This window comes from Triticum aestivum, chromosome 5B (genome assembly GCF_018294505.1).
Source record: "Triticum aestivum cultivar Chinese Spring chromosome 5B, IWGSC CS RefSeq v2.1, whole genome shotgun sequence".
Taxonomy (NCBI): domain Eukaryota; kingdom Viridiplantae; phylum Streptophyta; class Magnoliopsida; order Poales; family Poaceae; genus Triticum; species Triticum aestivum.
The window spans coordinates 632,367,307-632,439,395 of record NC_057807.1 but is presented as its reverse complement, the minus strand read 5'-3'; the positions used below and the strand labels follow the sequence as shown (position 1 = coordinate 632,439,395).

At 45.1% G+C, this 72,089-nt stretch overlaps 3 protein-coding genes and 2 non-coding genes across 5 annotated transcripts; 1 reads left to right on the top strand and 4 right to left on the bottom strand.

The window, feature by feature from the left end:
* Positions 1 to 15,137: 15,137 nt before the first annotated feature.
* LOC123113791 (vesicle-associated membrane protein 721) lies at positions 15,138 to 18,988 on the bottom strand. The gene is made up of 5 exons (XM_044535104.1): positions 18,657 to 18,988; positions 16,861 to 17,002; positions 16,650 to 16,770; positions 16,506 to 16,568; positions 15,138 to 15,589 (listed from the first exon to the last, which is right to left on the bottom strand). Exons 1-5 carry the CDS (start codon positions 18,844 to 18,846, stop codon positions 15,437 to 15,439), a joined length of 669 nt encoding a protein of 222 aa, XP_044391039.1. The 5' UTR covers positions 18,847 to 18,988; the 3' UTR covers positions 15,138 to 15,436.
* A 2,173-nt stretch (positions 18,989 to 21,161) lies between these two features.
* On the top strand, positions 21,162 to 25,220 carry LOC123113790 (transcription factor BHLH089). The gene is made up of 6 exons (XM_044535103.1): positions 21,162 to 21,595; positions 23,774 to 23,968; positions 24,119 to 24,184; positions 24,336 to 24,404; positions 24,496 to 24,573; positions 24,767 to 25,220. The coding sequence occupies exons 1-6, from the start codon at positions 21,374 to 21,376 to the stop codon at positions 24,899 to 24,901; spliced, it is 765 nt and encodes a 254-aa protein (XP_044391038.1). The 5' UTR covers positions 21,162 to 21,373; the 3' UTR covers positions 24,902 to 25,220.
* Positions 25,221 to 41,506: 16,286 nt separating this feature from the next.
* Positions 41,507 to 41,577, bottom strand: TRNAG-CCC (transfer RNA glycine (anticodon CCC)). The gene has a single exon. It is a non-coding gene; the product is annotated as a tRNA-Gly (tRNA).
* A 75-nt stretch (positions 41,578 to 41,652) lies between these two features.
* On the bottom strand, positions 41,653 to 41,725 carry TRNAA-AGC (transfer RNA alanine (anticodon AGC)). Its single transcript has one exon. It is a non-coding gene; the product is annotated as a tRNA-Ala (tRNA).
* Positions 41,726 to 42,137: 412 nt separating this feature from the next.
* On the bottom strand, positions 42,138 to 46,080 carry LOC123113789 (leucine-rich repeat receptor protein kinase HPCA1). The gene is made up of 2 exons (XM_044535102.1): positions 45,773 to 46,080; positions 42,138 to 44,543 (listed from the first exon to the last, which is right to left on the bottom strand). Exon 2 carries the CDS (start codon positions 44,465 to 44,467, stop codon positions 42,392 to 42,394), a length of 2,076 nt encoding a protein of 691 aa, XP_044391037.1. The 5' UTR covers positions 44,468 to 44,543; positions 45,773 to 46,080; the 3' UTR covers positions 42,138 to 42,391.
* Between the last annotated feature and the right edge of the window lie 26,009 nt (positions 46,081 to 72,089).

The following is a 72,089-nucleotide window of genomic DNA, read 5'->3' as shown; positions in this document are numbered from 1 at the left end:
TCTCCATCAATGAGTAGGATGAAGCACCGCTCCGCCGAGTCCGGCAGGGCTGCTGAAGACCAAGCACCGTGGAAGAAGGACTCTGAGGCTGAGCACATAGGCGGCGGAGCGCCAACGCACCGCCACCAGATGAACTCCGACCACGCCACCAACCGCCGCCAAGCAACCAAAGCACCACATCCACCCCAAGCTCACCACGAACGACACCCCCAAGAGGGTGACGACGCCCGGAGCGCCGCTGTCGCTCAATCCGGCAAGGATTTGGGCTTTCGCCCGGCATACGAGCTGGGTGGAAGGAAGAGGGGAAGGAGGCAACTTGGACGGCGCCTACAAGAAGGGTACGGTGCCCTCGGGCGTCGCCGCCGTCGTGGCCAGCACTGCTGGCCTCGGATTTCTCCGGAGCCACCTCCCACCTCCAGCCGCCAAACAGGTACAACTCCGGCGACAAAGGCCGCCCAAAGCAGGACCATCGGGGGCAGCCCTGCTTGAAGTAGACGGAGGCCTTCAGATCTGGATCGGGCGCCACCGAGACGCCCGCACCACAGCCGCCACCTGCCGCCGCCTCGCCGCCCCCACGGCCGAGGAAGAACGGACAGCACCAACGAGCACCAGTCACCGCAGATCCGGCGTCGATCCACCAGCCGAGGCCGCCGCCACTGATCCAAAGCCCCCTGAGGAAGAACGGGGCAGCCAGACACTACTTGGAAAAGGCTAATTAGTGGCGCACCTGTTTTGGCCATTAATGGCGCACTACAGGTGCGCCACTATCATCACGCCACTAGTAACTAATACTAATGGCGCACCCCTGGTGCGCCATTAGTATACCAGACAGTAGTGGCGCACCAGGGAGTGCGCCATTAGTATGTCAAACGGTGCGCCATTACTATGCCTCCCAGGGGGCCATATTTACCTTGTGCTCTGGGTTAGTAATGGCGCACTACTAGTTAGTGCGCCACTAGTATGAATATGAGGAATTATTATTTTTTATTTTCTAATATTTGCACAGGTTACAAAATATATTACTGCACAGAATATAGACAGCACAACATATAAACAGCAGATTTATCGAATACAATAGAAGATTAGTCTCCGAATACAATTCATCATATTAGTCTCCGAATTCAAAAGACCGAACAAAGTTAGAACATTACAAGTCTCGAGACCGCGAGTAGCGAGTTTGTCTTCAAATTACAAGTCGATATCGATCATCTAAACTACCATCACATAGAAGAGAGATGCGGTCATCACGATTAGCATCATCGCGATGAAACTGGTCTTCATCTGGTCCCTCCTCCGCTCCCCCCTCTCTCCCGCTAGATAGCGCGCGTATCTAGCTTCCGCCTCAGCCCTACAGGTGTACCCTTTGTAACTGTTACCGCTGAAACGGTGAACCTGTCTCCGACACTCCTCCCAGTCGTCGTAGACTCCGGAAACCTTACCCTTGTACACGACATACGACGGCAACTCTATGCACTAGCCAAACAAAACGTTAGTAGCAATTCACAGACAATACATAAGCAATATATAAGTATGCAACAAAAGGATCGGAAGAGAAAAGCAACACATTAATAGCACGATTCATGGTCCTACTAATAAATAGCATCGATTACATATAAGTTGAACGACTGTCCAAACCAAAGAGACATACAAGTTCATTAAAGTTTAATTACAACATGAGCGAATCCATATTTCAGAACTACATAGCATCACTACTTTCGACTCGACTCAGGGACCGGAGCATGGATGAAGCCGCCGTCTGTCGTGATGGTCATGAAATCGCGGGCGTTGTCAGCCTGCATTTGTAGCGTTGTTTCTATCTCACTGTTGGACGGTTGATATCTGAGGTAGAACTGCCCCGAGGTACGAAGGACATCTTGATGGATGATTTCTGCAAACTCCAACTGGATGCGAAAGAATTCTTGTCTGATGTCCGCGTCCTGGATTGCCGACAAGCGTGCGGCCCAATCTTTGAGATTATTTGGTAGCAGAAGGTGATTATGGTCCCGTACGATCGCCCGCATGTGATGGAGGGCGTAGTAGGCATCCTTCTGACCGCCAGGCGGCTGCTTGACGCAGGGGAACGTCGTATTGTGGGTGAACACGTGCTTGCCGTACCTACGAATTGGCCTGCTGAAGGTGCCTCCAGATCTGGCGTAGCCGGGGAGAACATCATCAAGAACTTTCTTGATATTTGTGTAGTCTTTCTTCGACTGACGGTCCGAGTCGAAATACGTGGCCATGGAATATTTCGGGCTTAAGAGGATGAGTGTGCAATGTGTGTCACTGCACAAAACACGGAATGTTAGAAAAAAAAGAACGATCGAAATCTAAGAAATCATATGTTACGGGGCGGTGAGGGGATGACTTACTCGGGAAAGTAAGGCACGAGGAAGTTATCCTTATCTGGGTTTGCCAGAATGACGCCTTCGAGGTATGAACTCGCGACTTGCCGGTCCCCAGCGCTGCCCAAGATCTTGGCACGCATGTAGAAGGGGTCGACTATCACGATGTCCGGGGTCTTGTCTCTAATGATCCGCATCTCCATACTCAGCGAAAATAGCCGAACGAAGGTGTAGTGCAGCGGATGAAGGTTAAACATAGCGAAGATGTCATCAAACCGCAGGACGATCATACCCCCGATGGCGCTATCCACAAAGCCCTTGCCCTCTGGCACCTTGGCCACGAAAACCGGGTATGCCACATCATTCTCGGAGAGACGCCGCTTCTCCAAAGAAAGAACACTGTCATGCAGACTCCGCATAGCACCGGTTGCAGCATTGAGCAGATTAGTCGGTAGCATCGGCCTACCCGCCACATGCACCCTCCTCGAGATATCCTTAGGTGAAGGTGGCCCGTCCTGAGCACGGATCGTACTCGGTGCCGGCTGGCTCGCACCCTTGTTAGTCTTTCTTTTCCGTCCCTTCTTCTTCTGCTGTAATGGGATCGAGTTCTGCTCAGAGACCGCCTTCTTGAGTGTGTTGGGGCTGATAATATTTCGCACCTCGGCTATCTGAGGCTCGGTGAAGGCGGCAGCTGGAGGCGTCTCCTGAGAACTGAACGCCAGACGACGCCTGTTGCAATTGGGTTTCTCCGCGGTACCAGCTAGATCCGATCGTCTTTTGCAGGGTTGGGTTCTTGAGAAGGAGGCCCCAAGAATTCGTCACCGTACCCATGTTCGTTGAAGTACTTATCGACGTTGGTAAATGTACCGTCGTCGTCGTCGTCCGGATCCTGTGCCATATGCATGTCCGGATCCTGTGCCATATGCATGTCCGGCATGTCCGGTAGCGTTGCGGTGGTCTTGCCATGGCTTGGCGCCGGCACGACTGGCGGTGTTGTCTGTGGAGTGGTGTCCCCCGCCCCCAAACGAATCTGGCTCTTCGGCCAAAGCAGGGGCCAGCTTAAGCAGGCGCTGAGGGTCATCACATCATCTTCGTCGGCCCCATGGGGTCGAAACAGAGGTAACAAGTCGTCGCAGCCCCGCAGCACCCGAACCAGTTGAACCCTATACACGTTGGGTGGCATCGGATTACCGTGGAACAGGCGGTTGCCCAGTTGAACGATTCTAGCCTTGGCGACATCGATCAACTCGCCGTCCACGAAGTGCAGGAGAGTGCATGGAACGTCGGCGGCGCCCTACGAAAACATGTAGGGCGTCAGGGATGCCCAGTCAAAGGCAAGGAGATGAAGTCATCGGCCGAGAGGCTTAATTAGTTACCGTGATGGCGTCGAGCTCGGCTAATGTCGAGGCACCGCCAACAGCGGGCGTGCAAGTGACGGAGGGGCCGCTTGCTACCGAGGTGTCGGCCGGCGTATTCTTCCCACACCCGGGTGCATTAAGATGCAATGCGGGTGCCGCCGCGGGAGACACCAATGCCGCCTCCGCCGGAGACACCAATGGCGCCGCCGGCGTGTTGCGTGAGTTTCTAGTCGTGAAGCTGGGAATCGGGGACGGCCCCTGTTGGCCGCCCGCCATCCACGCCTGCAACCCAGAAACCAAGGTAGGTATAATGGCGGTGATCGTCGCTCCCAGTTGGTCTTGCACTTGCTCTTCGACCATCTCCAGAATCCGCGCCACTTGTGCCTTGAGTTGTTGAACCTCGCGCTCCTGGCTTTCCGAGCTGGTCTTTCTCTCCTTTCGCCCAGCGGTATAGTATTCCGACCATTTCGTGGACAAGCCTTTGCCGGCCACACGACCAGCTGACGACGGCTTACTGAGCTTATCCTTGTTTTTCATTACGTTCAATGCCCTATTTAAAGGGGCGTCGAAAGGGGAGCTCTGAGACGACCCCGCGCTACTGCTTTCAGTGTCCTGTGGAAGGAACGTGAACCATTTAGAAATTTGGCTTCATTAATTAGAATGCAACCATATGGAGCTAATTACGCAGGGGTGTATTCCTTACCAGAACACGCTCAATCGCCTTGGTCTTCGGATCCGTGGTAAGCTCCTTGGTTACAGGATCAATCTTGTACCGGGCCCTGACATAGTTCCTGGTCTGCTTGTCACGGTATTTCTCGAAGAGGGGCGGTAGGCCTTGCTCGTCACGCTCCGCGTCCTCCTTGTCCCATATAGGTTCCGCCACTCTGTAACCGCCGGGACCGAGTTTGTGGACCCCTAAGTTCAAGTCCCGCATATCTTTCCCTCACTGACTTGATTCCACGGTTGCGCCGCTCTCGCACTTGATCTTGAACTCCAGGTAGTCAGCTTCGCTGATCGAAGGATTTTTCTCCTTGATCTTCTCATAACTATCACCTTTTTCAATCATTCTCTTCACCGCGCCTCTCCAAGTATCCAGGGCCGTGCTCATCTTCGTGAGGGCGGCACTGTTCACTTTATTCCCTGAGAGGCGTGTGTTTGCGAAGTCACCGGGGAACTTGTATCGTTCATGCAGCTTCGTGAAGAGGAGGTTGCGCAAATTCCCTCGGTCACGATGCCTTAGTTTCTCGGTGTTGATCGAGACGGTGCTCCGGAGAATGCACCCGAGCTGTCCCGCGTACCCCTTGACTATTTCTTTGGGCGCCGTTGGATGCCCCTCGGAGGACACTTCAGTAAATTACTCCTTGATGGTGTCGAGCACGTTCGGGCGCCGGTCCTTCCGTTGCCTCTTCGGTTGGCTGCCATCTGTGCGTGCGCTGCCATCATCAGTGGTGGCATCCTCGGCGGCACCATCAGTGGTGTCATCCCCGACGCCACTAGGGGTTGTGTAGTCGGGATCGGTGTCTTCCGCGGCGTCCTCATAGCGGTGAGGTTCTTCCTCCATCTCCTGGGACAGCTCCCAGAATGCCTTGCCCGAACCGCCGGCCTCATCGTTGTGGGCCATGTTTCGCTCTAAATAGGAAAAAAGTTTGGTCAAAAAGTTGGTTATTGTCAAGGAACAAGATCTCTAAGTTGACCAAATAACCTAATTCTCGAGGAATGTCGCCAAAAAGTTGGCTTCGGTGTGCGGTACAAAACTGAATTTTGGAAATCTACAGAATGAACAAGCTAAGGGCTGCAAATGCCCGCAAGGCTTCAAGGGTGACGACATAATGGCTCGGTGTTATTTAAGGGTTGGTTTGTGAGGAATTATCATGATCTCATCATTTAGGGTTTGTCGACACCGAGGCATCCTTAAAGCTAAGCTTTTATCATTTAGGGTTTGTCGACGCTGAGGCACCCTAAATGCTAAGTTAAGGTTTTATCATTTAGGGTTTGTCGACGCCGAGGCACCCCAAAAGCCTAAGTTTTCATCATTTAGGGTTTATCGATGACGAGGCACCCTAAAAGCCATCATCATCATATCATCTTGAAAATATTATAACAACTAAGTTCATCGTACATTTTTGTTAAATCTTAATTAAGTAATAGAGTTTCATTCACTTCTTGCACTAATAGATTGCATTTCCAAGTTCTTATAAGTTATAACGGAGACCCTACGAGGACCTGGAAGCTTGCATGCGTTCTAGGGAAAATTCTGGTGGAGTTCTTCTAATAAGGAGTTGATTGGTTGATATAACAAGTTCTAGGGAAAATTCTAGTGGAGAAATGGAACTGGTTAAGAGTTGAAAGAAAGGTATCTAATTAGAAACATAGGTGGAGGGTCTTGTAGAGGATAGATAGGTAGCAGAATCCATTCAGATGGAAAGCTTTAATGAGGATGAATCAAGATTTGGATAATTCATGCCTTTAGGTGAATAGGAAGTTACTTCTGCAAATATCTGTTGGGTCCAATAAGATAATCCACAGTGTGGTGAAAACACGCCCTTCGAACTGGTTTGAGCTATTGGTGAATGGAGATGGTCTAAGATTTTCAGTAGTAAGAAGTGAAGTGGTAATTTTGAGAGCAAATGGTTAGGATGAGTGGTTCCTCTTTCCTGTTTAGCTTTACAATAGAATATTGTTAGTCATGCACACTTGTGCATTTTCAGCCAGGCCCAGTGGAGTTGGCCTAAAAACATTTCTTTCTTTAAGCCTGCTACATCCATCTCAAGTATTTATGGTCAAGGGTTAGCAGGGCCATCCAAATAGAATATGTGGTATGGGCTTTTTTAGTAGGTCATCCTACCAGATTAGGGTTTATCGATGACGAGCAACTGACATTAGTAATAACTATGAGTTGATATCACACTTCTATATGTATAACACAAGAGGCAGTTGATCCTACTTAATTAAGTACTAAGATACCCCGGCCCATGCATTAGTCGCAAGTACCCCATATGTCCTATTTTTAGCAAAGTCATGCTAAAATTCACGGAAAATTTCAGCATGACCTTTGCTGAAAATAGGACATATGGAGTACCCGAATTTGCCGGAACGGAAGTTAATCGACATTCCGGCAAACTCAAGGGCCTCTCGGGGTACCTGCAAAATCATTATCCCAGGTGGACAAGGCAATGTGCTACTTGCTTAAATCTCTGTCCAATGCTATTTACAAGACAAACAACAGGTGGCAAAGCCCAGTGTTAAAAAAAGGCCTCCATCACAACATGGAAAATACGTTGGCCTGTGAAGAGGTGAAACAATATATGCATCTCCAGGCAGTATCATTCAACATTTTGGACAAACCACTACAAGCAATACTGGATCAGATACAAGAAGAATGTGAGAAAATGCAGACAAATACTAACAGATTGAGGTGTTTAACTTGTGGTGCTCTCTGTGCTATACAGACCTGTATTCTTGACAAACTAGTACAAGCAATGGTGGATCAGATACATGAACAATGTGGGAAAATGCAGATAAGGACTAACAACAGATCGAGGAGTTCACCAGCCAATGCAAGATGGAGTCTGGTCTGTTCTATGGTGGATCCTATTCTAGTGTCTGGAACGCATCAAGGAACATTTTTTTCTTTCGATCGAACAAACAACAAAACAGCCCGTATGCAAAACAGAGTCGCGGGCAGAGACATAAGTCAACAATACCAAACGCAAGAGCTGTCATGAACTAAAACAACAGGACCCCGGTATTAAACAGTCTCCACCTATTAATGCTATTGTCTGATCAAAAGAGTGCCAATGTGTCAACGCTTATATAGGGACCAGAATGCATCCAGTAAAATCAAAAGAACATTCGATGCATATTAGGAAGGAAAAATAACAGATTTGAGCTGTCTACAGATAAATATGGTGTTTATCCTATGGTGAAACAATATATGCATCTCCAGGCAGTATCATTCAACTATAACACAGCAGCGCGGGCGGATGGGCGCACATGCGCATGAGCACGGCAGAGCCGGCCGGCCACGGCGCTGGTCCGCGAGGAGCACCGCGGGAGCGGCAGGGTGGATGCGGCCAGCGCGGGCGGTACGCGCACGCGAGCGGGTGCGCGAGGGGTCTACAGCGCTCGGGACGAGGGGAAACAGAAGAGGGGAAGCGAGGGGAGCTCACCGCGGAGGCACACGAAGGCCCGGCGGTGGATTAGGAGCAGCAGGCCGGCCGGACTTGAAGGAGAGGCGGCGGAATCCGAGGTGGAAGAAGGGCTCGGTGGCAGGTTCGCGGTGCTCCTCGGCTCGGCTCCGGTCCAGTTCGTCGACGTATCTGACGGAGACGATGTAGACGCTCGTGCTGGACTTCTCCGGCCTGCTTCGGTGCTCGACGGCATGGAGACGGAGACGCGTCGGGGTGGGGTCAGAGGGGGAGGAAGGGGAGGATGGGGAGAGGGAGGCGGCGGGGGCGCCGGGGCGGCGGCGCACGTAGGGGCGGCGGCGCAATGGGTCGGGGCAGCGGCGCGCAGTGGGGGGCTGAGAGAGATGTGAGATTGGGGATCGGGGATTGGGGATTTTAGTGGGGGGAGGGATAGCAATGGCGCACCACCTAGCGGTGCGCCATTAGTAACTTTTTTTTGATAGCAATGGCGCACTTAGTAATTTCTTTTGGATTTTTAGTTGCATTCATTTGTGAATTGGTAAAACATTTATGAATATGAAAAAATATCATCAAATTTGAAAAAAATATTCATGAATTCAAAAAATGCCCATTAAATTTAAGCAGGAAAAGGAACACTGAAAAATAAAATACAAGAATAAATAAAAATAAAAATTTGTATATCAATGGCGCACCTCATTCGGGTGCGCCATAAATACCTTCATAGCAATGGCGCACCCTCCCCTGGTGCGCCATTACTAACTGTTTTTTTAGTTGCATCTAATAATTTTTTAGAAAATGACGATCAAATTTGAAAACATTTATGAATGTGAAAAAATATCATCAGATTTCAAACATTTATGAAAAAATATGAATATGAAAACATTTATGAATATGAAAAAATATCATCAAATTTGTTATTTGGATTTTTTTTGGATTTTTAGTTGCATCTAATAATTTTTTAGAAAACATTTATGAATATGAAAAAATATCATCAGATTTCAAAATATTCATGAATTCAAAAAGTGCCGCCCATTTCCATATGTCGAAATACAATCGAGAAATGAAGACTACGATTTAAATACAATCGATCTTAGCTAGCTATCTTTTCACAATCTTCTTGCCCTTCTTTTTCGCAAATGGAGTTCTTCTGTTTAACGGACATCCTTTAGGTAGGGTGGTCCTGCTTCTTCTTGTAGTGTATGGCATTTCATCGTCGTCGTCATGTTCCATCTTCGGGTCGCCGTACTTGTCAAAGTCTTGCTCATTGGCGACTCCATCCATTCCGATGATCTTCCTTTTGCCTCTCCTCACGACAACACGACTGGGCTTTGACGGGTCGGTAATGAAGAAGCATTGGTCCACTTGGGAAGCCAGTACCCATGGCTCATTTTTCGCGGTGACGTTTGCGCCCGCGGTCTTGGATTTGGCTTCGGGTATAACCATGGTGGTGAAATACCGGTCTTCTTTTATGACGCTCTTGGCCCATCTGACACGGAACATCGGGACCTTCTCTCCAGCGTAGCTCAGCTCCTAGATCTCCTCGATCCTTCCATAGTATCTGTCCTTGTCGTTGCCGGTGTAGGATTCCATCGTTACCCCGGAGTTCTGATAACCATCACTCTTCATGTCCTTTCCCTCGGTGTAGAATATGTAGCCGTTGATATCGTACGCCTCATAGGTCATCAGGTTGTGCTCGGCGCCCTGTGACAAGGCGAATATGAGTTTTTCTTCCGCGGAAGAATCCTCATGTAAAGGGTATGACAGAAGCTTCTCCTTGAACCAACGCGTGAAACATGAGTTGTGCTCTTTGATTATATCTCCGTCTGTCCTCTGTTGGCCTCGGTCATTGTACGTCTTCTCAATAAAGGTTTTGTGCTCTACCACCCAAGGTCGACCACGTCTATGTGTTGTAGCGCGACTAGGTTTGCTCTTTCAAAGTCAGCGAGTCGACCCTCGAAGTCGACATGCATTTCGCGGCGACCATCGCGGTGACCCCATCCAGCGAGCCTGCCGAGGTGCCTGTTGACGGGCAGACCAACGGGGTTCTCGATGCCTAGATAATTCGTGCAGTAGGAGATGCACTCTTCGGTCAGAAAGCCCCTGGCTATGCTTCCCTCTGGACGTGACATGTTGCGAACGTATCCTTTGATGACACCATTCATCCTTTCGAACAGCATCATGCTGTGCAGGAACGTCGGCCCGAGTTGGATGATATCCTCCACGATATGGACCAGCAGATGCACCATAACATCGAAGAATGCGGGCGGGAAGTACATCTCAAGCTCGCATAGTATCACCACAATCTCTTCCTGTAGCCTTCTGAGTTGCCTCACGCCAACCGACTTTCGAGAGATGACGTCGAAAAAGTTGCATAGGCCAAATAGCGTTTCACGTACGTGCGCGTCCATGATCCCACGGATTCCAACTAGAAGTATCTGTGTCATCAGCACGTGACAGTCGTGAGACTTCATCCCGCTGAACTTCTGCTTCGCTAAGTCTAGGTATCTGCTTATCTTCCCCGCGTAACCGTAAGGAAGTTTTACTCCTACGAGGCAGGTAAAAAACTGCTCGATCTCCTCCTGACTTAGAGTGAAGCACGCGGGAGGGTAGTCATTTCCAATCTTCTTGGCCTTTTTGCCTTTGCGACGACTTTCCGTGTCCTGCTGCGCCTCATCATCATCATCATTAGCGTGAAGCTCCTCCCTGGTGCCCATTGATTTCAAGTTTGCCCTTACTTTCGGCCCATCTTTAGTCCTCTCTGGCATGTTGAGCAGGGTACCAAGTAGACTCTCGCACACGTTCTTCGTGATATGCATGACATCAAGGCTGTGAGGCACACGGTGGATCTTCCAGTACGGCAAGTCCCAGAAAACAGACCTCGTTTTCCATACCTTCAGCAGCGGCTCTGGCGCCTTTCGCTTCTTTCCCGGCTCTGGCGCCTTTTGCTTCTTTCCCGGCAGTGGGCAATCTTTCCAATTTTTCAACAGCTCGTCTATTTCCTCGCCGCTTCTCGTATGCGGGCGTCTTCGGGGTTCGCTTTCACCATCGAACAGATCCTTGCGTTTTCTCCATGGGTCATTGTCGCGAAGCCACCTACGATGTCCCATGAACACGGTTTTCGAAGACCCGGGATCTCTATCTAGCTGGCGATACGTTGTGTCATCCATGCACCTGACGCATCCAGAAAATCCATGGACCACCTGCCCTGCGAGATATCCGTAACCGAGATAGTCGTGCACCGTCGTGAGCAGTGCGGTTCTCATAGGGAAATATTCTTTCTCTGCGGCGTCCCACGTATTGGCTGGCGTTTTCCACAGCGTGTCTAGCTCCTCTTTCAGCAGCCCCAGATACAGATTGATGTCGTTCCCTGGTTGTTTCGGCCCTTCAATTAGCATACCCATGTGAATGTACTTCCTCTTCATGCACAACTAGGGGGAAGGTTGTACATCCACACAAACACAGGCCAGGTGCTATGTGTGCTTCTCTGGCTGCCAAACGGATTGACTCCATCGGTGCTCGCGCCCAGCACGATGTTCCTTGGATCGTCCCCAAATTCTGGGTGTTCGAAGTTCAATGCTTGCCACTGGCTCGCATCCTTAGGGTGACTCAGCATCTTGTCTTTTTTATTTATCTCCGGATCATTTCCGTCATCTTCTCGCTTCTTCTCCTCCCTATCCGCGTGCCAACGCAGGAGCTTTGCTAGCTTAGGGTCCGCGAAATACCGCTGTAGACGAGGAGTGATCGAAAAGTACCACACCACTTTTCGAGGAGCTTTCTTCCTCTTCTTGTATCGAGTGACGCCGCACACCGGACATATGGTAGACTCCGCGTGCTCGTCCCGATAAATGATGCAATTGTTCATGCACACATGGTATTTCACGTGCGGTAAATCCAGAGGACACACGATTTTCTTCGCCTCCTCGAAACTGGTCGGGCACTTGTTCCCCTTGGGAAGACGTTCGTGCCAGAATGACATGTTCTCGTCGAAGCATGCGTCGGTCATTTTGTGTTTTACCTTCATCTCCAGAGCCATGAGCGTTACTTTCAGGCGGGTATCCTCGGGCCTGCATCCTTCATACAATGGAGTAACCGCGTCTATCTCCAGTTGGTCCAGCTTGGCTTTCTCTCGGGCGCAGCTCTTGCGTTATCCGTCTGCTTGAGAAGCAGCTCTTGAATATGAGGGTCCTGCACCCAGCCCATCCATGGTCCATCGTCATCTGCTCCGGCATCTTCATCTTCATGATCATGCCCTTCGTCTTGATCTTCCTCATCATCATGTCCGGCATCTTCTACATGATGACTGTATACTGCATCACCGTCGTGATCATGTCCTGGAGATTCTTCGTCTTCTCACCCGCCCTCGCCGCGGTGGTTGTCTTGTTGTCCTTCCTCATTTCTTGCCCGGCCCCCATGGATGACTTCATAGTCATCTTCATCACCTTGCCACCGATAGCCATCCATGAAACCATGCAAGAGCAGGTGGTCCCGCACCTGTCCGGAATTCGGGTCCGTAATAAGGCTCTTCAGCTTGCATCTTCGACACGGACATCTTATCTCCGTCTCGTTCTTTTGAAGCATCTCGGCCTTCGCGGAGCTCAAAAACCTATTCACGATGCCTTCGGTCATCATGTGGACCATGGTCGCCTGCGGGGTAGAGAAAAACGATATTTTAGAACCAAGAAAAAATTTGGCATGACTTTGCCTAAAAATAGGACCAAAAAGAATGCATAGTGCCAAATTCTCGCCGAAACGAAAATGAATCAACATTCCTGCAAAATATTGGCAACTATCGCATTTCAAATACCGGTATCTGCAAACACAAACATATATGCAACACCACAAACATACGTAAATCTAGCTAGGCCATAAAAAGTGCATGTGCACGTTGTTGGAGGGAGAAAAAAGTAGATCTACAACATAAAGAAAGCTTTCCCCTTACTTACCTATCAAAAAAAGGTAATTGAACCACTTAATTTGGGTGAATCTATGGTGCAAATGAGGTGAGGAGGAGGAGGCAGCCGAGACAAGCTTGGAGGAGGAGGTGGAGAGAACGAAATGGGGAAAGTGAGTGTGGTAGGTGGCTGTCCAAAATATATATCTGGTCTCAGGTTACTAATGGCGCACCACGTAAAAATGTGCCATTAGTAACTCTAATGGCGCACCTATTACGTGGTGCGCCATTACTAGTTTTGCAAAAAAAAAATGTTAGTAGTGGCGCACCGTGGATGTGGTGCGCCATTACTAGTTTGAACTAGTAATGACGCACTGTACCCAGATGCGTCATTACTAGTTTTGAAAAAAAAAGTAAAAAAAATTCTGTTAGTAGTGGCGCACAGAGTGTGTGGTGCGCCATTACTAGTTAAAACTAGTGATGACGCACTATGCCCTGGTGCGCCATTAATAGTTTTGGAAATAAAATTGTTAGTAATGACGCACCGTGTGTCTGGTGCGCCATTAGTAATGAGGACACTAATGGCGCACATGTATCTGGTGCGCCACTGCTATATAGCAATTGCGCACCACATACATGGTGCGTCATTAATGTCCATATTAGCTATAGCCCTTTTTCTAGTAGTGAGATCCTCGCCGCCACCTTCACCGGCGGCCGAGCGGCGAGCCGGCAGCCACCTCCGGTGGCGACGAGGGAGAGGAGAGGTGGGGGAGAGGGCCGGCGGCGGGCTAGGGTTACGCCGCCCGAGTCGCCCCTGCTGCCGGAGCGACGCGGGGGCCTCACGATCTACCAATCAGGAGATGATTTTGCTATACAATCAGGCAATCAGCTACACTATTAGCTTCCCTGAAGCATTATGTTACTTCATACTGGGGGAAGTCCAGGCCCATTTCCTTGCACTCAAAAAGAATTCCCGATTTCTGGCCGAAGAAAACTTCAAGGTTTTAGAGCCTCAACTGCGTTTGAGCTGTCCGATTCAATTTGTAAACTGTTACAGCCAATCTTAGCTGCTAAGTAGAATCCATTTCGAATAGCTATCATCTCTGCCGCATCCACGGAAGAAACATGAGGTATAAACCAAGATGCCGCAGCAATAAAATCGCCATGATCATCCCGTGCTACTGCTCCTGTGAGGGGCGGAGCTTGGATTGGGCCACGCCCGGGGCCCTAGGCCTGCTGCAGTATATGCTACAGTCTCACTATAGGGCCCAAAATGCAACAGTAACCGAAGTAAGTATTGTGCACGCCCCAGGCCCAGGCTCCCGGACCTGGGTCCTGGATCCGCCAGTCCCGCAATCATGTTCTCCGTGCTGAAGGATCGCAGCAGGCGGTGGGCGATATCACCGCACGGTCGTCCCACGCCGGAATAGCGTACACATATCCCTTGGACGTGGGCTGCGGACCAAGGGCTAGTTTGGTACGTGAACTGGTGTTTTTTTTTCCTGGCTGGAGCGTGTGGCTGGAAACTTCCTAGTAGTTGTCCTGAAAGTGCCTGAGTTGGCCTGGCCTGGAATTGCTTGAAGGTGGTTAGCCTGATGGAGAAGCCAGGCAAAGTGTGTTAGCCTGGTCCAGGCGTGCGATTTCAAATGCCTGAGGCCTGCCTGGGACTTTAAGTACAGAGTTAGGTACAGAAAAAGCTACTCCCTCCATTCCATAATGTAGTGCTTCATCTATTCACGTGTTTCAACTTTGACCGTAAATTTAACTATCAAGACCGATTGCGGCGGGAGCAAAAATTATATCAGTGAATTTGTATTCGAAAGAAGTTTTCAATTATATAATTTTTTCTCCCGCCGCAGTTGGTCTCGTTGGTTAAATTTATGGTCAAAGTTGGACCTCGAAAAGCGCGGGCGCACTATATTTTGGAATGGAGGGAGTACTACCCAAGCCTGTAGATGGCCCCACGAAATGATTTTTTTTTAATTCTAACAACAGCACCTATTAGGCCATGCTGCCTGACCAGGCAGCAACATACCTGATGTACACGTCCACGCCAGGCAGCATGTTTGCCCAGTCATGTAGCTGTGGACACAATCCAAACTAGCTCCAAATGTCCCTCAGTAACACGCCCATGGATTGCCGAACTTGCTATCAGACTGGCCTCTATTAACAGCAAACGGCCAAGGGATATGATCTCGAGCTACGCAAATAACCCGGGTGAATGCAGCAGAACGCAACAAGGTTTAGCTACGACACAGCAACGAAAGTGACACGACATATGAGAGCAACTGGCCAACGCATGACAGCCAACGCTAGGCTTGTCGTGGTCAGACAAGCACAAGCTCCAGCCCCCAACAAGAGGACAAAGGCAGACACACCCACACAATTCTGACTCTAATTAAGTAAATCTACTACTCATCATCATCATATAACAATAGAACAAAGGCGTCAAGATCCAAGCTATACATACATAGCGTCCAAAAATACACGACCCGCCGACCCAGCCACCACCCATCCAGCGGTAACCGAACATCCCAACACGACGACAACGAAAACACAGACCCACCCACAGGCACCACGGCCCGGGCCAGCGCACACTAAACAAGAAAAGAACTAAGCACCATATATATGGTTTTTGCTCGAATCAGCAGAGTAATATAGGGGCAGTTGAATGTGTCTCACGACCTCGACTTGTCCTCACTTCTTGCCGCAGTTGAATCCGTGGCACACCGACAGGATTATGATGAGGATGAGCGCGACGATGATGCCCAGGACGATCAGCTTGATCTTCATGTTTTGTAGCCACATCTTTCTCCTCACCTGTGTTCCTTGCTGCCTGAAATCTTGGGCCTGAAATTATGTAGACGCCGTTAAAGATCATAGAGAAACATATGTTAGGTGTACGGAACTTCATGATCAAACTTGAGTAGCAATATCATGTTATCCTTTTGCAACACCCAAAATTCAACATTAAGCAATGTTTTCGGCTCGCCAGAATCAGGCCAGGATGTTAAGATGACCCAAGTGCATCAGCCAGGAGGACATCAGCAAAATCAGAATTCTGATTCCCAAATTTAAGAACAGCGTTCTAGTTTTTTTGTGTCTTCTTATCATAAGACGCCAACTTGGAGATATAACTGGGCATTACCATGAGAGTAATAGCAGGACAAGACTTGAAACTCTTTTAGCAGAAAAGAACAGTTAATTTATCGCTACAGCAGAAAAATTAATGATCCGTTGTAATAAATCATATCAATTCCAGGTGACCTGAACAAATATGTAGTTGCTCTCACCAGGAAGATGGATATTCAATCACCTTAAGTCCTTATCAGCTATGGGAGAAAGAAGTTGGCAATTGATATAACCTAGGGAGGTCTCTAGTGATCCATAAGAAGTATTAGCCAGCCTTTTTTAGATTAAGTATTAGCCAGTTACGCATATACGGCCAAACTGATTTCAGGAAATACAGCCCTCACTAACACCCCATTAGTTTGAGCATATCAAGAGCACCTAACACAATAACTATTAAGTGTACCACCAGTAGTTAGCTTGACCACTTGACATAACTACAGTTTAGTATATAGCTGGATACCGGCTTAACTGCTTCAATTGTGACCTATCTGTACTCTTGCTAATATACAATAACAGCTTGGAACCAAGCTTATTATCCTGGTACTAATAATATATAATAACAGCTCGGAACCAAAGCCAATTAAAGTACAGTGCCCAGTACAGAGGGATAAAAGAATGTGTCAATTATTAAAACCTGTGAGCGGAGATTCTCTGTCTTGTCAACAAGCAGCTCAATCTTCTCCCCACGATCAAGAACCTGAATTTCAGAAGTAGAATAAGGATCAGAAACTTTCTCCAAATTATACCTTCGGTGTATCTGCAAAGTACAGAGATGTACCTTCTCAATGTTTTCCATCATCACGTTTTTGACTTCTGAAACTTGTGCTTGCACTTTAGCGAGCTTGTTTATCTCTTCAGGGTGGTCCACACAGTACTGCATGTGCTCCTTGAGTTTTGATCTACAAACAGTAAATATTCACACACAAAGTTAGCATAAATGGAAGGCCATATATTATAAATAGCCCCACACTGGCAAAAAACACACGTACCCAAACTCTCTGTTCAGGCTGCTTGGTGCAGCAGTAGCAGCTTTCCCGCCAGCATATCTCTTGCTGAAATCATCCTTAACCCGAACCAAGAAAGCAATTGGCATCTGTTGCCCCACTGATTCAACGGCAACCACGCAGTATGCTGCAGAAGAAAGCATGATGTCAGCATCGTAGTTTTTGACTTGGAAGTTAGCAACACCAACAAATGAAATATAGTGCTCTGGAATTATAATTCAACCAAGGAGAGAAACAAGCATTATCTTCGTTTTTAAAGAAGTGCTATGTCTGCAAAAAATCAGTTGCTTAATATATTTGAACAGTAGTTCCTTCATCAATTTTTTCCAGCACTATTGTCACTGCTATAAGCAATGTGTCATTGGAAAAGGGGGTTTGAAGGAATTGTGCATTAAAATTCACATGGTAGCACTAGAAAAAAGAAACGCAGCAATATAACAAAATTAATCGGTAATGTTAATTTCCACTACATCATCACATCCGTCTTCTACTACCTCAGTACACAATCAGTTGTGACTTTTTGACTTTAACTAATGAAGGTTTCACAAATGTTAAATTTGAACATAATCATGTAATGTATGAAAAGTATTGCCAGATTGGTAATGAGATGTACTCTACTGATACTATACACTTAAAAAAATGCTTCTGTGCTCAGTAAAATGCTACGATTGAATATTCATAAGTAGAAGCCAAATGTCAGAACTAAATATGGATTGAGAGAGCATTATAGTTTCCACATTAATCCAAATCTCGAAACAGTTTTTAAAGCTTCCACTGGGCATGTGCGACAAAAGCAATGACCAGTATTGTTGCAAAGTGCGAAAGGCTACACTTAACTAACAAGTGCATCCAATGTACAGTCCAATCAGAGAGGAACATCTATGTGAATTGATTTTGCATAAATACCATGCAAGGGAATATTCATTCTTAAGGTGCTTGCAGATCAATGCTCGAATACTTTTGCGGTTGTGAAATGCTTATACAAACTTAGATGCTTATACAAACTCAAAAAGATCAAGGGTATGAAAATAGCATTATATACCCACACCCATTAGAAAACTCGGAAATGCTGATACATCCATATTACTTTTAATAGATTAAGGGGCGTTGCTTATCTGGAAACCTATACCATGCATAAATATACGCTGCCGTTTGCTACACAGGTCTAGCAAGCCAGCAATGAACCATCTACCCTTCTACTATAAATAGATATCACGGCATGGAAGCAACAAATGAACCGCCAAATTATTTAGGATAAATATGTGCTGGCATTTGATGCACATGCCTAGCAAGCCAGCAACTAACAGTCTGTCCTCTACTATAAATAGCACTGATATCCAGAGGCGGCACCATGTACTGGATTATTTTACTGCTGATGTCGGCCATTGCAGCTGTGATACAACGACTGCCCCATAGGCGTGTGAGAAGATTAGCAGCCACAATATTGACTGCATAGCACGATATTGACCAAGTATCACCGAACTCGAATTGACCGATACCCAGCGTGCGACCAACTAAACTAGAAGCCTAGTACCAAGCCACGGGAGCAACAACCTCCCGCACGAAGTTCGCGCAGCAACACGCCGATCGGCAGCAGCAATCGAAACGACCCGGCCGCAAATCCAGCAAATCCGCGAGATCTACGCGCGGCGAGCCCAAATCGAGCGCGCGCCGCGCCAGATCCGCGCGGATCAGATCACGCCCGCGACGAACCGGGCGGAGGGGAGCAAGGATCGGGCGGGCGGAGCGGAGGGGCGGGGAGGGGAGGCGGGGCGACTCACTGAAGCCGTCCTCGACGAGGTAGTTGAAGGTGTGGCCGTCGCAGTTGTAGGTGAACTTGTTGTTGCTGGCCGGGAGCTTGACGAGGCACTGGGAGGCGATGGTGGTGAAGTTTCCGGTGAACTCGGTGTACTCGGCAAGCACCACCGTGCCGCGGGCCACGAACGCGTAGATCAGCGACTGCTGCCCCATGGCTCCGCCCGCTCGCTTCGCCCGCCTCTCCGCTCGAGCTCGCCGCCGGTGGGGGAGTTGGGGGGCAGCCGGATTGGATCTCGGCGAGGCTGCTGCGGGAGGGGAGGGGGGAGGGGGAGGGGAAGGGGGAAAGGTCGGTTTCGCTTTGGAGTGGAACGGGGGGCAACGGGGGTGGTGGGGGTGGTAAAAGAAAAAGGGAAATCAAATTTGGTAGGTGGACGTTTTGCGGAACGGTCCCCGAAATGGTTCCGCCCGCCGCGTGGAGACCCCTTCTGGTGGGTCGCTCGTTGGTTCAACTTTTCCGGGGTTGGTTTCTTCAGGGTTAAGCGAGGGATGGGTTTGATTAGCTTAGCTGGCTCGTCGGGCTCAGCAGCCGCGTGCCTTCCCCGTACCGTCGATGCTTGATTTTTAACTATCGATCTATCTGCAGTATTTACCTTCTTTTCTGCTCCTGCTAATACAATCAGATTACCACAAGTTTGCCTATTAAAAATTACTGATACTTAGAAAGCTTGTGTGATGGGTGCGTAATTGTATGAAATGAAACTGGGGGTCAACGAAGGTTGTGATGTTGGCGCATACGGATGGGCTGTAGCATCAAACACATCTAGAATGGACAGCACACATGTCACACATGTGACGCGCTTTATTGTACAAAAATAAGACTACGACGCGGTAGACGGCAGTATTTTACCAAAAAGTTTTTATGGCAGCTATCATTTTTGACAGTGAAATATGCACGATAGTCTAACATTTGAGTTGTGATGAGGCCCTGTCAAACTTTCAACTTTTTGCGCGTTCAGCGGAGTTTCCCTGTTTTGTGGTAGTTTTGATGGGTTCAGAAACATTTGTAGTCTCCAAGCTTCGTGTTTGTTTCAGCCTGATTCTAAACAAAATTTTAGTTCTAATTTCAAAGGATTTCAATGGATTTCAATATATCAAAATTCAGAAGAACTTCTGGAATTTCAAAAGGTTCAATATGTCGGCGAGGTTCAAAAGTTTAGAGCTTGTTGAGTGTTGATTGACTGCGTCATGAATTTCCCTCCTTGCCACACATTTGACCCTTTCGAGCGGTATGTGATGTTTCATGGATGGGTTCAAAATTTCAGCGAAATTTCTCTATTTTCGTAGTTTTGATGCGTTCAGGAATGTTTGTAATCTATGTACAGATTTGGGGGTTTGATTCAACCTGATTCTAAACAAAAAAAATTGATCAAATTTCTATGAAGTTCAACAAGTTCCAATATATCGAAATATGGAAGAACTCTAAAATTTCAAAACATCAAGTATGTCGATGGGATTCTAAATTTCAGGGCTTGTTCAATGTTCAATGTACAATGTCCAATGTCCGCTGGTTACGTCATGAACCTTCCCTTTTTGCTACGCATTTGTCCTCTCACGTGAGCATTATGAACCTTACGACATAGTCATCCTTTAGCGTTCAAACTTGACTATTTTGAGTTCCCGCTTGACAATAGTGTGATCACAAACTTTCTTGATGATGACCACCTCGAGGAACTTCCATCACTCCTCGCCGACAAGATTGCTCAATGTCATGCATAGATACTACGGAATCATCTGTGTGCTCCACAAAGCTAGGATGATCTTGCACCCATCTTCTTCACGGCTTTTCTTTCTCAATCCCTTCAGGGTGCCGATTGCTACAACACTCACTTAGTCAAGGATGATGATGATGAAGACCTCGTTGAAGTTAATCGGGATAGATTAGGAGTAGGGGTTGCGCACTTAATGACAACCATCTTTATAAGACGAGATTAGGTATACACAAGATAAAAATGTCATCGACAATACCAAACTGGTTGTGTTACAGGGGAGCGGCGACAGTGATGCACCGACGGCTCGTTCTGGCGCAGTGGCGTTCGTTCGGTGATCTCGGAATCTTGACATAATATTTTTTGTGTTTGAGATGCTTGATTCTTAAGGTAAATTTTTGTGTATAGATCTGATGCTTTTCACATGAAAGAAAAAGGAAAGCGAGACAGAGAAACTTTATTATTTGAAAGACAAAGAAGATGCCTACCCGGTACGGAGGCCTCCAGTCCCTGCCTCCTAGACCGCCTTCCACGGGCACACCGGACACGTGACGGCGACCCGCGTCGGTTCGCCAGGCTGAAGACAGCTTGTGCCGCAACAACATGCTCCAAGACGGGTCGGCCGGGCCGGGCCGGGCTGGGCTGGGCCGACCCGCACGTCCAGTCCCAAGCAGATTCGATCGCGTTGGAGTGGAGTAGATCCAGCGGCAGCCCCACGCACGCCCGCCAATCACCGCGTGGCCAAATCCCGAGCATTTATTAATTTCTTTCTCCTCCAGTCTTCTCTGACCTCCCTCTCCCCCCCACCCTGCGCAAGTGCACAGTGGGTCAGTGCCGCGGCGAGCTCCCTCCCCCAGCCTCGGCCTCCCCGCCCGATCTGGTCGCCCCCCGCCCGCGGACGCGCCCCCCGCCAAACCCTAGGGCCTCGCCGCGCCGCCGCGCGAAGGGGCGCCTCGCTGCGCCGCTCGCCCGCGATGGACCCCGCCCCGCAGCTCAAGGCCGAGCCCTGGCGCCCGCCGCCCCGCGCCGGCGCGGCCGGCGGGCGCGCGGCGGGGGAGGCCTCCTCCGCCGTCACGGGCCAGAGCAGCGGCAGCCGCCCGCGGAGGAGGCAGCGGGAGCCTCCCGCGTCCGAGGACGACTCGGCCTCCGCCAGGCCTGTCTCCACCTCCGGCGGCGGCGGCGGCGGCCAGGATTTGGTAGGTTTCTCCTCGGCGTTCGCCGTGATCCGTGTGGCGGGGGCGGAGTTTGGGCTAATGAGAGGGGGATTCGGAGGCTCGCGAACTGTTACTCTACTATACTACTTACTGCAGCCGCTTCAGATACCGGTCAGCTTGGCGGCGTCGGTGATCTGCTCATGTGTTCGATTCGGCGTAGTTGTGGTTCTTCTAAGTCAGTAGCATGGCCGTTTTGGTTAGCTCGGATTGATTTGGTACTTTAGTTCAGTTGGATATATAGTCTGCTGGCTGCAGCTAGCATTTGCCGTGTGACAATGCATGAATGCATCTAGACTTGGATGCTGGTTCATAATTTAGTTTATATAGGGCCGCACAAAAAAATCCACAACATTCTGTACAAGTACTGGAAGGTTAACATTAAAGATTCCCCTAATTACCAAATGCCTTTTGAGTAGGAACCATAAGTGGTGTCTAAGTTTGGGTATAGATAAGACTCACTTCCAGATGTACGAAAGCCACCATTACTCTGTAGCCACCTTCCATCATTATTGTAATAATAACACACCGTTGATTACAGTGCTAGTTTTCCTATTTTTAGCTAGCCACAGTTTTATTATATCCACGGTGTTGGCCTGGATTCTACTCCCTCCGTTGTTTTTACTCTGCATATAAGTTTTGTCTTAAGTCAAACTTTGCAAAGTTTGACCAAAATTATAGGAAAATTGTCAACATTCACAGTATCAATTCAATATCATTAGATGCATCATGGAATTAATTTTCATATTGTAGACCTTTAGTATCATAGATGTTGATAGTTTTTAATATAAATTTGGTCAAACTTTATGAAGTTTTTTGTGTGTGGATGAAACTTTACGAATGTTTAACTTAAGGCAAATCTTACATGCGGAGTATAAAGAAACAGAGTGAGTGCTTTTGACAAAGACATCCTGTAGTGGCTTTCACGACTCAACTTATGTCAACTGAAAGGATGTATATAATAAGTAGGTGTCATAACTTGGTACTGCACAGTGATGTGTGCACGTACTCTAGATTGGTCCATATCGGTGCTAAACTGCTAACGCCTCTTAGGCTTGGCTCATCGATGTTAACAGCGTATGATTGCTCTGCTCAGTATTCAAGTTAATAAGACTAGTTTATCCTCGCACAAAGTCTGCCAATCTTTATAATCCCTAGTTGCAAGGGGGAACAAGTTACTGAACCAGCAGTAGATGTGAATATGCAAATAGAACTTCCACCGTCCTACATGCTCGTTATGTAGCTACAGCCTACATTCAGCACTATTCTACCGCTGAAATCTTGCTGCCACTGTAAATCTGTAATATAGTCATATTGGTAATTTGGTATCCCATTTTTCTGCTTGCTGTGTTAGTATCTTAGAAAATAAAACCATCCACTATTTTTTTAACCCTTCCCCACTGTTATTTTTGTCTACATAAACAGTATGCATGTTGAATATATATACCATGACCAAGTTTTTGGGTGACAGCTGGATTGACTAATTGTTTTACAGTTCTCTGTCTTAGGTACCTCCGGGTTTAGTGCATTACTTTTTTGGTCTGCACTTGCTGGTTAAAGGTGGTTGATGGACAAACAATTATATCCAATCAACTATCTCCAGCACTAACTACTAATATACTGAACCAACAACCTAATGGTCCAGAGTGTGTTGCATCTTCTACTTGCATTCAGTAATCTACTGTGATATTTTAGCTGGCATCTATAGGTGATAGTCTGCAAACCATTGTTATTGTCACAAACAATTATATCCAATCAACTATCTCCAGCACTAACTACTAATGTACTGAACCAACAACCTATTGGTCCAGAGTGTTTTGCATCTTCTACTTGCATTCAGTAATCTACTGTGATATTTTAGCAGGCATCTATAGGTGATAGTCTGCAAACAATTGTTATTGTCACATGTGATCTTTAATTTTTTATTGGTGCCATTATATGATTTTGCCCCTTTATGTTGACTGGTTATGTGTCGATTGAAGTTTAAATAGGTGTTTGACTTGTGAGGCCAGAAGGCAGTTTACAATATTTTTTGTTATATTCTACAGAAAAAATGCCCATAGTTTGGTATGCACAGCTTATGTAGAGAGCAAGAGAATAATCGTTCTTTCTCTTGTCTGTCTTAATCGCTATTTGCTAATTCACTGGAATCTTAATGTGCAGACTGATGCAGAAGCAAAGCGTTTCAAGGCAAATAAATCCAGTGATGATAATGGTAGTGTCAGAAAAGATGCTGAAGCTGATTCAAGAAATGCTAGTAAGGCTGTTGACCAAAATCCCCCGCCACCAAAGCAAGATTTCATCCATGTGAGGGCAAGAAGGGGTCAAGCAACTGACAGCCATAGCCTTGCAGAAAGGGTCAGTTCTATGCACTGTTTTCAGTTTTGACTATTCTGAATGTATTGTTTTCAATTTTGAGTATTCTTATACACCCCATAGATACACATTCACACTGCCCATTAAAGGAGCTACAAATCTGGTCACTGAAAGTTCTATTTATTTTGACAGGCACGGCGTGAGAAAATAACCGAGCGGATGAAAATTCTCCAAGATCTTGTCCCTGGATGTAATAAGGTGCATTTTAATCTCATCAACAAGCATTCAATATTTTTATGTTTCCATTCCGTCCCACTAATTTCCACATATATCTATCATCTTCAAATTTCCTCCCTAGTTTTGTGTCTGTAAATGATTTTCTTTGGAAAGCTTATGCGTCCTTGGTTAGGTTATTGGGAAAGCATCAGTCCTTGATGAGATAATCAATTATGTCCAAGCTTTGGAACGCCAAATTGAGGTATGTTGTGTCACAGATTGTCGCTTCTATGGAATTGTATTGCCCTCGATAGTGCAGTTAATAATAGCTCGACAATTGCTGTCATCTGCAGTTCCTGTCCATGAAGCTCGAGGCGGTTAACGCCCATGCCCATGCTCACAACGGAGTTGAAACATTTCCAACTAAAGACGTAAGTGAATTGTGAACTCAATGGCTAAGTATAGCAAGATAACTGGTACAAGGAAATATATCTTAGCTTCAACGTTTGATTTCTCAAATTGTGTCATCAATATATTATATCGCGTTTTGTCCCTTGCCAATATATTCACAGCAAAATATATCTTAGCTCCAGAAGGTTTACCTTTTGTTCTTCTCACTTGCAGTTCGCTGCGCCGGCATACAACACAGCTCCAGGGTTAACATTTGACCCGCAAACACCAAGGGAGTACGCCCAGGGCTCGCCGGCTGCAGAATGGCTTCACATGCAGATTGGTGGCACCTACGAAAGAGTGACGTGAGCAGAACAAAAGTCCAGGGTGGCGCCCAACAAAGCGTGCCATGAATCCTCGGCCAAGCAACCCCCACTTTCATACCGTAGATCATTTTTTTTTGCGCCACCATCTCGTTCCAAATGCGGTTTTATTCATAGTTTTTGGAGCTGTAATTGCCGGTAGAGACGTCAGACATGTATTTAGAGAGAACCGCCGAGCACGGTGCCTTTTTGTTTTGACCTTCGGATTCAGGACTGTTCCTCATGTATTCGCAACCTTCATGTATTCCATGGATTTCTGTAGCTGGTAATCATTCTTAAGATGAAAGGAAGCGACTTTTTTTTTACAGGTGTCTGTCAGGCTGTGAAGGCTTAAACCTTATCTTTTTTCTGATTTTATTTACTTATTGGTTTTAGAATCAAAGCTTGAACCTTATGGCATGTTTCTCTTTCTGAGTTGTGTGGGTTTGTGCCTGTGGCAGTTGGTTTCTCGGATCGCATGTTTGGTGTCTTCAGGGTTTGCCTGAGATTGGATTTTCACTTCAAGATTTTGCGCTACAAAACGAACCTTTTTTTTCATGGCTTGTATAGTTGGTTTTAGTGCCCTAGGGCCTTTACTCTTATCTTCAGAGCTTGCAAGGAACTTGGTTCTTTTTTACCTGAATTGATTCAGGCCGGTACCTAAAAAAAAATCCGCAAATTTGACCATCTCAAAAAAATGTAAATATGTGGTTGTCAAACGCCCAGGGTTCAAATGCTGGAGGGCGAAAAACTTATGAAAAACAAAAACACGCAGGGTTCATGCTGGAGCAGCTCGAAGCCATTCATCATTTGCACTGCTGCTGAAGCTTTGATATCTGCCGCTCGCTTCTGACCTCCTTCAGCTTTCTATGTAGGTTCTTCTGCATCCTGAAGTTCAGAAAACCCAAGATGCTAGTAAGACCAACGGTGTCTTATTCAGGAGAAAACAAGGAACACTGGAGTATATGCAGGTTATATCGATCCTGAATTTCTCGGCACTGGGCAACCAACAGGGAAATCCAATCCAATGGATATTCTTTTGATGTCGCGCTGTTTGAGGTGTTGTGTGCTCGGGCTGCATTGGGATCCTAGTTTTCCAAGGAGACAAGTTGAACTTGCACAATGTGCCCTTAAGTTGCCCGAAGAAGGGCGTCCTTGATCGGATTATTGATCCCTATCTTGAAGGAAAGATTGCTCCATGCCTCTGTGGTGCTTCAAGAACTTTGTGGAGATTGCAGATTGCTGAGAAATGTGTTAGTGGTCATGGTATCGATCGCCCTACGATGCAAGAAGAGCGAGGATGAGATGCTTTTCAGATATTGTGTCTTGCAGGACAAAGCGGAAGCCTTGGTGATGAGATGCTGGCCGAAGAGCGAGGATGACACTAATGGTCCTTCGAGGACAGAACATCGGCTGAACCTGGAGTTGTACCTTGTAGAAGACGACGATTCCAGATATTGTGGTGAGATGATGGCACGGATGGTGATGAGCAAGCTGCTGGTAGTATGGATTCCTAATCGCCAGTGGCATGATGAGCAGGCAAGAAGTGCTTTCACGACCAATTTCCTTGTACTGGTAATGCTCATGTCAGAGAAAATTATTCCATAAATTTATATGTTCCGCCCCTTCTTTTGGGAAGCAAGTACTCCCTCCATCCGAAAATACTTGTCATCAAACAAGATAAATGGGGATGTCTAGATATATTTCAGTTTTAGATACATATTTTTTTATTCATTTTGATGACAAGTATTTTCGGACAGAGGGAGTATTTCTTACTTCTTCATGCTTTTGGTTACCCGAGTGTTGTAATGGATTTATGAGGCCCTTCGCCTGGGAAATACAAATACCCCTTGCTTCCTGGTTGTAGATACACCCAAAATTTCTTTTTACAAGAAAGTCAAATAAGTTTAGAAGTTTTTTTTGGAATAAACTTGACTTTCTTTTGCACTAGCATATAAATTTTCGCGAATGAAAACCCGGTGTTGACTTTAGGGCAAAAAAAAAACAAAATTATTTGCTATTATAGGTCACTATTCATACTATTTTGGCTGAAACTTTTTTTTGAAAAGAAGTCAACAGGGTTTTTCGTCTTGTGGAATTTTGTTACAAGTACAATGAAAGGTCAAGCTTATTTCACAAATATTTTCGAATTCGACTTTCTATTTAATTACTATTTTTTTCATATATAGGGTGTATATGTTGGAAATATGCCCTAGAGGCAATAATAAAAGTGTTATTATTATATTTCTTTGTTCATGATAATAGTCTTTTATTCATGCTATAACTGTATTATCCGGAAATCGTAATACACGTGTGAATACATAGACCACAATATGTCCCTAGTGAGCCTCTAGTTGACTAGCTCGTTGTGATCAACAGATAGTCATGGTTTCCTGGCTATGGACATTGGATGTCGTTGATAACGGGATCACATCATTAGGAGAATGATGTGATGGACAAGACCCAATCCTAAGCCTAGCATAGAGACCGTGTAGTTCGTATGCTAAAGCTTTTCTAATGTCAAGTATTTTTTCCTTAGACCATGAGATTGTGCAACTCCCGGATGCCGTAGGAATGCTTTGGGTGTACCAAACGTCACAACGTAACTGGGTGGCTATAAAGGTGCATTACAGGTTTCTCCGAAAGTGTCTGTTGGGTTGGCACGAATCGAGACTGGGATTTGTCACTCCGTGTAAACGGAGAGGTATCTCTGGGCCCACTCGGTAGGACATCATCATAATGTGCACAATGTGACCAAGGAGTTGATCACGGGATGATGTGTTGCGGAACGAGTAAAGAGACTTGCCGGTAACGAGATTGAACAAGGTATCGGTATACCGACGATCGAATCTCGGGCAAGTAAAATACCGCTAGACAAAGGGAATTGAATACGGGATCGATTGAGTCCTTGACATCGTGGTTCATCCGATAAGATCATCGTGGAACATGTGGGAGCCAACATGGGTATCCAGATCCCGCTGTTGGTTATTGACCGGAGAACGTCTCGGTCATGTCTGCATGATTCCCGAACCCGTAGGGTCTACACACTTAAGGTTCGATGACGCTAGGGTTATAAAGGAAGTTTGTATGTGGTTACCGAATGATGTTCGGAGTCCCGGATGAGATCCCGGACGTCACGAGGAGTTCCGGAATGGTCCGGAGGTAAAGATTTATATATGGGAAGTCCTCTTTTGGTCACCGGAAAAGTTTCGGGTTTTTCCGGTAACGTACCGGGACCACCGGGAGGGTCCCGGGGGGTCCACCAAGTGGGGCCACCAACCCCGGAGGGCTGCATGGGCCATGTGTGGGAGGGAACCAGCCCCAGGTGGGCTGGTGCGCCCCCCACAAGGGGCCCAAGGCGCAGGGGAGAGTGGGAGGGGGCAAACCCTAGGGCAGATGGGCCCTAAGGCCCACCCCAGGCGCGCCTCCCCTCTCTCCCCCTCTGGCCGCCGCCCAGATGGGATCTGGGGGGCTGCCGCCACCCCTGGGGAGGGAACCCTAGAGGGGGCGCAGCCCCCTCCCCTCCCCCTATATATATTGGGGTTTTTGGGGCTGCAGATAACACGAGAACTTCTCCCTCTTGGCGCAGCCCTACCTCTCTCCCTCCTCCTCTCCCATAGGTGCTTGGCGAAGCCCTGCAGGACTACCACGCTCCTCCATCACCACCACGCCATTGTGCTGCTGCTGGATGGAGTCTTCCTCAACCTCTCCCTCTCTCCTTGCTGGATCAAGGCATGGGAGACGTCACCGGGCTGTACGTGTGTTGAACGCGGAGGTGCCGTCCGTTCGGCACTCGGATCTCCGGTGATTTGGATCACGACGAGTACGACTCCTTCAACCCCGTTCTCTTGAAAGCTTCCGGTTAGCGATCTACAAGGGTATGTAGATGCACTCTCCTTCCCCTCATTGCTGGTTTCTCCATAGATAGATCTTGGTGACACGTAGGAAAATTTTGAATTTCTGCTACGTTCCCCAACAGTGGCATCAGAGCTAGGTCTATTGTGTAGATTCTATGCACGAGTAGAACACAAAGTAGTTGTGGGCGTTGATTTTGTTCAATATGCTTACCGTTACTAGTCCAATCTTGTTTCGACGGTATTGTGGGATGAAGCGGCCCGGACCGACCTTACACGTACTCTTACGTGAGACAGGTTCCACCGATTGACATGCACTTGGTGCATAAGGTGGCTAGCGGGTGCCAGTCTCTCCCACTTTAGTCGGAACGGATTCGATGAAAAGGGTCCTTATGAAGGGTAAATAGCAATTGGCATATCACGTTGTGGTTTTGCGTAGGTAAGAAACGTTCTTGCTAGAAACCCATAGCAGCCACGTAAAACATGCAAACAACAATTAGAGGACGTCTAACTTGTTTTTGCAGGGTATGCTATGTGATGTGATATGGCCAAGAAGAATGTGATGAATGATATGTGATGTATGAGATTGATCATGTTCTTGTAATAGGAATCACGACTTGCATGTCGATGAGTATGACAACCGGCAGGAGCCATAGGAGTTGTCTTTATTTATTGTATGACCTGCGTGTCATTGAACAACGCCATGTAATTACTTTACTTTATTGCTAACCGGTAGCCATAGTAGTAGAAGTAATAGTTGGCGAGACAACTTCATGAAGACACGATGATGGAGATCATGATGATGGAGATCATGGTGTCATGCCGGTGACGATGATGATCATGGAGCCCCGAAGATGGAGATCAAAAGGAGCAAAATGATATTGGCCATATCATGTCACTATTTGATTGCATGTGATGTTTATCATGTTTATGCATCTTGTTTACTTAGAACGACGGTAGTAAATAAGATGATCCCTTACAACAATTTCAAGAAGTGTTCTCCCCTAACTGTGCACCGTTGCTAAAGTTCATCGTTTCGAAGCACCACGTGATGATCGGGTGTGATAGATCCTTACGTTCACATACAACTGGTGTAAGACAGTTTTACACATGCAAAACACTTAGGGTTAACTTGACGAGCCTAGCATGTACAGACATGGCCTCGGAACACAGAGACCGAAAGGTCGAGCATGAGTCGTATAGTAGATACGATCAACATGAAGATGTTCACCGATGATGACTAGTCCGTCTCACGTGATGATCGGACATGGCCTAGTTGACTCGGATCATGTAATCACTTAGATGACCAGAGGGATGTCTATCTGAGTGGGAGTTCATAAGATGAACTTAATTATCCTGAACATAGTCAAAATATCTTTGCAAATTATGTCGTAAGCTCGCGCTTTAGTTCCACTGTTTAGATATGTTCCTAGAGAAAATATAGTTGAAAGTTGACAGTAGCGATTATGCGGACAGTAGAAAGCTTATGTCCTTAATGCACCGCTCAATGTGCTGAACCCCAAACGTCGTTTGTGGATGTTGCGAACATCGGACATACACGTTTTGATAGCTACGTGATAGTTCAGTTAAACGGTTTAGAGTTGAGGCACCAAAGACGTTTTCGAAACATCGCGGAACATATGAGATGTTTCGAGGGCTGAAATTGGGATTTCAGGCTCGTGCCCACGTCAAGAGGTATGAGACCTCCGACGATTTTCTTAGCCTGCAAACTAAGGGAGAAAAGCTCAATCGTTGAGCTTGTGCTCAGATTGTCTGAGTGCAACAATCACTTGAATCGAGTGGGAGTTGATCTTCCAGATGAGATAGTGATGTTTCTCCAAAGTCATTGCCACCAAGCTGCTAGAGCTTCGTGATGAACTATAACATATCAGGGATAGATATGATGATCCTTGAGGTATTCGCGATGTTTGACACCGCGAAAGTAGAAATCAAGAAGGAGCATCAATTGTTGATGGTTGGTGAAACCACTAGTTTCAAGAAGGGCAAGGGCAAGAAGGGATACTTCATGAAACGGCAAATCAGCTGCTGCTCTAGTGAAGAAACCCAAGGTTGAACCCAAACCCGAGACTAAGTGCTTCTGTAATAAGGGGAACAACCACTGGAGCAGAATTACCCTAGATACTTGGTAGATGAGAAGGCTGGCAAGGTCGATAGAAGTATATTGGATATACATTATGTTAATGTGTACTTTACTAGTACTCCTAGTAGCACCAGGGTATTAGATACCGGTTCGGTTGCTAAGTGTTAGTAACTCGAAATAAAAGCTACGGAATAAACGGAGACTAGCTAAAGGTGAGCTGACGATATGTGTTGGAAGTGTTTCCAAGGTTGATGTGATCAAGCATCGCACGCTCCCTCTACCATCGAGATTGGTGTTAAACCAAATAATTGTCATTTGGTGTTTGCGTTGAGCATAGACATGATTGGATTATGTCTATCGCAATACGGTTATTCATTTAAGGAGAATAATGGTTACTCTATTTATTTGAATAATACCTTCAATGGTCTTGCACCTAAAGGAATGGTTTATTGAATCTCGATCGTAGTGATACACATTTTCATGCCAAAAGATATAAGATAGTAATGATAGTACCACTTACTTGTGGCACTGCCATGTAAGTCATATTGGTATAAAACGCATGAAGAAGCTCCATGTTGATGGATCTTTGGACTCACTCGTTTTTGAAAAGTTTGAGACATGCGAACCATGTCTATTGGTGTATATGCATGAAGAAACTCCATGCAGATGGATCGTTTGGACTCACTTGATTTTGAATCACTTGAGATATGCAAATCATACCACATGGGCAAGATGACTGAAAAGCCTCGTTTTCAGTAAGATGGAACAAGATAGCAACTTGTTGGAAGTAACACATTTTGATGTGTGCAGTCCAATGAGTGCTGAGGCATGCAGTGAATATCGTTATGTTCTTACTTCACAGATGATTCGAGTAGATGTTGAGTATATTTACTTGATGAAACACAAGTCTGAATTATTGAATGGTTCAAGTAATTTCAGAGTGAAGTTGAAGATCATCGTGACAAGAGGATAAAATGTCTATGATATGATCATAGAGATGAGTATCTGAGTTACGAGCTTTGGCACACAATTAAGACATTGTGGAAATTGTTTCACAATTAATACCGCCTGGAACACCATAGTGTGATGGTGTGTCCGAACATCATAGTTGCACCCTATTGGATATGGTGCGTACCATGATGTCTCTTATCGAATTACCACTATCGTTCATGGGTTAGGCATTAGAGACAACCACATTCACTTTAAATAGGGCACCACGTAATTCCGTTGAGATGACACCGTTTGAACTATGGTTTGGAGAAACCTAAGTTGTCGTTTCTTAAAAGTTTGGGGTTGCGACGCTTATGTGAAAAAGTTTCAGGTTGATAAGCTCGAACCCAAAGCGGATAAAATGCATCTTCATAGGACACCCAAAACAGTTGGGTATACCTCCTAATTCAGATCCGAAAGCAATAGGGATTGTTTCTTGAATCGGGTCCTTTCTCGAGGAAAAGTTTCGTCTCGAAAAGTTGAGTGGGAGGATGGTGGAGACTTGATGAGGTTATTGAACCGTCACTTCAACTAGTGTGTAGCAGGGCACAGGAAGTTGTTCCTGTGGCACCTACACCAATTGAAGTAGAAGCTTATGATAGTGATCATGAAGTTTCGGATCAAGTCACTACCGTACCTCGTAGGGTGACAAGGATGCGTACTGCTTCAGAGTGGTACAGTGATCCTGTCTTGAAGGTCATGTTGCTAGACAACAATGAACCTACGAGCTATGGAGAAGCGATGGTGGGCCCAAATTCCGACAAATGGTTAGAAACCATGAAATCCGAGATAGGATCCATGTATCAGAACAAAGCATGGACTTTGGTGGACTTGCCCAATGATCGGCAAGCCATTGAGATAAATGGATCTTTAAGAAGAAGACAGACGTGGACGGTAATGTCACCGTCTATGAAGCTCGACTTGTGGCAAAGAGTTTTTCACAAGTTCAAGGAGTTGACTACGATGAGATTTTCTCATCCGTAGCGATGCTTAAGTCCGTCGGAATCATGTTAGCATTAGCTGCATTTATGAAATCTGGCAGATGGATGTCAAAACGAGTTTCCTTACCAGTTTTCGTAAGGAAAGGTTGTATGTGATACAATCAGAAAGGTTTTGGCGATCCTAAGGATGCTAAAAGGTATGCAAAGCTCCAGCAATCCTTCTAAGGACTGGAGTAAGCATCTCGGAGTTGGAATGTACACTTTGATGAGATGATCAAAGATTTTGGGTTTGTACAAAGTCTATGAGAAACTTGTATTTCCAAAGAAGTGAGTGGGAGCACTATAGAATTTCTGATGAGTATATGTTGATCAGAAATGATGTAGAATTTCTAGAAAGCATATAGGGTTATTTGAAAGGTGTTTTTCAATAGAAAACCTGGATTAAGCTACTTGAACATTGAGCATTAAGATCTATGAGGATAGATCAAAAACGCTTAATGGTACTTTCAAATGAGCACATACCTTGACATGATCTTGAAGGTGTTCAAGATGGATCTGTCAAAGAAGGAGTTCTTACCTGAGTAGTAAGGTATGAAGTTAAGACTTGGAGCTCGACCTAGGCAGAAAAGAGAGAAAGGACGAAGGTCGTCCCCTATGCTTTAGACATAGGCTCTATAGTATGCTATGCTAAGTACCGCACCGGTTGTGTGCCTTGCTACATATCTGGCAAGAGAGTACAAAGGTGATCAAGGAGTAGATCACCAGATAGCGGTCAAAATTGTCCTTGGAGTAATAAGGACATGTTTCTCGATTATGAAGGTGATAAAGAGTTCGGCGTAAAGGGTTACGTCGATGCAAGCTTTAACACCTATCCGAGTGACTCTGAGTAGCAAACCGGATACGTATAGTGGAGCAACCATTTGGAATAGCTCCAAGTGGAGCGTGGAAGCAGCATTTACAATATGACCTAGAGATTTGCGAAGTACATACGGATCTGAATGTTACAGATCCGTTGACTAAAACCTCTCTCACAAGCAGAACATGATCAAACCCCAGAACTCATTGAGTCTTAATCACATGATGATGTGAACTAGTTTAATGACACTAGTAAACTCTTTGGATGTTGGTCACATGGTGATGTGACCCGTCAGTGTTAATCACATGGTGATGTGAACTAGATTATTGACTCTAGTGCAAGTGGGAGACTGTTGGAAATATGCCCTAGAGGCAATAATAAAAGTGTTATTATTATATTTCTTTGTTCATGATAATAGTCTTTTATTCATGCTATAACTGTATTATCCGGAAATCGTAATACACGTGTGAATACATAGACCACAATATGTCCCTAGTGAGCCTCTAGTTGAGTAGCTCGTTGTGATCAACAGATAGTCATGGTTTCCTGGCTATGGACATTGGATGTCGTTGATAACGGGATCACATCATTAGGAGAATGATGTGATGGACAAGACCCAATCCTAAGCCTAGCATAGAGATCGTGTAGTTCGTATGCTAAAGCTTTTCTAATGTCAAGTATCTTTTCCTTAGACCATGAGATTGTGCAACTCCCGGATGCCGTAGGAATGCTTTGGGTGTACCAAACGTCACAACGTAACTGGGTGGCTATAAAGGTGCATTACAGGTATCTCCGAAAGTGTCTGTTGGGTTGGCACGAATCGAGACTGGGATTTGTCATTCCGTGTAAACGGAGAGGTATCTCTGGGCCCACTCGGTAGGACATCATCATAATGTGCACAATGTGACCAAGGGGTTAATCACGGGATGATGTGTTGCGGAACGAGTAAAGAGACTTGCCGGTAACAAGATTGAACAAGGTATCGGTATACCGACGATCGAATCTCGGGCAAGTAAAATACCGCTAGACAAAGGGAATTGAATACGGGATCGATTGAGTCCTTGACATCGTGGTTCATCCGATGAGATCATCGTGGAACATGTGGGAGCCAACATGGGTATCCAGATCCCGCTGTTGGTTATTGACCGGAGAACGTCTCGGTCATGTCTGCATGTTCCCGAACCCGTAGGGTCTACACACTTAAGGTTCGATGACGCTAGGGTTATAAAGGAAGTTTGTATGTGGTTACCGAATGTTGTTCGGAGTCCCGGATGAGATCCCGGACGTCACGAGGAGTTCCGGAATGGTCCGGAGGTAAAGATTTATATATGGGAAGTCCTGTTTTGGTCACCGGAAAAGTTTCGGGTTTTTCCGGTAACGTACCGGGACCACCGGGAGGGTCCCGGGGGGTCCACCAAGTGGGGCCACCAACCCCGGAGGGCTGCATGGGCCATGTGTGGGAGGGAACCAGCCCCAGGTGGGCTGGTGCGCCCCCCACAAGGGGCCCAAGGCGCAGGGGAGAGTGGGAGGGGGCAAACCCTAGGGCAGATGGGCCCTAAGGCCCACCCCAGGTGCGCCTCCCCTCTCTCCCCCTCTGGCCGCCGCCCAGATGGGATCTGGGGGGCTGCCGCCACCCCTGGGGAGGGAACCCTAGAGGGGGCGCAGCCCCCTCCCCCCCCCCCCTATATATATTGGGGGTTTTGGGGCTGCAGAGAACACGAGAACTTCTCCCTCTTGGCGCAGCCCTACCTCTCTCCCTCCTCCTCTCCCGTAGGTGCTTGGCGAAGCCCTGTAGGACTACCACGCTCCTCCATCACCACCACGCCGTTGTGCTGCTGCTGGATGGAGTCTTCCTCAACCTCTCCCTCTCTCCTTGCTGGATCAAGGCATGGGAGACGTCACCGGGCTGTACGTGTGTTGAACGCGGAGGTGCCGTCCGTTCGGCACTCGGATCTCCGGTGATTTGGATCACGACGAGTACGACTCCTTCAACCCCGTTCTCTTGAACGCTTCCGCTTAGCGATCTACAAGGGTATGTAGGTGCACTCTCCTTCCCCTCGTTGCTGGTTTCTCCATAGATAGATCTTGGTGACACGTAGGAAAATTTTGAATTTCTGCTACGTTCCCCAACAGTATATACATCCAGAGATCAAACGTCCGCGTCCCCCTTTGCCTGCACTATTGGATCATGTGTTTGTCATGATATGAATGTTAGATTGCACGGTTCTCGACGAGTTGACGCCTCCTTGTTTAGTGGCGATCAGCGTGCAAAGAAGGTGTGTTGTCAGCGTTTTCGACGGGTCACCGGGGTTGGTTAGGATTCGTTTTACGTGCAAATTATTAGTCATAGGAGATGCTACTATTGGCACAGATCCACAGTCGATTTGAAGGGTAATATAGGCATTTTACATTAGCTTTTTTTTTTAATTTTAGTCCGAGGGCAGTTTAGCCGGATATAAAATAGTTCAATCAACCAACATAAAGTCCCGACTTGTCACCCAAGCCCTACTTGCCGCCGCAGCCGACCCGTGGCTCTCGCCGCTGCTTGCCGCTGCGCCACCGCGCCGTCCGCCTCCGGGATCCTTCATGCCCTTCCGCCTCTACGGTACCTCTTGCCGCCCGAGCCGTCCTCCTCCGGATCCTTCCGGTCTGTACGTTCCCTCCGCCTCTACGAGAACCTCTCGCCGCCGCTTGCTGGTGCACCACCGCCCGCTAATCCTGCTGTCGCCGTTGCCACCGCCCTTCCGTCCGTCTCTATCACTGCTGGTCTGCCGGCAGAAGGTAATGCTTGAATAATACTCGTACGTACCAACGTGATTACAATTCATGTATTTAGCCCAAGTAAAAATTGGACATGCGCTTGCCTTCGGTCTATTCTCTTGACCCTATCATCGATACTGTTATATCTTCTACAAGAATGATGTGGCATCAGAATTTTTGTTCATACATAATCTTGAATACTTTTAGAAATTGCGTCGAGTATTTAGGACCAACTCTCCACGAAAACTAGCTTGGTGGCTAGCTACATATTATTTACTTGGTGGAATCACATAATTCAAATCATTTGCTTGGTGGAATCACATAACTTATAATGCAGATGCATAAATAACATTATTCAATTTCTTTATGGATGGCACTTGCACAGCATGGATGCTTACCACGTCAGCATAGAGGAATTGAAGAATATTACGGGGTGGTTAGTCAAACATTCACAAGCGAAGAACTAGATTTCGAGTTCTGTAGTAAATATGCTAAAGCGGAAGTTCTGTAGTAAATATGCTAAAGAGGAAGGGTTCAGCGTCAGGAAGGCCAATGTGAAAAGCAAGGGAAGCATAAGAATCCAAAGGTTGTATATGTGCAGCAAAGAAGGATATAGGCCCATGAAAAACTTTGAAAGGTCCAACCGGAAAAGGTAACCAAGGGTACTCACCTCGTTGTGGATGTGACGCTCGACTGCAGATCAAGCTCAATATGGAAACTCGTAAATGGTTTGTCAAGTAATTTGTTGACCAGCATAAGCATGAATTCACTAAGCCTGACCAGACACCTTTCTTATGGCCTCGTCGTGGACTTAATGATGCTCAAAAGCCTGATGCCATTGAGTATGGTATTGCTGGTCATGCACACATCAGATAATGGAGGTAATTGAGAGGCATCACGCTGGTTATGACAAAGTTGGCTGTATGTATCGGGACCTATATAATTTTTTTGCCGAGTACAAGGCAAGAAGCAAATGATCAAAGGTTTTGATGCCCAATACATGCTGAACTATACGGCAGCGCAGGAGGAGAGAGATCTTGAATTGTTTTTACAGGTACAACACAACAGCAAACTTTTTTCTACAGAACCTTTTCTGGTTAGCCGTGCAGTCCCGGTTGGACTATGATGCCTTTGGCGCTGTTGTTGTGTTTTACGGCACGTACTGTGTGAACAAATATAACTTGCCATTTGTCCCATTCATCGGATTGAACAACCATTGCAGCACAGTTGTCTTTGGGGTCGGCATTGTATTGAACCATACCGGAGAGAAATTCACTCAAGTCCTATAACTTGCGTCGATGTTAACTTTAGTCCCTGTGGTTCAAATACCTGAAATACTAGCCCTAAACTTGCTCTAGAGGTTCACATGAGCAAGTTTAGGGCTAGTATATCGGGTACTTTGAACCACAGAGACTAAAGTGACCGCCGACGCAAGTTATAGGACTTAGAGTGAATTTTTCTCACCATACCGTGGCATCATATAGTGGTTGCTCTATTCATTTCTCGAGGCGCGCGATGCACCAGAACCATCCCAGAAAATTGATAGATGCTATGACCCCAACAACAAGGCCTTCATCTTTGGGGCAATGCCCTTTAGATGACTGTGGAAGATGTCGGGCATATCATGGGTGTGCACACATTGGGCCAAGAGTGTTTTCCATGCGAACCAAGTCAGGCATCTGCATTATACCAAGATACGAAGAGCTGGAAGACCCTAGCGAAAATAAAATCACTCTGAAAAGGGTTTGCTACCAAAAAAAAACCCAGCAAGGGGTCAACTTTCATCCGCGCCTATGTGATGTACACAATATATGTGCTTATGTATCCAACAACTCAGGCACGTCAACACGAAGTACATAGGACCGGTAGCAGACATATCTAGAATAAGGTGGGTGAATTTTGCACTCCCTACTCTTAACCATCTGATGCCCAGCATCGCCAAGTTTAAAGATGGAAGCTCGAATTTGGAGGGGAACCTCCCATTGCTACAGGTTAGAAAAGGCTATAAATATATGAACCTCAAATTCAGATAGTTATAGTTTTTCCAACATGTAGCAATGGGAGGTTCCCCTCCAAATTCGAGCTTTCATCTTTAAACTTGGTGATGCTGGCCATCAGATGAGTAAGAGTGGCGAGTGCAAAATTCACCATCTTTATTCTGGATATGTCTGTTACCAGTCCTAGGTACTTTGTATTGACGTGCCTCTGTGTTGTTGGACACATAAGCACATCTATTGTGTACATTACATAGGCTCGGATGAAAGTAGACCCCTTGTTGTTTTTTATTTTTCAACAAGCCCTTTCAAAGTGATTTTATTTCCGCTAGGGCCTTTTAGCTCTTCGTATCATGCAAATACTTGAATTGATTCGCATGGAATAACTCTTAGCCCAATGTGGGCACACCTAGGATATGTTCGGCATCTTCCACTGTCGTCTAAAGGGCTTTCCCCCAAAGATGAAGGCCTTCCTATTGGGGTCATAACAGTTACGCCCTCGGAGTGGATGTTGATGTTATTGGAGCATCAACATCTTTGCCTTTGCCTTTGCCTTGGTTGGGCCTTAGATTGCCTCCGTACACGCCTGAGGCAGCGGATTGGCACACCGGGTGATCGTTCAAGCTCACGCGGGTAGAGCAGACCCAGGCTAAGATCCCGATGGAACCGGTCGGCGCGCTCTTGGAGTCAGACCTGACATCGTTGCCACCTGGGTCAGCCGGAGGATCTAGCCACTAAAGGCCCGCGTCAGGGGAATGTGGTTGTACTTTGGCAGAACCGACCCACAAGAACCTCCCCGCTCCGACTGTCTGACGAGACCTTCGAGAAATGGATGAAGCAGATCACCAGGTCCGCAACATTCTCTGACGAGACGGTCTCATCAAACCTCTTGGAGCAGGCCAAACAATCTCCAGCACTAACTACTGAAGTACTGAGCCAACTACCTATTGATCTAGAGTGTTTTGCATCTTCTACTTGCATTTAGTAACATACTGTGATATTTTAGCAGGCATCATATTGGTGATAGTTTGCAAGCTATCATTATTGTCATATGTGATCTTTCATTTTACTAGTGCCATTATATGATTTTCTCCCCTTATACTGACTGGTTATGTGCCGATTGATAGTTTAAATAGTTGTTTGACTTGGGAGGCCAGAAGGCGGTTGCCAATATTTTTGTTATATTCTAAAGAAAAAATGCCCATAGCACAGCCTCTGCAGAGAGCAAGAGATCAATTGTTCTTTCTCTCGTCTGTCCTCTCGTCTGTCCTATTCGCTAATTCACTGGAACCTTAATGTGCAGACTATGCAGAAGCAAAACGTTTCAAGGCAAATAAATCCAGTGATGATAATGGCAGTTTCAGAAAAGATGCTGAAGCCGATTCAAGAAATGCTAGTAAGGCTGTTAATCAAAATCCTCCGCCACCAAAGCAAGATTTCATCTATGTGAGGGCAAAAAGGGGTCAAGCAACCGACAGCCATAGCCTTGCAGAAAGGGTCAGTTCAGTGCACTGTTTCGTTTTGACTATCTTGTACACCCTTGATCATTGGAAGTTGTACTATTCTGACAGGCATGTTGTGAGAAAATAACCGAGCGGGTGAAAATTCTCCAAGATCTTGTCCCTGGATGTAATAACGTGCATTTTAATCTCAACAGGAATTCAATATTTTTTATGTCTCCATTATGTCCCACTAATATCCAGATCTATTTATCTTTGGTATCTTCAAGCTCTAAGTCCTCCCTAGTTTTGTGTATGTAAATGATCTTCTTTGGAACGCCTATGCTTCCTTGGTTAGATTATTGCAAAACATCAGTCCTCGATGAGATAATCAATTATGTCCAAGCTTTGGAACGTCAAATTGAGGTATGCTGTGTCACAGATTGTCGCTTCTATGGAATTGTATTGCCCTCTATAGTTCAGTTAGTAATAAATACCTTGAAGATTGCTGTCATCTGCATTTCCTGTGCATGAAGCTTGAGGCGGTTAATGCCCATGCTCACAATGGGGCCGAGACATTTTTCCAACTAAAGATGCAAGTCAAGTTGCGAACTCAATGGTCAAGTAGCAAAAAGATGATGGGTACAAAGAAGTAAGTACAGTATATCTTATCTCCAATGCTTGATTTCTCAAACTGTGTTGCCAATATACTATGCATCTCGGCCCTTGATCTGTAATCAGGCCTGCTATGAAATGATGCTATGTTGTCATGTTTGTGTACAGCAAAATATACCTTACCTTCATCCCTAAAAAAAAGAGCAAAATATACCTTAGCCCCAGAAGGTTTACCTTCTTGTCTTCTCGCATGCAGTTTGCTGCGCCGAGGTACTACCCAGGGCTCGCCGGCTTCAGAGTGGCTTCACATGCAGAACCTTAGGACACGCCGTTCTCTTTCTGAATACTGATGATCTGTGCCTTGTTCTCTGGGTAGCAGCAGGAGAAGTTGGTTTCTCGGATTACCCTGTGTGCAGTACTTGTACACTATGTTTGGTGTCTTCTGGGTTCGCCTGAGATTGGATGGGCTTTGATCGCATTTGTCAGCCGTTTTTCTTCACTCCGAATGTTCACAGTTGCAGCAAGAAGGTTGGTGATTATTGGAACGGCTCTCATCTTTGCAAAAGTTGGCTCTACAGCGCTGACCTCCGCCATATGGAATCCCTGGAAGCGGCGCAACGGCAAGATTTTCCGCAACGAAAATGAAGCGTTGCCTTGACGGCTTGATGCTCCGGCCCGACCGCTGCAGCCAATGCTCCCCGCAAAGCTCTTCTTCATGATTCTCTTCTATTGGAAATGGTTCAGGCCGGATTTTGCCCGTCCTAGTCCCCTCGGAAGAAAAATCCGCAGTTTTGACCATCTCGACAAAGGGAAATCCAGAAAGGTAACTATTATCAAACACCCCAGGGGTTTTCCCGCAAAGGAAGAAAAAAAAAACACCCAGTGTTCATGGTGGAACAGCTTTCCGCCGTTCATCATTTCACTGCTCCATTGTGCCAGGGCCTAAGAGTATGAAAAACAAATACAACAAGAACAACAACAGCAGAGTAAGAAATCGATCGTGCGTCATGCCCTGCTCTGCTTATCTGAAAGTCCATACAAAAAAAAAGATGAGAAAATAAATGCGCATCCAGGGAATCGAACCCTGGTCAGTACCGTGGGAGGGTACTATGATACCACTACACCAGATGCGCTTTGGTGCTATTATTTTTTTGGTGTTTGGTATTCAGATCTGCAAAAACAAAAAACAAACAAGAAAAAAGAAGGAGTGGAGAAGTGGGGTATCGATCCCCATACCTCTCGCATGCTAAGCGAGCGCTCTACCATCTGAGCTACATCCCCTAATGAGTAGGACGAAATTGACAACACTACTTCAACTGACTGAGAAAATGGAAGATTGAGCAGGCGAACTAACTGACTGAGCTGATCTTGAATACCTGCAGACAGACAGGGGAGACCAACCGGGGCAGATGAAAGAACAAGTGATCTCTTGTCTCCAAAACTTGCTCATCACACATGACACATGTGCAGTCCTCAATGAAAAAGCTCTTTCTCTGATTGCAGGTTTTCCATAGCCATGCAATAGCAGGAATTGTAGGGTTCTCGCTTCTGAGCTGCTCCAGCTTTCTGCCCAGCTTCTTCTGCACCCTAACGCTCAGATGGAACAAGATGCTTGTAGAGCACTATCGATAATGTCTTATTATTCAGGACGAAACAGAGGAACCAGTTTCATGCATAATGATGATGACCCAACTGAAAACTGTAGCCAGCGCAAGCCTAACAGGACATAATAATAGTGCAGGCGAACGGCCTGACAAATCCATCACAACACCCTGATAACGAAAAGCATGAAGAAAGACATAATGCAAAAATAAAATACTCGCTTCAGAAAAGAAAGGAACAGAAATTGCAGTATACATGTATGGAGTAATTCTCTGGCATCCGTCAGTGGAGTAGAGAGCATTGATAGTAGGGAAATTGGTGACCACTTCGGCACTTCCTGCCTGCTCATCGTGGCATTGCCAATTCGGAATCGGAATCCACACCACCAGCATTCCTAGACCATTCCAAAGCATCGTGTTTTGCAAGGTACATCTCCAGGTGCAGCCAACGTTCTGTCCTTGAAGGACCATTAGTGTCATCTTCAGCCAGCATCTCATCGCCAAGGCTTCCGCTTTGTTCTGCCAGACACAACTCCAGGTTCTCAGACACTTCTTGCATTGTAGGGCGATCGATACCACGATCACTTACACATTTCTCAGCAATCTCCACAAACTTCTTCAAGGACCGCGGAGCAATCTTTCCTTCAAGAAGGGGATCGACAATCAGATCAAGGATGCCCTTCTTCTGGCAACTAAGGGCGCAATATACCAGATCAGCTTGTCTCCATGGAAGACTACCATCATAAGCAGCCCGAGCACACAAAACCTCAAACAGCACAATACCAAAAGAATATACATTGGATTTCTCTGTTAGTTGCCCAGTGCGGTAAAATTCAGGATCGATATAACCGATACTTCCCACAGGCTGCGTGGTAAAGCCCGTGCTATCCTGTGGCAGATAGACTTTAATTGGAACCTTGCCAACCAATCTCTCATCTAGGAGAATGTTTGTCGTCGACAAATCATTATGGATGATGGAACACTCGTGAAGGTAATGCAGGGCACGAGCAACACCAATGCAGACGTCTAGACGCTGCCTCCAAGTAAGCGGTGGCTCCTCTGTTTTGTTAGCGTAAAGGTTCTCACGCAGGGTGCCACGAGCCATGTATTCGTAGATCAGTATCATCTCGTTTTCCTCGTTGCAGTAACCGACCAGTGATACGAGATGATGGTGGCGGAGCTTTGCCACCGCCACTATCTTTTCTTTCAATCTACTCACACACTGCTGAACTCTACCGCGTTTGATAGCCACCTTGGTTGCTCCCCCATCAATCATTCCATAGTAAACATTACAAGATCCACCCACACCAATAAGGTGTGACTCATCAAAGTTTTTTGTGGCTGATTTCATTTCTGTAAGTGAGAAATGGCGGCACAAGTAGGATGGCAAAGATTGTGGCATGACTGAGCTAGAAGATTGCCAGCTGTTCTGAGCTGCTGGCTTGTTCCTCCAACCCCAAGGAAAAATAGTTTGTTTCCCTTGAACTTGAGTTTTCCGAAGCGCCCGAAGACGTTCTGCCACATCTCTCATTTCAGGGCGTCCATCCATTTCCATCTTCAAACATTGTCCTGCTAACTTTGCAACCCCTTCGAGAACCTTCATGTTGTTCTGGCTTGAGATTTCAACATCGAACAGCTCTCTCACCCTTCTCTTCCCTGTTGCAAGAGCTTGGATGAAACAATCAACTATGCCGGTCTCCCCTTTTCTTACTGTTGCCTTTTTCTTTGTGATCAATTCAACCAGAACAATTCCGAAACTGTAAACATCACTCTTTGTGGTGAGACGCCCGGTGCGAGCAAACAAAGGGTCCATGTAACCTATGCTCCCCATTACATGCTCAGTGAAAAGGGCTGAGTCTGTGTTGACAAGTCTTGATATTCCAAAGTCAGATATTTTTGCATTGAAGTTGTCATCTAATAGTATATTGGCAGGCTTGATATCACCATGAATGACCTGAGTATACATTTGTGAATGCATATAACACAATGCCTCTGAACACTCCACCGCAATTCGCAGTCGTGTATCCATTGTGATGGGAATGCATTCATGGTGAAGAACATCGCTAAGATTCCCTTTAGATATATACTCACTGACTATCATTAGGGCATTTTCCTCGGCACAGTAGCCAATGAGCCTAACTACATTCTTGTGGTTGATTTCACAGTGGACTTTAAGCTCTTTGGCAAAATTTTCTTCTACATTACACACAAATTTCTTGACTGCAACTATTCTTCCATCTTGGAGAACACCTTTGTAAACTTCTCCGAAGCCACCTTTTCCAATGATAGTTTCATAGTTGCTGGTAATTCTTCCTATCTCGGCCTCTGTGAAGCATTTTATGTTATGGTTGCTATATGATAACCATTTTGATCTTTCATCCCTTTGGATCATTTCTGTCACCGTACTTTCTCGAAGGTCCATCTTATATGAAAGTAAAGTAGCAAAGACTGAGTATAACAGTTAGCTTCGATTAGTATGCTGGATACATGGACTTGACCTGAAAAACAGTTTCCAAAGGCGTGAAGCTCAAATCTCAGATAACCAGAGTTATCAACAACATAAGAGTACTCTGCAGAATCAATGGTTGGCAGGTGATCTGTGGCCACATATTAGATGCCTATGTACTGACGAAACCATTAATGTGCGTTTTTAAAGGTAGTTTGCCATAAAATGCCTCCTCTTGTTGCTGAAGGTTAGGAAGCTGATCAAAAGATGGGGTAATATAAGAGTTGATTTGAGTCCAACACATAAATCAAGAGGATAAAAGTGCTGGACTTCCCCCATTTAATAACTGTTACTAATAACAGAACATACTCTCTAGGTTATAAAGAATAAACATTGTCTGGTTTAATTATAATAAACAAAGGTTGCTTCTTCAGTAATTTGCAAAAATTGTAGAAAAATATTCAATTTTGTTGCTGGACTTCATTGATGGAGGGAATGCATCCATAAGGAAAGCTCGAAATACTAGATGGGAGATAGCAAGATAAATCATTATCGTTCAGTTCTAGTGTGGTATTAACTGTTTTTCTTTTCGAAACGACCTTCCATTACCAAGGAGACAACGGAACAAAACACGAAGCAGCATCCAGGTGCTTTCTGACAGGAAAAGGAATACCGTAAAGAGTATTGGTATGTGGGTACCAACCATCTACGACTACTCTTCACCGTAAAGAGTATTGGTATGTAAAGTGTGAGTAGCATTTTATTTGGTTCGGACCAGTAAAGAGTAGTATCAAATTACTCCTACTTGACTGTGTTTGGTTATATGCCAAAGCAAGCTCACTTGCGTAAGCATGCGTGTTCTGAATAGAGAATCTAGCATCAAGCGGTTGCTGTCACATGCACTTCAGTAATGAATTTCACCACTAGCTGACAAAGACTGCATCACGTAGTTCAAAGGCTTCAGACTAGAATTTTTTTAACAAACATTTTTCATGCATCAAGTGGATAAGACTCACCGATACAAGTTCAGACTTCAGACTAGACATACTCTGAAGAAATGTTTACAAAGTACAGACTACAGAATAATGTTGCTATGTCAGACAAAGTGCTTCTGCTCACTGTCTCTAAACTAGGTTCTCAGCTCTGCTCGCCAAGTTTTTTTTTTTACTGAATTACGAATGTGAAAAGGACAAACCCACAATCAACATGAACTAAAATGACGCCTTCCAGCAGCTATGAGGAGAAGCACCGCAAGAAAACAAAGAAAGAGCTAGCCCTGACCTGATATGCCATCCGGAGGAAGGAGAGGAGAGGGCAATCAGCCCACGACAACACTGGGGCTGGGCTTGGAGATCCGAAGAGGGGATCCGCCGCCGTGACTCCTCGTGCTGCTTAGCTCCCCGAAACGTAGAGGGACGTCGAGGTGGGGAACTCAGGCTGCCACCGGCGCCGGCAATGCTGCAACGGGGCGGAGGGGATCCAGGGGGAGGAGGTGGAGAGTGAGCTCGGGAGAGGAGCAGAGTCGGAAGATGCGAGACGGAAACGATGAGTATGATTGGTTTTTTTTTTTCGAGCAGATGAGTATGATTGGTTTGCTGTCAATATTTGGATAGCCAAAAGCTGCCATTGTCAATACTTGTCAACTATTGGCAACTTTATGTGAGATAGGCAAGACAACTCGATAACCTACCAAGTAGTAGCCAATAGTTGGCACAATGCCAAACATTGACATGCCAATTTTTGGCATCAAACCAATCATGTTCGATATGCGTTGACCGTGGGCAGTGACTCGTTTACGCGGTATCGGTTTTGCCTTTCGCGGAACACCCGATTCGGCTAGGGCTTGAGATCAACTCCAACGTGATGAGAATCACACATGTGGTAAGCAGTCCAAACTATTCAAAAAATAAATAATCCAATGCACCGGGCCAAACTCCACGTGTCTGGACATAAAAATCGGTCCAACATATTCAATTCATGCACCAGCCAACTCATCCAAAAGTCCGAACTGATGTAGGAAGGCGGGCAATATATTTCAACACTCTCCCTCGCGTCTAGGCTATTTTAGTCCTTAGACGTGGGATCGATATAGGCTGCAGAATCGTTTTTATTTAATACTGCGTTGGCAGGGTCTTGAACTTAAGACCTCTTGGCCCGGATACCATGTAAAAGTGCATGCTCTAGCGAATGCAACTAAAAGATCGATCTGTGAGAGAGGGTCGAACATCACACTCCAACAGTTTTTCCTTGACAAATCGAACGTTTTTGTTTACGACAATCTTAGTGACGCGGGGACGACAAATTTAGTTGACACAGAAAACAATTTTCAAATACATTGAGTACGGATTTGACATGCTAGACCTGTCATCCCATGTCACTAAAATTGCCATTAAAAATATTTGATTTGCCATAGTTAAATCCCGAACGTTCTAACCGAGCATGCACAAGTCTTAGAAAATAGGAACATAGGATCACTGTAAATAAAACTTACCATTAGGATGATTGATAATGTTGAGTATATATATGTTACGTGCATATTTGTGTATCTGACTCATCTTCTAGTTTTTTATATAGTTGAGGTCGTGGCCCACTTTGTACATCATATATACGTGCGGTTGCACCCGATCAATACATCAAGAGTTGCATCATAATATTCTACATGGTATCAGCCTTCCCTCAGTCCTACCTTAGCCGTGCCGCCGCTGCCTCCTTCAGCCGCCGCGCCGCGCCACCTTCCCCCTCCCTTCGCCGCCTCTCTCCCACCGCGCCGCTCCCTCCAGCCACGCCTCTCCCTCTCCTCCACCGAAACTCTAACCCTAATCCCACCCGCGTCGCCGCCTCCTCCCACCCGCACCGCTGCCATGTCTTCCTCCAGCAACCCTAGCAACCCCTTCGCCTCCACCTTCGGCTCTGACTCCGACGAGCCCCTCGCTGCTGACATCTGCAACATCACCCTCTCCGATCACGTCCCCATCAAACTCTCCCATACCGCTGCCAACTACTATGCATGGAAGACCTATTTCAATCTCCTCTTCCGTGAGTACAACCTTCGTGATCATGTGGACGGCACCATCGACTTTCTCGCCATGCGTCGTGACGCCAACTGGATGTCCATCGACGCCACCATCATCCGGTGGTTCTTCCTCACTATCTCACCGGACATCTTCCACACTGTCGTTTGCGACGTGGAAAAATTATAGATACGACCAAGACGTATCAGCACCCCCAAGCTTAATTCTTGCACAAACAATTAAGAACCTTGCAACCAACGCGATAAAGGGGTTGTCAATCCCTTCACGGTCACTCGCAAAAGTGAGATCTAATAGAGATAGTAAAGTAAATATTTTTAGTATTTTTTTGTATAGATTGGAAAGTAAAGATTGCAAAATAGTAAACGAAATGCGATAATATGGAAAAGAGATGAAATATAATAGGAAAGAGACCCGGGGGTCATAGGTTTCACTAGTGGCTTCTCTTGAGATAGCATGTATTACGGTGGGTGAACAAATTACTGCCGAGCAATTGATAGAAAAGCGCATAATTATGAAGACATCTAAGGCAATGATCATGAATATAGGCACCACGTCCGTGTCATGTAGACAGAAACGATTCTGCATCTACTACTATTACTCCACACATCGACCGCTATCCAGCATGCATCTAGAGTATTAAGTTCATAAGAACGGAGTAACGCATTAAGCAAGATGACATGATGTAGAGAGATAAACCCAAGCAATATGATATATACCCCATCTTTTTATCCTCGATGGCAACAATACAATACGTGCCTTGCTGCCCCTACTGTCACTGGGAAAGGACACCGCAAGATTGGACCCAAAGCTAAGAACTTCTCCCATTGCAAGAAAGATCAACCTAGTAGGCCAAACTAAACCGATAATTCGAAGATACTTGCAAAGATATCAAATCATGCATATAAGAATTCAGAGAAGAACCAAATAATATTCATAGATAATCTTGTTCATAAATCCACAATTCATCGGATCTCGGCAAACACATCGCAAAAGAGTATTACATCGAATAGATCTCCAAGAACATCGAGGAGAACTTTGTATTGAGAATCAAAGAGAGAGAAGAAGTCATCTAGCTAATAACTATGGACCCGAAGGTATATGGTAAACTACTCATGATTCATTGGAGAGGCAATGGTGTTGATGTAGAAGCCCTCTATGATTGATTCCCCCTCTGGCAGATCGTCGGAAAAGGCCCCAAGATGGGATCTCACGGGTACAGAAGGTTGCGGCGGTGGAAAAGTGGTTTCGTGGCTCCCCCTGATGTTTCTAGGGTATAAGAGTATATATAGGCGAAAGAAGTACGTCGGTGGAGCTACGAGGGGCCCACAAGGGTGGGGGCGCGCCCTCCTATATCGTGGCCTCCTCGTGGCGTTCCAGACTTCTAATCCAAGTCTTCTGGTTTGCTTTCGGTCCAAGAAAGATCATCGCGAAGGTTTCATTCTGTTTGGACTCCGTTTGGTATTCCTTTTCTGCAAAACTCTAAAATAGGCAAAAAACAGAAACTAGCACTGGGCCTCCGGTTAATAGGTTAGTCCCAAAAATAATATAAAAGAGCATATTAAAGCCCATTAAACATCCAAAACAGATAATATAATAGCATGGAACAATCAAAAATTATAGATACATTGGGGACGTATCAGCATGCAATGGACGCACTAAGAGCTATAAGTGTATGAAAGCTCAAACTGAAAACTAAGTGGGTGTGCATCCAACTAGCTTGCTCATGAAGACCTCGGATATTTGAGGAAGCCCATCATCGGAATATACAAGCCAAGTTCTATAATGAAAATTCTCACTAGTATATGAAAGTGATAACTCAAGAGACTCTCTATATGAAGAACATGGTGCTACTCCGAAGCACGAGTGTGGTAAAAGGATAGTAGCATTGTCCCTTCTCTCTTTTTCTCTCATTATTTGTTTTTGTTTTTTTGGGCTCTCTCTTTTTTTGGCCTCTTTTTTATATATTTTTTGTCCGGAGTCTCATGCCGACTTGTGGGGGAACCATAGTCTCCACCATCCTTTCCTCACTAGGACAATGCTCTAATTATGATGATCATCACACTTTTATTTACTTACAACTCAATATTACAACTCGATATCTAGAACAAAGTATGACTCTATATGAATGCCTCTGGCAGTGTACCAGGATGTGCAATGATCTAGCATAGCAAAGATATCAAAAAACTGACAAGCCATGAAAATATCATGCTAGCTATCTTACGATCATGCAAAGCAATATGACAATGAATGCTCAAGTCATGTATATGATGATGATGGAAGTTGCATGGCAATATATCTCGGAATGACTATGGAAATGCCATGATAGGTAGGTATGGTGGTTGTTTTGAGGAAGATATAAGGAGGCTTATGTGTGTTAGAGTGTATCATATCACGGGGTTTGGATGCACCAGCGAAGTTTGCACCGATTCTCGAGGTGAGAAAGGGTAATGCACGGTACCAAAGAAGCTAGCAATGATGGAAGGGTGAGAGTGCATATAATCCATGGACTCAACATTAGTCATAAAGAACTCACATACTTATTGCAAAAGTTTATTAGCCATTGAAACAAAGTACTAATACGCATGCTCCTAGGGGGTAGATTGGTAGGAAAACACCATCGCTCGTCCCCGACCGCCACTCATAAGGAAGAAAATAAAAAATAAATCATGCTCTGACTTCATCACATAACGGTTCACCGTACGTGCATGCTTCGGAAATCACAAACCTTAATACAAGTATTTCTACCAATCCACGATTACTCACTAGCATGACTCTAATATCACCATCTTTATATCGCAAAACTATTGCAAGGAATCAAACATTCATATTCAGTGATCTACAAGTTTTTATGTAGGATTTTATGACTAGCCATGTGAATGACCAATTCCTGTTGATTCTCTAAATAGATATAAGCGAAGCATGAGAGTTTAATTCTTTCTACAAAAGATATGCCCATGCTCTAACAAATATAAGTGAAGCAAAAGAGCATTCTACAAATGGCGGTTTTCTATGTGTAGAGAAACATGCAATCCAAACTTCAAATGATATAAGAGAAGCACATGAAGCATTCTATAAAGACATACTCAAAATATATAAGTGAAGTGCATGACATTCTATAAATCAACAAAGGACTATCTCATACCAGCATGGTGCATTACTTAAAACAAAAATAAAAGGCACACGACGTGATACGTCCATTTTGCATCATGCTTCTATATTGATATTTATTGCATTATGGGATGTTATTACGCATTATGGCACAATACTTATGCCTTTTATCTCTTATTTACAAGGTTTACATGAAGAGGGAGAATGTCGGCAGCTGGAAATCTAGACTGGAAAAGGAGCAAACCTGAGAGACCTATTCGGCACAACTCCAAAAGTCCTGAAACTTCACGAAGAATTATATTGGAATATATAAAAAAATAATGGGCAAAGAAAACACTAGAGGGGACCCACCAGGCATCCACAAGGGTGGGGGCGCGCCCTACCCCCTGGGCATGCCCCTGTGTTGTGGCCCACCTGGAAGGCCCCCGGTGCCCATCTTCTGCTATATGGTGTCTTTTGACCTGAAAAAAAATCAAGAAGAAGCTTTCCGGACGAAGCGCCGCCGTCTCGAGGCGGAACCTAGGCAGAACCAATCTAGGGCTCCGGCAGAGCTGTTCTGCTAGGGAAACTTCCCCCCCAGAGGGGGAAATTGAAGCCATCGTCATCACCAATGATCCTCTCATCGAGAGGGGGTCGATCTCCATCAACATCTTCACCAGCACCATCTCCTCTCCAAACCCTAGTTCATCTCTTGTATCCGATCTTTGTCTAAAAATCTCAGATTGGTACCTGTGGGTTGCTTGTAGTGTTGATTACTCCTTGTAGTTTAGGCTAGTTGGTTTATTTGGTGGAAGATCATATGTTCAGGTCCTTAAGGATAATTAATACTCCGCTAATTTTGAACATGAATATGCTTTGTGAGTAGTTATGTTTGTTCCTGAGGACATGGGAGAAGTCTTGTTATAAGTAATCATGTGAATTAGGTATTTGTTCCATATTTTGATGAGATGTATGTTGTCTTTCCTCTAGTGGTGTGATGTAAAGTCGACTACATGACACTTCACCATTGTTTGGGCCTAGGGGAAGGCACTGAGAAGTAATAAGTAGATGATGGGTTGCTAGAGTGACATAAGCTTAAACCCTAGTTTATGCATTGCTTCATAAGGGGCTGATTTGGATCCATATATTTCATGCTATGGTTAGATTTATCTTAATTCTTCTTTCATAGTTGAGGATGCTTGCGAGAGGGGTTAATCATAAGTGGGAGCTTGTACAAGTAAGGACAACACCCAAGCACTAGTCCACCCACATATCAAATTATCAAAGTAACGAACGCCAATCATATGAGCATGATGAAAACTAGCTTGACAGTAATTCCCATGTGTCCTTGGGAGCCCTTTGCTTTATATATGAGTTTGTCCAGGCTTGTCCTTTGCTACAAAAAGTATTGGGCCACCTTGTTGCACCGTAGTTACTTTTGTTACTTGTTAACCCTTACGAATTATCTTATCGCAAAACTATCTATTACCGATAATTTCAGTGCTTGCAGAGAATACCTTGCTGAAAACGCTTGTCATTTCCTTCTGCTCCTTGTTGGGTTTGACACTCTTACTTATTAAAAGGACTACGATAGATCCCCTATACTTGTCGGTCATCACGACGCTCCAAGAATTTATGCATATCATGTGACAAATAAAAATATAGCTCCAAGTAAAATTACCGATGGTCGTTAGAAGAAAGAGGGGATGCCTTCCGGGGCGTCCGCAAGCTTAGTTGCTTGGGAGTCCTTGAATATTACCTTGGGGTGCCTCGGGCATCCCCAAGCTTAGGCTCTTACCACTCCTTATTCCTTCATCCATCGTGATCTCACCCAAAACTTGAAAACTTCAATCACACAAAACTTAACAAAACCCTAAAGCAAATTACCACTTTAAGTATTGTTACAAACTCATTCACATTTTATTTTTGCAGTGTAGCTACTGTATTATAACTTCTCCATGGCTTATACCACCAATAAAATCGATAGTTCCATCAAAACTAGCAAAACAATGCATCAGAAACAGAATCTATCTTAAACAGGATAGTCTGTATAATCTGAACATTCACCATACTTATGTAACTCCAAAAATTCTAAAAAAAATGAAAAAAAATTGTATAGCAGTACTGTGTAAAAAATTCAGAAACTTTTGACATTCCAGTAAAAAATGGAACCTCACACGCTACAGCCAAAGTTTCTTTTTTTCCACTGCACATACCAAACCAGCAATCTAATCGTCCTAAAGGAAAATCTTGGCACATTATTTTTATAATACAATGGATTTGTAGAAGGGATTAAATATTTTTGTTGAAAAGTTTCTGTAATTTAAGATTTGCAAAGTTTCCATGGGCATGGACAAAGTTCAAGGAGCTCCCCCACATCAACGGTGCTCGTCTTTCTTACTTCCACTTTTCTTTTTGAAATTTTTTTAGGTTCCCCTCTATATTTTTTTGTTTTTAAACTTTATTAAAGCACTCAACAAAATAAAATGACTCTCTAAAACTTCCGGGTTGTCTCCCTAGCAGCAGTTTCTTTAAAGCCATTAAACTAGGCATATAGTGCTCAAGTAATGGATCCACTCGGATCCCAAGGTATATCAAAGCCAATTTTAATTAACAATGATTTGTAATTTAGTAGTGATCACAAAGTAACATATATCATGCAACAACAAACTCTAACTCTCTTCCTGTGTATCGGCATGTCATGAAAAAACAATTCATGCACACATAGTAAAGGCCGATACATAGCATAAACAGTTTCTTGCAATTTTATCGGATTGAAAACATAGAGAGGAGGAGATGTAGCTCCTCTCTCATAATAATTGCAAGTAGGAGCAGCAAGCACATGCATATTATATTTATCAAAATCATCATGTGCAATAGTAGAACGCAACCCATTAATATAGTCCTTAATAAGCGCAAACTTCTCCGATATAGTGTAGTTGGGAGAATTCAAAAAGATAATAGGACTATCATGTGTGGATGCAATAGCAAAAATGTCATTCTTAACATAAGGAACTATAGCAAGTTTATCTCGATAAGCATAATTCATATTGGCATCAGGGCCACAAGCATAGCAAGCACCAAGTTTATCAAAAAGGGATATTTCAAACAAATTCAAGGGATCATAGAAATCATCATAGCATTCATCCTTCGGTAAGCACGAAGGGAAATTAAACAATGTATGAGTTGAAGAGTTACTCTCATTAGAAGGTGGGCACGGGTGATCAATCCGCTCTTCCTTTCTGTGTTCTTCGCTCTCCTCCTCACCTTTTTCATCTAATGAGCTCACAGTGTCATCAATTTCTTCTTCCATAGATTCCTGCAAAATATTATTCTCTTCTTGGATAGCGGAGACTTTCTCAATAACTCATTAATATTGGCATTATATTCATAATTCTCATAGCAATATTTAATTATAGCAAAACTTTCAGGTCTATAAACAACAACATCATAATTTTCACACTTTTCAAACAAAGATTCAATTTCATAAGCACCCTTAAAAGCAACGAATTCTTCTATTTGTTCCACATCATAGTAATCACATATACCATTAGCATAAGAAGACAAGGTTTCATTATCACTAAATTTACATGAAAAGGGAAGGTGTGGAGCCTTCATCCTAGAGCAACAAGTATAATCATATCTCAAGCATAAATTCTGAGCATACCAATGCAACATATGAATTTGATCCCATAATATTTTAGAGTCAAGCGATAATCCCTAAAGTATTCACGTTGACCCAAGGTGTCTCCCATTATCAAGTTGAACGGGGTTTTCTCAGGATTATCAAAGTAGTGTTTAATATTTTCCACATAGCAAGCATCGAAGGTTTTAGGAGGTTCCCCGTCTCCATGAGTAGCAAGTACACCTGATTTGTTTTTGGTATTTCATGTTCCATATACATAACTAAAGATAGAGGACAACTTAGAATAGCAAATAAAATCTATTTAATGATAAAGCAAACAACCACACATGAGAATATTCACCCCACGCTATTGCTCCCGGCAACGGTGCCAAAAAAAGGTCTTGATAACCCACAAGTATAGGGGATCTGTTGTAGATTTTCTCGATAAATAAGAGTGTCGAACCCAACGAGGAGCTAAAGGTAGAATTTATATTCCCTTCAAGTTCTATCGACCACCAATACAACTCTACGCATGCTTAACGTTCGCTTTACCTAGAACAAGTATGAAACTAGAAGCACTTTGTAGGTCTGGTAAGATAGGTTCGCAAGATAATAAAGAGCACATAAATAAAAACTAGGGGCTGTTTAGATAAATAAACAATTAAGTTAGTATAGCGAGTGGGAAAAGTGGTGGTAGGAGTTGCGGAATTGCCCCTAAGCAATTGACTACGTTACTAGACCGATAGCAAGTTTTACGTGGGAGAGGCCACTGCTAGCATGTCATCTCTTACTTGGAATTCTATGCACATATGATTAGAACTATTGGCAAGCATCTGCAACTACTAGCGTTCATTAAGGTAAAATCCAACCATATCATTAAGATATATTGGTCCCCCTTCAATCCCGTATGCATCAATTTCTATGCTAGGCTGAAGCTACTGTCAGCCTTGCCCTCCGATACATAGTCCTATCAACATACAACTAACCCTATATATGGTGTGATCAACACATGTGATCATATGATGGGCACCATGTTTCACAAAAAATCCTATGATCATGCAAGATCTATCTATGTGATTCATAGCAACGAGAGGGGAGAGTCTGTCTAGGTACCCTCGTAAACCGAAAGCGGAAGAGTTATGACAATGTGGTTGATGTAGTCGTACGTCTTCACGATCCGACCGATCTTAGCACCGAACGTATGGCACCTCTGCGATCAGCACATGTTCAGCTCGGGGACGTCCCTCGTACTCTTGATCCAGTTGAGGCCGAGGGAGAGTTTCGTCAGCACGACGGCATGGTGATGGTGATGATGAAGTTACCGGCGCAGGTCTTCGCCTAAGCACTATGACGATATGACCAAGGTGTGTAACTGTGGAGGGGGGCACCGCACATGGCTAAACAATGTCAACTTGTATGCCTATGGGGTGCCCCCCTTCCCTAGTTGGACTAGGAGAGAAGGAAGGGGGAGAGAGGGAGGAAGGAAAGGGGGCCGTCCCCCCACCCAATTCGGATTGGGCTTGGGGGGGCGCGCCCTCCACCTGGCCTCCTCCTCCTCTCTCCCAATATGGCCCAATAAGGCCCATATACTTCCCGGGGGGTTTTGGTAACCTCCCGGTACTTCGGTATATGCCCGAACTCACCGGAACCATTCCGATGTCCAAACATAGGCTTCCAATATACCAATCTTCATGTCTCGACCATTTCAAGACTCCTCGTCATGTCTGTGATCACATCTAGGACTCTGAACTACCTTCGGTACATCAAAACACATAAATTCATAATACCAATCGTCATCGAACGTTAAGCGTGCGGACCCTACGGGTTCGAGAACTATGTAGACATGACCGAGACACGTCTCCGGTTAATAATCAATAGCGGAACCTGGATGCTCATATTGGTTCCTACATATTCTACGAAGGTCTTTACGGTCAAACCGCATAACAACATACCTTGTTCCCTTTGTCATCAGTATGTTACTTGCCCGAGATTCGATCGTCGGTATCTCAATACCTAGTTCAATCTCGTTATCAGAAAGTCTCTTTACTCATTCCGTAATACTTCACCCCGCAACTAACTCATTAGTCACAATGCTTGCAAGGCTTATAGTTATGAGTATTACCGAGAGGGCCTAGATATACCTCTCCGAAACACGGAGTGACAAATCCTAATCTCGATCTATGCCAACCCAACAAACACCTTCAGAGACACCTGTAGAGCACCTTTATAATCACCCTTTTACGTTGTGATGTTTGGTAGCACACAAAGTGTTCCTCTGGTATTTGGGAGTTGCATAATCTCATAGTCTGAGGAACTTGTATAAGTCATGAAGAAAGCAATAGCAATAAAACTAACACGATCATAATGCTAAGCTAACGGATGGGACTTGTCCATCACATCATTCTCCTAATGATGTGATCCCATTCATCAAATGACAACACATGTCTATGGTTAGGAAACTTAACCATCTTTGATTAACGAGCTAGTCAAGTAGAGGCATACTAGGGACTATATGTTTTGTCTATGTATTCACACCTGTACTAAGTTTCCGGTTAATATAATTCTAGCATGAATAATAAACATTTATCATGAATTAAGGAAATAAATAATAACTTTATTATTGCCTCTAGGGCATATTTCCTACACACCAAAGGACAACAACATAACCACAATCAAAGTAAACCAATCATAGCAATTCACCAATCACCGATAGGACAGCAAAAATCTACTTAGACATCATAGGATGGCAACACATCATTGGATAACAATATGAAGCATAAAGCACCATGTTCAAGTAGAGGGGCCAACAGGTTGCGGGAGAGTGGACCGCTGTAGATAGATGGGGGAAGGTGATGGAGGTGTTGGTGAAGATGGCGGAGTTGTTCGAGTAGATCGCCGTCACACGATGATTGCCCACCGGGAGAGAGGGGGAGAGAGCCCCCATCCTTCTTCTTCTTCCTTGATTTCCCCCTAGATGGGAGGAGGGTTTCCCTCTGGTCCATGGCCTCCATGGAGGCAGAGGGACGGGAGTCCCTCCGAGATCGGATCTCTCTCTCTCTCTCTATCTCTCTCTCTGTTTTCTTCTGTTTCTACGTTCCCGATTCTGGCCTTTCACCGTTTCTTAAATTCTCGCAGATTCGTAACTTCGATTGGGCTGAAATTTTAACACAATTTTTATCTGGGTATTAGCTTTCTTGCGGCCTAAGAAGGGCACCAACCACCTTACGGGTTGGCAACAAGCCTCCTGGCCACGCCCCGGGGAGGGGGCGCGCCTCCAGGGCTTGTGGGCCTCTCGGGCATCGTCTCGCGTTGATTCCAATTCCCCAAAAGCACATCTTTCCCTACTAATAAAGCACGGAGTGCTTCTGCCCGTCCGTCGTCGGCAGTTTTGCAAAAAAGCCCCTCTATTTTCAAGAATTCAACCCGCAGTCCCTTCTTAAGGGGATCTGAGAAAACGTTTTGTTTTTACAAAAAAGACCCTGCATTTGTAGTAATTCAACCCACGATCCCGTCTTCCTCTTCCTCAACACCTCCGCCGCCTGATAAAAAACAGAGGTGGCGATCTCCGCTGGCCAGCCTCCAGATCCCCGGCGACTGCGAGTGGTTCACGCGTGCCCACTCCCGGCGGCCCTTCTCTTCGCCGCCGTATGTGCCTCCCCTGGCCGGGACCTCCTCCGCCTCTTTGCCACCACTACCGTGAATAAAAAAAATAGCAGCACTAGCTGCCCAGCTTACAGAGGAGAATGGTTGCAGCTAATTTGCCATTTAGGCTAATCTTAAAGAAAAAAAGAGAGCCCAGGTGAAGATTCAGAAAAAATAGTCCAAGCGTCCACCGACGAGATCTGGGCCCGCAGCCCCGCAGCAAGGCGTAGTCGGAGGAGGGTGGGCTGGACACGACCACGCCGATCCGGAGTCCGGAGCCCCGACGCAGATCCATGCGGCCCCGTCGAGCAGCCGCCAAGGTCGACCTTGAGCAGGCCACCGTTGTTGCGTCGACCCTGAGTAGACCACCGCTGCCGCGCCCTCCGCCATAGGCCCAGCCAACACCGTGTGCGCGGCCGGGCCACACCACTGCCGCGCCTCCAAGGTCGAGGCCACTGCTGCCGCACCCTCCGCCACAAGCCCAGCCAGCACCGTGCGCGCGGCCCGACCACCACGAGCCCATACACGATATGCAGCCGCCCCGCAACCGGGCGACGAACGCGAAGCAGCCGCCACGGGCGTGCATGAGTTTGGTGTGGCTGGAGAATGGATAGAAGAGGAAGGAGAGCAGCCGCTGATAGAGAGAAGAGAAGGAGAGCAGCGCTGACAATGTGGGTTCGTGGGCTCGCTGGATGGATGGATAGAGGGAAGAAGAAGAAGAGCAGCTCTGTGCTAGAGGAATGGAGATGTGGAAGAAGAGCAACGCAATTGAGAGCTTCTCGGTGGGGATTTTTTTGTGTAGAATGCTTTTTTAGTGGCTGCACCGACCAGAAAGCTAAACTCAGCCGGATCCGGCGGCGGCTGGACTTGTAGGGGCTGCGGCGTCCTGCGTTGGGTCGAGGGCAACCGGATCCGGCGGCGGCTGCGGCTGGACTTGGGAAAAGAATGAACGGAGAAGGAGAGGCAACGAGGTGTTGCAGGCGGCGACATGGCCGGCGCAGCCGACGGAGACCGGGAACTCCTCGGGGGCGGTCGGCAGTGGATAACCGGCAAGAGCCGAGCCACGCGGAAGATAACCGCTGTCAACATGAATGGCTTACGAGCGAGGAGTCCATATACATGGCTGAAGGAGCGCCACCGAGGCTGCTTGTTTTTTTCTAGACCAGCCAACGTGTTAAGCTCGCGTGCACACGTGTTGACCGCAGTTCCTTTTCTTTTTTTACTCACAGACGAGTTTCACCAGATCAAAAAAGAATCCTGGAGCCACGCATGGCATCGGCCCCTTTTTCCTCGCCGGTTTCGTAGTTTATTTAGCGCCTTAATTAGCGGCCAGAGTTGAGTAAGAGGGCGCTTACATAATTACTCTTTACGTATTACTTTTTTTGCTTATAACCGTCTAAGCAAGCGCCGTGCATTGAAAATATGCACATAAGTTAGTATATGTACATGACATTGGTATTAGCACAGGGAAAGTAATAACAAAACTGCCCGCTCCAAGGAATTTGGCCAAAACAGAACTGTGTGCATGGCAGTGAAAGTAGTCACTATTCAACCATTTCAGATATTTCGTATTCCAACCAAAGTGCAAAATACAACGGACTATGAGCAAAACAATACACAATTTGTAGCATCAAGTCAGAGACAAAAAAAAAAGGCAGAGGCAACCAATCTTCACAAGATTATAACTTTGAAATAGAGAAGAGAAAACCAACCGCGATTGTCGGGCTTACACAACATTAATCAGCAGTGCATGATCCGTCTTTCTTTTGTACCAGTGCCAATCCAGATTGAAAATAAACAACTCAGTAAAATCAGATTGAAGACGAAAGAAATCATATATAACCATGCATGTCCGTCGACGATGGTGGGAAGAAGGATAAACGGCAACACTGATAAGATGAAATGTTGAAATAAACGACGTCGACCTATTGGGTCTTGAGTCGTGGTTACAGTGTTAGAGGCATGTGTTATTTTTTTTCTTCCGTTGCAACGCACGGGCTCTTTTGCTAGTATATTCCAAAAAAAACTCTGTAAGTTTTTACCTTGCTTGAACTTTGTTTGGTATGGATATCTTGTGAAACAAAAAACATGCAACAACTAGGAAATGGCATTGGGCACTGGATCAATATGTTAGTCCCAAAAATAGTATAAAAAGTTGCCAAAAGTATATGAAAGTTGTAGAATATTTGCATGAAACAATAAAAAACTATAGATACGACGGAGACGTATCAGGAATCAGCGTCATGGGCGCGGTGGACAGCGACAAGGTGGGCGACAATGGTGGTGGTGGCGGGAACCAGCCCCGCTACGGCGGGAACCAGCAGCCCACGTTGCCTTGGAGTGGCGGTTACATCCCCTGGACGGGAGATCGTTCATGCATACAGCATGCCCGTGCCATGTCCCCCACCCCGGGCATCCTCGAACCGTGCCCGCAGGCTCACTAGGCCCTTCTAGCCGCCCCCAGCTGGGCGCCTTTGGGGCCTTCGGTGGCCCTCCCACCGCCCCTCCCGTCGTGCCACCTGCCTATGGTGGCCCCGGGTACGATGCAGACTATGGCCCTCCTGCTGGCCAGCAGCCCTACCCCTATGTGTGGATCCTGCGCTGCTAGCGGCTCTTTAGTAGGCCCCCTCTCCGGCGCCCTACTCCGGTGGCGGCGACTAGTTCATGGATTGCGGTGCAACCGCACACATGTTTGCTCACCCAGGTAACCTCTTCTCTGTCTATCCTACTTCCACTTCATCCTGCATCATCATTGGTAACGGTGCCTGTCTCCCCATCTCTCATATTGGTTCCACTAATTTTCCTTCCACATCTAGACCACTCTCTCTTAATAACGTCATTGTTTCTCCGCATCTTATTTAGAATTTAGTTTCTGTCAGTAATCTCTCTCGTGATAACTCTGTAACTGTGGAATTTGACGAAGTTGGTTTTTCTGTTAAGGACGCTCACACCAGGATGGTACTTCACCGATGTGACAGTCCCGGTGACCTCTACCCTGTTCAGTCGTCGTCGTCTTCGGGTGGTCCTCGAGCCCTTTCTGCCAGCATTGATCTTTGGCATGCTTGCCTTGGGCATCCTAGTACTTCTTCACTTCGTCAAATAATGAGGGGTTTTTCTTTTTCATGTAATAAAGCGGATGCGCACTCATGTGAAGCATGCCGCTTAGGCAAACATGTTTGCATCCCTTTTACTTCCTCGTCCATAGTTGCCTCTTTTCCTTTTGAGTTGATCCATAGCGATGTATGGACCTCTCCAATACCCAGTAATTCCATTATCTTGTTATACTGGCTGACTACTCTCATTTTGTGTGGATATTTCCTCTTTGTAGGAAGTCCGATGTTCTCTCCACACCCACCGCATTTTATTCTTACGTCCCTACACAATTCGGGCGCCCCATCCTCGCTCTTTAGACTGATAATGGAAAAGAGTTCGACAACCTCACCATTCGCCACCTCCTCTCCACCCATGGCACCGTGTTCCGCCTCACATGTCCATATACCTCCCAGCAGAATGGCCGCACTGAGCGCATCCTTCGCATTCTCAATGAGTGCGTTTGAGATTTGCTTTTTCATGCCTATATGCTACCTTAGTTCTGGCATGATGCTCTTGTCACCGCAACTCTCCTCATTAATCTTCGTCCCTGTCACCCTCGCTGGAATTATGCTCACCATCATCTCATGTACGACCCTCCTCCTTCCTACGATGGCCTCCAGATTTTCGGTTGTCGTTGCTACCCTAACACTACCGCCGCCGCTCCTCACAAACTCACCCCTGGCTCCTTTCCTTGTGTTTTTCTTGGTTACCCAGCTAACACCAAAGGTTATCGTTGCTATGACCCGGTCTCCCATCGTGTCATCACTTCCCGACACGTGTGCTTTGATGAACATGTTTTTCCCTTTGAACATGAACAAGTGGCGTCCTCCTCCCCTACCGCGGTTGGCGCACCGCGGCATCGCCTTCCCCGGCCTCGGGTGCCCCTGCGCTACTGACTGTTGCGGCCTCCCTCGGGTTGGGCGCCATGCTCTCTGATACGTCTCCAATGTATCTACTTTCCCAAACTTTTTTGCCCTTGTTTTGGACTCTAACTTGCATGATTTGAATGGAACTAACCTGGACTGACACTGTTTTCAGCAGAATTGCCATGGTGTTATTTTTTTGCAGAAATATAAGTTCTCGGAATGACCTGAAACTTCACGGAGACACTTTTTGGAATTAATAAAAAATACTGGCGAAAGAATGAATCGAAGGGGGCCCACACCCTGGTCATGAGGGTGGGGGCGTGCCCTACCCCCTGGGCGCGTCCCCCTGCCTCGTGCCCCCCTGGAGCTCCACTGACCTCAACTCCAACTCCATATATTCACGTTCCAGGAGGACAAAATCAGAGAGAAGGATTCATCACGTTTTACGATATGGAGCCGCCGCCAAGCCCTATTCTTCCTCGGGAGGGCTGATCTGGAGTCCGTTCGGGGCTCCGGAGAGGGGAATCTGTCGCCATCATCATCATCAACCATCCTCCATCACCAATTTAATGATGCTCACCACCGTGCATGAGTAATCCCATCATAGGCTTGCTGGACGGTGACACGGTGCATGAGATTTACCATGTCATCGAGTTAGTTTTGTTAGGGTTTGATCCCTAGTATCCATTATGTTCTAAGATTGATGTTGCTACGACTTTTCCATGCTTAATGCTTGTCACTAGGGCCCGAGTGCCATGATTTCAAATCTGAACCTATTATGTTTTCATGAATATATGAGTGTTCTTGATCTTATCTTGCAAGTCATAGTCACCTACTACGTGTTATGATCCGGCAACCCCGGAGTGACAATAGTCGGGACACTTCCCGGTGATGACCGTAGTTTGAGGATTTCATGTATTCACTGAGTGCTAATGCTTTGGTCCAGTTCTCTATTAAAAGGGGGCCTTAATATCCCTTAGTTTCCATTAGGACCCCGCTGCCACGGGAGGGTAGGACAAAAGATGTCATGCAAGTTATTTTCCATAAGCACGTATGATTATATTCGGAATACATGCCTACGTTATATTGATGAACTGGAGCTAGTTCTGTGTCACCCTATGTTATAACTGTTGCCTGATGAATGCCATCCGACATAATTATCCATCATTGATCCATTGCCTACGAGCTTTTCACATATTGATCTTTGCTAAGTTACTTCTCCGTTGCCACTGTTACGATTGCTACAAAACTGCTACTGTTACTTTTGCCATCATTACCGTTACTTCCATACTACTTTGCTACTAAATACTTTGTTGCAGATATTAAGTCTTTCAGGTGTGGTTAAATTGACAACTCAGCTGCTAATACTCGAGAATATTCTTTGGCCCCCTTGTGTCGAATCAATAAATTTGGCTTGAATACTCTACCCTCGAAAACTGTTGCGATCCCCTATACTTGTGGGTTATCACTCTCCAGCCCCGCGGGTACCATGGGCTCTTCCTCTGTGGCGCCCACCTCGGGCTTGACGCCCGCACCTGCGCATTTGCTGCATGTTGGGCTGGTCTCGCCCGCGGCCTCGTCCGCCTCAACTCCTCCCGTGGTGCGGCCGTTGCCATATGGGCCGACCTCGCCCGCGGACTCGTGGCCTTTTGTGTCGCCACAGTCGACTGATGGGCCAGCCTCACCCGCGGCCTCGACGTTCTCGACGCCTCCTAATGCGTCATCGCCGCCACCTGCGGCCAGTCCCGTGGGTCCTCCACCACCACATGCGGTTGGTCCGCTTACCCGTGCCCGTGCGGTAGTCTTTCGTCCGAGCTTGCGGTATGCCTTGGATGAGTACGACTGCACGACATCCACCTATGTGCCATTGCCCTTGCCGTCTTCCGCTCGGGATGCTCTTCGTGATGCTCTCTGGATGGCTGCGATGCAGGAGGAGTTAGATGCATTGCAGTGAAACCCAACTTGGCAGCTTGTTCCCCGACCCCGGCACGCCAACGTGATCACCGGGAAGTGGATTTTCAAGCACAAGCTCCGCCCCGATGGTACGTTTGACCTCTACAAGGAGCGTTGGGTTGTGCTTGGTTTTTGCCAACGTGTCGGCGTCGACTTCACCGACACCTTCGCTCTGGTTGTTAAGCCGGGGATGATCCACACTGTCCTACGGCTTGCGGTCTCTCGCGTCTGGGCAGTGCATCAGATGGACGTCTCCAACGCCTTTCTGCATGGTCATCTCGAGGAGCAGGTTTTCTATCAGTAACCCATGGGGTTCGTTGACCCGACGCATCCAGATCATGTGTGCTTGCTCTCGCACTCCTTATATGGGCTCAAGCAAGCTCCTCGCGCCTGGTACCAGCGCATCGCGATGTTTCTTCATTGTCTCGGCTTCCGCTCTACATGCTCCGATGCTTTGTTGTTTGTCTATCACAAGGGCACCGACACAGTGTATCTGCTCCTCTACATCGACGACATCATTCTAGCAGCATGCACGCCTAGGCTTCTTTGTCATCTCATTGATCATCTTCGCGCTGAGTTCGCCATCAAGGACTTGGGTCCTTTGCACTACTTCCTCTGTTTTGACTATTATTTTTGCAAATCGCAACCCTATTATAGAGAGCTAATTTATTTATTTTGACAACAAAATAGTACAAGCCTCCCAAAATGGAGGTAAATACCACTGTGTGTTGGGGGGCGCTAGATGAAGGAAATATTCCCTAGAGGCAATAACAAAGTTATTATTTATTTCCTTATTTCATGATAAATGTTTATTATTCATGCTAGAATTGTATTAACCAGAAACTTAGTACATGTGTGAATACATAGACAAAACATATTGTCCCTAGTATGCATCTACTTGACTAGCTCGTTAATCAAAGATGGTTATGTTTCCTAACCATAGACATGTGTTGCCATTTGATGAGCGAGATCACATCATTAGGAGAATGATGTGATGGACATGACCCCATCTGTTAGCTTAGCATTATGATCGTGTCAGTTTCATTACTACTGCTTTCTTCATGACTTATACAAGTTCCTCAGACTATGAGATTATGCAGCTCCCGAATACCAGAGGAACACTTTGTGTGCTACCAAACGTCACAACGTAAATGGCTGTTATAAAGGTTCTCTACAGGTGTCTCTGAAGGTGTTTTTTGGGTTGGCATAGATCGAGAATAGGATTTGTCACTCTGTGTTTCGGAGAGGTATCTCTGGGCCCTCTCGGTAACACTCATCAAGTGTTGATGGTCAACAAGACCACTAGTTTCAAGAAAAATGGCAAAGGGAAGAAGGGTAACTTCAAGAAGAACGGCAAAAAGGTTGCTGCTAAAGAGAAGAAACCCAAGTCTGGACCTAAGCCTGAAACTGAGTGCTTCTACTGCATAGGGACTGGTCACTGGAAGCAGAAATGCCCCAAGTATTTGGCGGATAAGAAGGATGGCAAAGTGAAAGGTATATTTGATATACATGTTATTGATGTGTACCTTACTAATGCTCGTAGTAGCGCCTAAGTATTTGATACTGGTTCTGTTGCTCACATTTGCGACTCGAAATAGGGGCTACGCATTAAACAAAGATTCACTAAGGACGAGGTGACGATGCGCGTGGGAAATGGTTCCAAGGTCGATGTGATTGCCGTCGGCACGCTACCTCTACATCTACCATCGGGATTAGTTTTAGACCTGAATAATTGTTATTTGGTGCCAGCATTGAGCATGAACATTATACCTGGATCTTGTTTAATGCGAGACAATTATTCATTTAAATCAAAGAATAATGGTTGTTCTATTTATATGAGTAATATCTTTTATGGTCATGCACCCTTGATGAGTGGTCTATTTTTGTTGAATCTCGATAGTGATGATACACATATTCATAATATTGAAGCCAAAAGATGCAAAGTTAATAATGATAGTGCAACTTATTTGTGGCACTGCCGTTTGGGTCATATCGGTGTAAAGCGCATGAAGAAACTCAATGCTGATGGACTTTTGAAATCACTTGATTATGAATCACTTAGTGCTTGCGAACCGTGCCTCATGTGCAAGATGACTAAAACTCCGTTCTCCGGAACAATGGAACGAGCTACTGACTTGTGGGAAATAATACATACCGATGTATGCGGTCCAATGAGTATTGAAGCTCGTGGTAGGTATCGTTATTTTCTTACCTTCACAAATGATTTGAGCAGATATGGTTATATCTACTTAACAAAGCATAAGCCTGAAACATTTGAAAAGTTCAAAGAATTTCAGAGTGAAGTGGAAAATCATCGTAAGAAGAAAATAAAGTTTCTATGATCTGATCGTGGAGGAGAATATTTGAGTTACGAGTTTGGTTTTCATTTGAAACAACATGGTATAGTTTCACAGTTAATGCCACCTGGAACACCACAGCGAAATGGTGTGTCCGAACGTCATAATCGTACTTTATTGGATATGGTGTGATCTATGATGTCTCTTACTAATTTACCGCTATTGTTTTGGGGTTATGCTTTGAAGACGGCTGCATTCACTTTAAATAGGGCACCATCAAAATCTGTTGAGATGACGCCTTGTGAACTGTGGTTTGGCAAGAAACCAAAGTTGTCGTTTCTTAAAGTTTTGGGTGATGTCTACTACACAACCTTATTCTTGTAGACGTTGTTGGGCCTCCACGTGCAGTGGTTTGTAGGACAGTAGCAAATTTCCCTCAAGTGGATGACCTAAGGTTTATCAATCTGTGGGAGGCATAGGATGAAGATGGTCTCTCTCAACCAACCCTGCAACCAAATAACAAAGAGTCTCTTGTGTCCCCAACACACCCAATACAATGGCAAATTGTATAGGTGCACTAGTTCGGTGAAGAGATGGTGATACAAGTGCAATATGGATGGTAGATAAAGGTTTTTGTAATCTGAAAATATAAAAACAGCAAGGTAACTAATGATAAAAGTGAGCGTAAACAGTATTGCAATGGTAGGAAACAAGGCCTAGGGTTCATACTTTCACTAGTGCAAGTTCTCTCAACAATAATAACATAACCGGATCATATTACTATCCCTCAACATGCAACAAAGAGTCACTCCAAAGCCACTAATAGCGGAGAACAAAAGAAGAGATTATGGTAGGGTACGAAACCACCTCAAAGTTATCCTTTCTGTTCTATCTATTCAAGAGTCCGTAGTAAAATAACATGAAGCTATTCTTTCCGTTCGATCTATCATAGAGTTCATACTAGAATAACACTTTAAGACACAAATTAACCAAAACCCTAATGTCACCTAGATACTCCGTTGTCACCTCAAGTATCCGTGGGCATGATTATACGATATGCATCACACAATCACAGATTCATCTATTCAACCAACACAAAGTACTTCAAAGAGTGCCCCAAAGTTTCTACCGGAGAGTCAAGACGAAAACGTGTGCCAACCCCTATGCATAGGTTCATGGGTGGAACCCGCAAGTTGATCACCAAAACATACATCAAGTGGATCACATGATATCCCATTGTCACCACAGATAAGCACGACAAGACATACATCAAGTGTTCTCAAATCCTTAAAGACTCAATCCGATAAGATAACTTCAAAGGGAAAACTCAATCCATTACAAGAGAGTAGAGGGGGGAAAAATCATAAGATCCAACTATAATAGCAAAGCTCGCGATACATAAAGATTGTATCACCTCAAGAACACGAGAGAGAGAGATCAAACACATAGCTACTGGTACATACCCTCAGCCCCGAGGGTTAACTACTCCCTCCTCATCATGGAGAGCGCCAGGATGATGAAGATGGCCACCGGTGAGGGATCCCCCCTCCGGCAGGGTGCCGGAACGGGCTCCCAAGAGGGTTTTGGTGGCTACAAAGGCTTGTGGCGGCGGAACTCCCGATATATTGTTGTCTTTGATGTTTTTAGGGTATATGGGAATATATAGGCGTAAGAAGTCGGTCGGGGGAGTCTCGAGGGGCCCACAAGACATGGGGGCACGCCCCCACCCTCGTGGCCACCTCGAAGCTTCCTTGACTTCAACTCCAAGTCTCCTGGATCACGTTCGTTCCAAAAATCACGCTCTCAAAGGTTTCATTCCGTTTGGACTCCGTTTGATATTCCTTTTCTTCGAAACACTGAAATAGGCAAGAAAATAGCAATATGGGCTGGGCCTCCGGTTAATAGGTTAGTCCCAAAAATAATATAAAAGGGTATAATAAAGCCCATAAACATTCAGAACAAATAATAAAATAGCATGAATGCTTCATAAATTATAGATACGTTGGAGACGTATCAGCATCCCCAAGCTTAATTCCTGCTCGTCCTTGAGTAGGTAAATGATAAAAGAAAGAATTTATGAAGTGTGAATGCTAGCAGGTGCACAAGTTTGATCAATGATAATTTCAATCACCTTTTCTAGCATGATTATATGTCATAACAATAGTTCATCTCATAAAACTTCTCAAGATCAAGTAACAAGCTATTCACATGTTAAAGCATAGACCATAAACTTTCTTGAAAACTAGCAAACTATGTTCTCAGTCATCAAACAATTGCAATTCATCTTATTTTGAGGAAGGGTCTATGTCAGAGCTTTAATTTAGCAAACTTCACATACTCAACTATCATATAGTCTTCTACAATTGCTGACACTCACGCAATACTTATGGTTATGGAGTCTTAATCGGACACTGAGAAAGATAGGGGCTTATCGTGTTGCCTCCCAACGTATTCACCTTTTGGTGATGTCAACAATAATAGTACATGCTAACTTACATCCAATTGGATATATATCACCTTTTGGAAAGATCCTGATATATATATATATATATATATATATATATATATATCAGGATCTTTCCAACACGAGGTGCTTGCCAAAGGATAAAATGAAAAAGGGAAAGGTGAAGATCACCTTGACTCTTGCATAAAGTAAAAGACATAAAGTAAAAGATAGGCCCTTCGCAGAGGGAGGCAGAGGTTGTCATGTGGTTTTATGGTTGGATGCACAAAATCTTAATGCAAAAGAACATCACTTTATATTGCCACTTGTGATATGAACCTTTATTATGCAGTCCATCGCTTTTATTACTTCCATATCACACGATCGTATAAAGCTTATTTTCTCCGCACTAATAAGTCATACATATTTAGAGAGCAATTTTTATTGCTTGCAACATGACAACTTACTTGAAGGATCTTACTCAATCCATAGGTAGGTATGGTGGACTCTCATGGCAAAAACTGGGTTTAAGGATATTTGGAAGCACAAGTAGTATCTCTACTTGGTGCAAGGGATTTTGGCTAGCATGAGGGGGAAAGGCAAGCTCAACATGTTTGAATGATCCATGACAATATACTTTAACTGAGATGTGAGAAAACATAACCCATTACGTTGTCTTCCTTGTCCAACATCAACTCTTTAGCATGTCATACTTAATGAGTGCTCACAATTATAAAAGATGTCCAAGATAGTATATTTATATGTGAAATCTCTCTTCCTTCAATATTCTTTCATGAATTGTTCAAATGACCAATACAATGCTTGCTAACCTTCAATAAATTTACAACCTCTACTTCTTAGATGTGAAGTCATTACTCCCCATGGGATAAGCAAATGAGACATATATAATTTCAGATTTATGACATTCAACTCATTCAACCATTTACTCATAGGATATAAGTGAAGCACACGAGTAAATGACAAACTACTCCAAAAAGATATAAGTGAAGATCAATGAGTAGCTAAATAATTATGTAACTATGTGAAGACTCTCTCTCATTTAAGAATTTCAGATCTTGGTATTTTATTCAAACAGCAAGCAAAGCAAAATAAAATGACATTGCAAGGATAGCACAACTCATGTGAAGAAGCAAAAACTTAGGTTCAACCGATACTAACCGATAGTTGTTGAAGAAGAAAGGTGGGATGCCTAACGGGGCATCCCCAAGCTTAGATGCTTGAGACTTCTTGAAATATTATCTTGGGGTGCCTTGGGCATCCCCAAGCTTGAGCTTTTGTGTCTCCTTAATTCCTTTTATATCTCGGTTTCCTAAATCTCGAAAGCTTCATCCACACCAAACTCAACAAGAACTCGTGAGATAAGTTAGTATAAACCAATGCAAAAACCTTATCATTTTCTAAGGTAACATATCACAAAAATTATTATTCAACATTGCATACTAAATGCCTCTGCATATTTAATACTCGTATCCTCAAATAGAATCATTAAACAAGCAAACATATGCAAACAGTGCAATCATAACAGCAATCTGCCAAAACAGTACAGTCTGTAAAGAATGCAAGATTCATAATACTTCCCTAACTCCAAAAATTATGAGAAAAATACTACGCTGTAGAAGATTTATCATAGCTCATTATGCAAAAAGTTTCAATATTATACCATTCTCTGACTTTTCTAGGGAATTTTTGCAACAGCGGTAAACTTTCTGTTTTCAAACAGCAACATGTATACTAGCAAAATAAGCATGGTAAAGGCTATCCTTGACATTTTTATTGAAAATATAGATGCAAAGCATTATTAAATAACAGCAAGCAAATACTAACAAATAAAATGATGCTCCAAGAAAAACACATATCATGTGGTGAATAAAAATATAGCTCCAAGTAAAGTTACCGATGAACGAAGATGAAAGAGGGGATGCCTTCCGGGGCATCCCCAAGCTTAGGCTCTTGGTTGTCCTTGAATATTACCTTGGGGGTGCCTTGTGCCTCCCCAAGCTTAGTCTCTTGCCACTCCTTATTCCATAGTCCATCAAATCTTTACCCAAAACTTGAAAACTTCACAACACAAAACTCAACAGAAAACTCTTAAGTTCCGTTAGTATAAGAAAATAAATCACCACTTAGGTACTGTTATGAACTCATTCTAAATTCATATTAGTGTAATATATACTGTATTCCAACTTCTCTATGGTTCATACCCTCCGATACTACTCATAGACTCATCAAAATAAGAAAACAACACATAGAAAACAGAATCTGTCAGAAACAGAACAGTCTGTAGTAATCTGTATCAAACGTATACTTCTGGAACTCCAAACATCCTATCCAATTCGTAAGTCCTAAGTAATTTGCGTACCAATCCAGATCAAAAAGAATCAGATCAAAATCACGTTGCTGTGAATTATCAAAACTAATTTACTGGGTGGAAAAGCTTCTGATTTTCAGCAGGATCAACACAACTATCACCGTAAGCTATCCTAAAGGTCTTACTTGGCACTTTATTGAAACAAAAGCTATAAAACATGATTACTACAGTAGCATAATCATGTGGACATACAAAAACAGTAAAGGTAAATATTGGGTTGTCTCCCAACAAGCGCTTTTCTTTAATGCCTTTCTAGCTAGGCATGATGATGACAATGGTGCTCACATAAAAGATAAGAATTGAAACATAACGGGAGCATCATGAAGCATATGACTAGCACATTTAAGCCTAACCCACTTCCTATGCATAGGGATTTTGTGAGCAAACAACTTATGGGAACAATAATCAACTAGCATAGGAAGGCAAAACAAGCATAACTTCAAGATTTTAAGCACATAGAGAGGGAACTTGATATTATTGCAATTCCTACAAGCATATGTTCCTCCCTCATAATAATTTTCAGTAGCATCATGAATGAATTCAACAATATAACCAGCACATAAAGCATTCTTTTCATGATCTACAAGCATAGAAATTTTACTACTCTCCACATAAGCAAAATTCTTCTCATTCGGAATGGTGGGAGTATCATAAGAGACTTGAATACTATAGATTGTTTCCACATTAAAAGAGTAATGTTCAGAAAAGGGTAATCATAATCATGACAAGTTTTAATATAATCATCACTACTTTTTATAGCATAAGTATCATCACAATAATCATCATAAGTAGCAACTTTGTTCTCATCATAATCGATTGAAACCTCTTCCAAGATAGTGGAATCATCACTAAATAAAGTTGACACTCTTCCAAATCCACTTTCATATTCATCACAATAAGATTCAACATCCTCCAAAATAGTGGGGTCATTACTTCCGAAAGTTGACACTCTTCCAAACCCACTTTCATCAATATAATCATCATAGGTAAGAGGCATGCTATCATCATAACAACTTTGCATATCAAAACTTGGGATGCTAAAAATATCATCTTCATTAAACATAGCATCCCCAAGCTTGGGACAAACATTAATTGCAGCAAATATATTCTCAAATATTTCATTCTCATCAAACATAGCTTCCCCAAGCTTGGGCCTTTTCATATCATAAGC

Bases quoted from the DNA above. Each gene is read 5' to 3' on its own strand.
- LOC123113789 (XM_044535102.1), bottom strand. From the start codon at position 44,467: ATGGACCTTCGAGAAAGTACGGTGACAGAAATGATCCAAAGGGATGAA.
- LOC123113790 (XM_044535103.1), top strand. From the start codon at position 21,374: ATGGACCCCGCCCCGCAGCTCAAGGCCGAGCCCTGGCGCCCGCCGCCC. The intron at 24,405-24,495 runs GTATGTTGTGTC...TGTCATCTGCAG, and splicing joins CTTTGGAACGCCAAATTGAG to TTCCTGTCCATGAAGCTCGA. The intron at 24,574-24,766 runs GTAAGTGAATTG...TCTCACTTGCAG, and splicing joins AAACATTTCCAACTAAAGAC to TTCGCTGCGCCGGCATACAA.
- LOC123113791 (XM_044535104.1), bottom strand. From the start codon at position 18,846: ATGGGGCAGCAGTCGCTGATCTACGCGTTCGTGGCCCGCGGCACGGTG. The intron at 16,771-16,860 runs GTACGTGTGTTT...TACTGTTTGTAG, and splicing joins AGCCTGAACAGAGAGTTTGG to ATCAAAACTCAAGGAGCACA. The intron at 16,569-16,649 runs GTACATCTCTGT...TCTGAAATTCAG, and splicing joins TGATGGAAAACATTGAGAAG to GTTCTTGATCGTGGGGAGAA.